Source organism: Polyodon spathula, chromosome 10, assembly GCF_017654505.1.
Source record: "Polyodon spathula isolate WHYD16114869_AA chromosome 10, ASM1765450v1, whole genome shotgun sequence".
NCBI classification, from domain to species: domain Eukaryota; kingdom Metazoa; phylum Chordata; class Actinopteri; order Acipenseriformes; family Polyodontidae; genus Polyodon; species Polyodon spathula.
In genome coordinates, this window is record NC_054543.1 from 33114993 (window position 1) to 33177138 (window position 62146).

The 62146-nt window shown below is 37.5% G+C and overlaps 1 protein-coding gene across 2 annotated transcripts; it reads left to right on the forward strand.

Annotated features, from left to right (window-relative positions):
• Positions 1-34235: 34235 nt before the first annotated feature.
• LOC121322143 (fibronectin-like) lies at positions 34236-60147 on the forward strand. Of its 2 annotated transcripts, XM_041261683.1 has the most exons (46): positions 34236-34593; positions 35358-35483; positions 36006-36143; positions 36264-36395; positions 36620-36757; positions 37273-37431; positions 37527-37724; positions 37998-38177; positions 38585-38761; positions 39470-39625; positions 39790-39918; positions 40678-40821; positions 42092-42213; positions 43157-43325; positions 43677-43853; positions 44085-44213; positions 44299-44388; positions 44494-44688; positions 45930-46208; positions 46551-46814; positions 47242-47336; positions 47627-47795; positions 47978-48064; positions 48399-48590; positions 49400-49672; positions 50105-50287; positions 50578-50667; positions 50913-51179; positions 51303-51419; positions 51692-51856; positions 52063-52218; positions 52448-52561; positions 52769-53038; positions 53213-53400; positions 53677-53764; positions 54019-54195; positions 54287-54376; positions 54837-55025; positions 55235-55324; positions 55919-56418; positions 56761-56899; positions 57337-57501; positions 58598-58720; positions 58852-58958; positions 59635-59739; positions 59969-60147. In XM_041261683.1, the coding sequence occupies exons 1-46, from the start codon at positions 34452-34454 to the stop codon at positions 60038-60040; spliced, it is 7455 nt and encodes a 2484-aa protein (XP_041117617.1). In that variant the 5' UTR covers positions 34236-34451; the 3' UTR covers positions 60041-60147. The 2 variants fall into 2 exon arrangements, with proteins under 2 accessions (XP_041117617.1, XP_041117618.1); XM_041261684.1 differs by lacking the exon at positions 49400-49672.
• The last annotated feature ends 1999 nt before the right edge of the window (positions 60148-62146 follow it).

The following is a 62146-nucleotide window of genomic DNA, read 5'->3' on the forward strand; positions in this document are numbered from 1 at the left end:
TGCACTCATGTTTTCAATTTGTAAAAGAAAAAAAAACGTACATGAGTTAAATGGAAAATGTTAGTCAGGGAGTTCACTTGTGTAATACAATCCCCACAATTTTTGATGGCAGGTGGATGTGCATTCATTTTACAGCACCAAAGAGGGTCTGAAGTAGGGGTGGATTCACAGCTATGATCCTGGTCCAACTTATATTTTTACAACGTGACTTGGGCACCAGCATATTTTATACAGAGCTTGATAAAGCATTTTGAAAAATTTTAAAATACATATACATTCCAAATGCAAATGATTATACAAGCAAAACGTTGATATATAGGCTGATGTAAGGATTTTGTGGCTACAAAATCCAAATTCCCTAGCGGCCAGGCAATTATTTGCACTACGGCCTATGTAAGCTTAGAAGCAATGCAAATTACTCAACATGAACAAATAATGAGCTGCAATCGTGATAATGATGGTTGCAATGATTGCCATTGGGCTATTTAGCGGCCGCAGTTACAGCCCAGAGATGAGGTGTGGTAGGAGTACAGAGCGCAGTAGACACTTCATGAGATTTGTGGAGCACGAAAAATCAAACCAAACAAAAAAATATTTCAGAGGAAGGGTAGCAAAGTCCTCTTGGCACACAGAAAATAAAATAAAAGTTTTCGATCTGAGAGTCCTTACAGCTGAGGTCACTCAGCATGAAATGTAGTTATTTGGAAAAGCCTCTGCCAACATCAGTTATGCTACTAAAGAGGCCATATGGTTTTCTATAGTGGAGAAAGTCAATGCTGTTGGTGTTACCAGGAGCACAGTCAACCAGGTGATGAAAAGGTGAAATTCAGCTATTAGTTCTAGGATGACATGAGTGTTTTGCAGCCACAAATCACTTTGCACGTATCCTTACATCAGCCCAATAATGTACAGTGTGTTGAAATAAAAGTTTAATAATATACAAATATGGTAGGTAAGCAATGATATGTTAATTCTGTGAGATTGGTTGTTAACAACCAAGAAAGTGTGGCAGGTGAACCAAAAATGCATTCATAGAAGTGTTTAAAAGTTACTGCATGTCTGGTAAGGGTGTTCCCACACACGGCTAAAGAAGGAAAGACATAAGACACACACAGTTGTTTTTTTTAGAGACTTCTATAGTCAGAGTTGAAATCACCATGTCTCCAAAATAGGAAATCAAGTTCATAGAAGTGTTTAAAAAGAAACAGGACTCAAATAACATTAAAGAAATTAAAAAAAAAAACATACACTAAACAACAAATAAAAAGATTGGAAAATTGTGAGTAATTGAAATTAGTTATGATTTCAGTAGCAATGGGAATCTGAATATAAACTTTCTTTAATGCGTAAAAAGTTGTTTTGTTTATATATATATATATATATATAGGTGCATCAATAGTGAAGTGAAAGAAGAACTGCTGAACCTCCCTCTATTTTTTTTATGATAAATGCTATGCCAGCTTCTCACCAGGGGTTATACCTATGTATGTTTTAAATGTGCCGGTACAAGATTTGTATAAGACAGTGTAACAAAGTATATGTTTCCAAAATATAGATGTCGTGATTCTTGGTAACACAAACTCATTTTCCAGTCTTTGCTTTAAATTTATTTTTAAATTTAAATGTTTTAGTTAGTTTTCTTTATGAATAGCCTAGTTTAAAAAAAAAAAAGGTCCATAATCTCCCATAATTCTCTTGGGTATTATTGTTTAAATAGTATAAATGACCTAACCAAAATGGTGAAGTAGTTATGACTAGTAAAAAATGAAATTAAGCAGATGGCATTGTAAAGTTGTTATGAGTAGAATCAGGAGAGAGGGTGTTCCAACAGAGGCATCATTCCAAAGAATGTATGTCATGCATTTGTTTACACTGTATTGCACTTTTATTTACAGTAAACTCATAGTATTTATTTTATTCATTGTTGGAATTTTTGATGTACTAAAGTGCAAAAAAGTAGAATGGTATTTCAAATATTTCTAAAATATGTGATATTTAATTAAAGTATGGTTTATTCTGATAAGATGGACACCATATTACCTTATCATATCAAACAGTTACCTGTCACATCTTATCAAAACTAATGTTTGCAACTGCTATCTTGTAGTTGCCTGTTTTACAACCTCCAACAGCATAATTTCCTTCATGCATATTGGAATTAGACTGGAAATAACCGGAATAGTGGACAAAACTGCATGATGATAAAAGCACCAAAGAATGAATGGACTCAGAGCTTCCCAAAGAAGGAAAAAAATCTTAATAGTTTAAGGTGATGTTCTGTGGGTAGACAGCGTAAGTGTTTGCCTGACCTTGCAGAGTAGAATCCATTACAAGCTATGTAAAAATGATTCCTGTCACTGCTGCCTAACTACGCGGGGCAGCTACAGTCTGTGTAGTTATTAAAATTATCCTTGGATGTTGAATTGCTTTGACTACAGTGCATAAAAAAATGGTCAGACAAAGAGAAACGAAGTCTAAAGATGATGATCATCATGATTTAAACTACAATTACTACCTGCCCCCTCCTTACTAAGGAAGGACAGGTGGTCTTCCGTATTGCCAGAAAGCAGCTTATAAATATGTTATAAGAAAATAATTTGTAATAAAATAATTTAGAATAAAATCATCTTTGGGTCCCATGCAGTTTCTAAAAATAAAGGACATTTTCTAAAAATGTTGTTTAAGCAACAACTTCATACAAGTTACTGACAATGAATTGCATATCTGTATGACCCTAACACTGACCGAACCTTTCCCCTGACCCAAAAGTTAGGGCAATCACCCCTAAAATCAATATACGACAATGTTTTAATTTCATCATTACTAATCACAAGCCAAAAAAAAAAAAAAAAAAAAAAAAGCAGGAAGATTGTCCCCTTTATATCTCCTAATCTTTCTAGCTCACAATCATGCTTTAGGTAACCAGGCTTTGCTTTATCTTTACTTTTTTCTATTTTGACCAACAGCATTTAGTTGATTAGACGTCTAACTGTATGTCTGTGGGAATGTGCAAGGAGAGTGTACTTTAATTAGAATCTTGTCACATCAGTACAAATATTAGTCACAAGTTTCTACCTTTACTATTAACATCTTATGGTTAGATGCACAAGGGAGACCTGAAGCTGATTAAAATGTGTTTAAAATATTTGTAAAAAAATAAAAAAAATAAAAAAAAAATGCAATTACCATAATGTGGGGAAAAAGAGGCCAGTGGTTGGGTGGGCATGTGAGAACAGGATTGTAGCGTCTTCTTTGCCCATTAACGGTGGTCCCTCAGGGCACATTTGTATATTATCGGGTGATGTAGGGAATATCACAGCTACTATCCTTCGATCTCTAGCACTGTCAATCTAGCATTTGTCATGAGCACCCATCACAAACATTAACCTAAATACAGTGTTCTTTATATTACGGAACAGTTTATAAGGCAGTACAGTCATGACTTAGAAGCAACTCAGAAAATATACTGTACTGAGTTGATAATAAGAGTTAACTCTGGGGTGTCTGGTTTATTTCCTGCTGTGATATCCCCATAGGAGCACATAATAAACTTACTCGTTCCATGAAGTTTAACTGAACAGTTGCATCCCCAGACAAGGAAACACAATGCAGTTCTCTTTCATAGTGGTGTGATTATCTGAGGAGAGCTGGTGGTCAGGATGAAAACACACACAGCCTGACTTCTCAAGCCTACACCATGGCTCAGGGGGTCAGGCATCCTTAATGCAGCAAAGCCTTCCAAAAGAAGCAGACCACTGTTGTTTGGGACAGGGTGGAGATTTTTATAATGGAAACTTGCATGCTGATCAAGTCTAATACGTTTATCTCTTTATCGCTCAATGCTGTGTGTTGCTACCTCAAAAGTTGCTAAACTTTTTATATCATTGTCCATTTTCTCTTCTGATAATAACAGTTGCCATTTTTAATGGGTAAAATTGCATTCGGTTATGCAGCGTAATCACTTTCCCTGCAGACATTTTTATAGTAGGTACAGTCAAAGATAATATAATATGTGAAGAAATTACAATTAAAAGTAACCCTATCAGAGTTATTAGAAAAACACAGCAATGGATTCTGAACAAATATTGCACAGTGGTCTTGGGTACCAGTAGCAAACTGGCAATGCTATGGTACAGATATGGTATCACTATGCTGCAATGTAGTGTGGTGCCATTATGATAAGTATGTAAAAGGATACCTGTGGTACCATTCTTCCATTCTACCATTGTCCCTTGTTGTCTGTTAGGGGCTAGTCTGCTGGAAAAAGTGGGATAATTTATTGAAAATGTTTTTGTTGTTGTTGTTGTTTTTTTTGTTTTTTACTACGTTCATGGAAAGACTGATTCAACAAATGTGTATATAATACTAAAAAAAGAATGGATTCTGTGGGGTTTGTACACCATACTATCTTGTATAGTGCAAATGCTCTGCCTCATGGGACAATCCATATTATTACAATATAATTAAAATTAGATGTTTAAGCCATGAAGAGAAATTAAAAGAGGGTTTCTCTGAAACAATGGTTTCATTAATATGCCACTGTCACGGATGGCTGGGTGGGTGATGTCAGCAGACCAGGAAATAGACAGTACAGTGGGGTGAGTCGCCCATGAGCGCCTTCTTTACTAAACTTTAAATAATAAACAAAATGGCACGAGGGCCAAACAAACAAGCATACACCAAACAATACCCTGCTGGGTCAACTCCAGTATGAGTAGCAATTGTCTTTTAGATATGTTCCTCTTTTTCTCCGTCGCCCTTCTTCAAAACTCTTTCAACACAAGTATTTCTAGCAGGGCCGGTTACTCCTTCCCTGTTAAACAAAACAACAATAAATAATAATACATAGTTTTAACACAAAATACATTTAAATAATAATAATAATAATCATAATAATAATAATAATAACAATAATAATAATAATAATAATAATAATACAGATAACCACAGTTGTGCGGCGTACCCTGTCACAGACACACGTGGACATTATCAAAATGTTTCTGTGACAAAACAAATTGGAAAGAGAAGCTTCAGTCTTCAGTACTGGCACCTATATATTTAGCCTAAATAACACTTCTACTTTGGGGTTCCTCCATTTAGTGGTGATGCTAATAAGATGAATGTTTGCATGGCTCTACATATTTCATTTAGGCCACTTCAACTTTTACGGTATTATTGATAACTTTTAATGATCCAGACAGTGGGGGAACAACTTAACAGTTGCATTCTTGAATTCTGCATGTGTCCTTCAGCTAGTAGAGCTCAGTGTCAGATAGTCACAGTGCTAAAGTGCATGTGTAGACTGAATCTTCAGAAACACATGAGGAATTCTGTGCCCCCTGTGCTCATTCTCCAAAAAGGAGCAGATTCTTTTGGGACAAAATAAAAAGTGCAAACACGCTTTACCGAGTTTGATTAACAGGTTGTCAACAGCACTGGGGGTGTCAAACAAGCAAGGTCAAATGTTGATAAGGGGGAAAGGTTAGTGAAAAAAAATTCCTTGGTAGGGATATGAAGTCATGTAATTGGCTAGACTTTTCCAGGGGAAGTCAGTAATATAGCTGCCGGTCTGTTTGCTTTCTTCTGTTGCATGACTATAGCCTAAAACATCTGCAGAGGCAAAAAAGGCAACACATAAATCTCACTGAGTTTGCTGATCTGTGAATGTTATTTATTATTTTCATATTATTTCATATACTGTAGTATAGTTTGAACCGTTATAGCATAGGCCCGTGTAAATACAGTTTTGGTGTGTTGTATTCATAATATGTGGCAATAATAATCATTTAAAATGTATACAGTGTAAGGGCTTCTACAGCATAGCCCTAGACTTGACTCAAACTAGTCAATGGATGAGCTAGAACTAGAAAGATCCACTACCAAATGGATTTGGGATTTTAAATCAATGTTAGTAGTTTTTACACTAATTTTGTGCCTTAATGCAAGAAAAGTCTACAATGCCAAATAAATAGTTTCTACTTCCTTTCTTAAGTTAGCAACTAAAAAAGTGCAGCTTCTCTGAAAGTTTTAAGCACATATTACAGACACAACTGCTACACTCTGTACAACTGTTACAACTCGATAAATACAGGATTGATTAACTAAATCTATGAGCATGTAGCACCAGATGTATTCAATTAGTTATTGTGTAATTGTCGTTCCCTATAAATCTAGTCTTTCTGGCATTTGCTCATTGGGTTATGTCATTTATCGCTGATGTATTTAGTGGTTTACTGATCTTTATGTTTTCACTCACCACCGTCCATCCAAAAAGGCACAAGAATAATTGCCTTAGTTCATCAAGGATATTTTTCAATGCAATCTAAAATGCTTGTGCCTGTGGGTCTTGGATCCAATAAGTTTGGATTGATTTGAGCAAAAAAATATATTGCAGAAATTTATTTAAGACTCTGAGTCACTTGTAATTGCAGCAAAATCGGTATAAAAATATTTGAGCTTGAATACCGCTGCACGAAGTGTGTCTTCGATTTTAAAACATTCCACAGAGCACTACCAGTAAAAAATAATACCACTGTGATGCCGTACGTATTGACACCCTGTAGTTTCAGATCTCTCAGCTTTACATTAAGCTTTTCCAACTGCCTGTAATTGTACTATAATTATATGTTAACATATTAACTATATTGCAACCATATGTGTGATTATTTTGTTACTACAGTGTTATTAACGTGTATTTAGAGACAAAGTAAAGTGTTACCAACATGTTCAGTTAAAAAAAATAGTTTTGATCAGTGTATAGAGTTTATTAAAATGTATGACCTGGTGGCAGGGAGAAAGCCCTGCATGTGTAACTAGTGTATGGGGGACTGTAAGGTTGGCGGGGCTGGAGCTAAATGCAAAATGATCTTGGGCAGGTGTTGTGACTCTTGGTCTCCCAGTTCGTGGCCTGTCATTGACAGAGTGTGTCTGGTTATACCATCTTGCGAGGTTTGAAAATCCTGGCTGTGAGCACCCAAGACGACGAGCCACAGTACGCTGCCCTAGTCCAACCTCCAACACGCCGATTGCACAAAGGCGCTGTTCTCTTGACAGACGTGGCATATTGTTTTTTTTTCTGTGATCAACCGTCTCACTAATTAGGTTATTAAGTGCGTATGCCTCCGCCAGTCACTCAAGCGTGTCATGGTCAAGGATGAACATAAGAAAGTTTACAAACGAGAGGAGGCCATTCGGCCCATCTTGCTCGTTTGGTTGTTAGTAGCTTATTGATCCCAAAATCTCATCAAGCAGCTTCTTGAAGGATCCCAGGGTGTCAGCTTCAACAACATTACTGGGGAGTTGATTCCAGACCCTCACAATTCTCTGTGTAAAAAAGTGCCTCCTATTTTCTGTTCTGAATGCCCCTTTGTCTAATCTCCATTTGTGACCCCTGGTTCTTGTTTCTTTTTTCAGGCTGAAAAAGTCCCTTGGGTCGACACTGTCAATACCTTTTAGAATTTTGAATGCTTGAATTAGGTCGCCACGTAGTCTTCTTTGTTCAAGACTGAACAGATTCAATTCTTTTAGCCTGTCTGCATATGACATGCCTTTTAAGCCCGGGATAATTCTGGTCGCTCTTCTTTGCACTCTTTCTAGAGCAGCAATATCTTTTTTATAGCGAGGTGACCAGAACTGCACACAATATTCAAGATGAGGTCTTACTAGTGCATTGTACAGTTTTAACATTACTTCCCTTGATTTAAATTCAACACTTTTCACAATGTATCCGAGCATCTTGTTAGCCTTTTTTACAGCTTCCCCACATTGTCTAGATGAAGACATTTCTGAGTCAACAAAAACTCCTAGGTCTTTTTCATAGATTCCTTCTCCAATTTCAGTATCTCCCATATGATATTTATAATGTACATTTTTATTTCCTGCGTGCAGTACCTTACACTTTTCTCTATTAAATGTCATTTGCCATGTGTCTGCCCAGTTCTGAATCTTGTCTAGATCATTTTGAATGACCTTTGCTGCTGCAACAGTGTTTGCCAATCCTCCTACTTTTGTGTTGTCTGCAAATTTATCAAGTTTGCTTACTATACCAGAATCTAAATCATTAATGTAGATTAGGAATAGCAGAGGACCTAATACTGATCCCTGTGGTACACCACTGGTTACCACACTCCATTCTGAGGTTTTTCCTCTAATCAGTACTTTCTGTTTTCTACATGTTAACCACTCCCTAATCCATGTACATGTGTTTCCTTGAATCCCAACTGCGTTCAGTTTGAGAATTAATCTTTTGTGCGGGACTTTGTCAAAAGCTTTCTGGAAATCTAAATAAACCATGTCATATGCTTTGCAATTATCCATTATCGATGTTGCATCCTCAAAAAAATCAAGCAAGTTAGTTAGACACGATCTCCCTTTCCTAAAACCATGTTGACTGTCTCCCAGGACCCTGTTACCATATAGGTAATTTTCCATTTTGGATCTTATTATAGTTTCCATAAGTTTGCATATAATAGAAGTCAGACTTACTGGTCTGTAGTTACCTGGTTCAGTTTTGTTTCCCTTTTTGTGGATCGGTATTACGTTTGCAATTTTCCAGTCTGTCGGTACCACCCCTGTGTCAAGAGACTGCTGCATGATCTTGGTTAGTGGTTTGTAAATTACTTCTTTCATTTCTTTGAGTACTACTGGGAGGATCTCATCCGGCCCAGGGGATTTGTTTATTTTAAGAGCTCCTAGTCCCTTTAACACTTCTGCCTCAGTTATGCTAAAGTTATTTAAAACTGGATAGGAACTGGATGACATGTGGGGCATGTTGTCTGTATCTTCCTTTGTAAAAACTTGTGAAAAGTAATCATTTAATATATTTGCTATTTTTTTTTCTTCATCTACGATTTTGCCATTTGTATCTCTTAAACATTTAATCTCCTCTTTGAATGTTCTCTTGCTGTTGTAATATTGGAAAAACATTTTGGAATTGGTTTTAGCTCCCTTAGCAATGTTCATTTCTATTTCTCTCTTGGCCTTTCTAACTTCCTTTTTGACTTGCGTTTGCAGTTCCGTGTACTCTTTCTGCATACTTTCTTTTTGGTCCTTTTTTTAATGCTCTGTAAAGTGCCTTTTTTCGCTGAATATTTTTTTTAATTGATCTATTAAACCATTTTGGCAATTTAGTTTTACATTTAGATTTGTCTACTTTAGGGATGTAATTGTTTTGCGCCTCTAGTACTACATTTTTGAAGAACAACCATCCTTCTTCTGTGGGTGTTTTCTCTATTTTACTCCAGTCTACTTCTGTTAGTCTCTGTTTCATACCTTCATAGTTTGCTTTTCTAAAATTGTAAACCTTAGCTTTAGTCATTACTTTTGGGGTTTTAAAAAACACTTCAAATGAGACCATGTTGTGGTCTGAGTTTGCCAGTGGTTCTCTGACCTCTGTTTTAGTTATTCTATCTTTGTTATTTGAAAAGACTAAATCAAGGCATGCCTCCCCTCTAGTCGGTGCCTTGACAAATTGTGTTAGGAAGCAGTCATTTGTCATTTCCACCATTTCTATTTCATCCTTCGTGCTACCCACCGGGTTTTCCCATTTTATTTGGGGGAAGTTGAAATCCCCCATTAGTATGGCTTCTCCTTTGCTACACGCATTTCTAATGTCATTGTATAACAGATTATTGTGCTCACCGTCTGAATCTGGCAGTCTATAGCATGCTCCTATTATTATGCCCTTTGAATTTTTGTCCGTTATTCTGACCCATATTGATTCGGTTTTATTTTCTTTGTCCAGGTTTAACACCTGGGCTTCAAGACTGTTTCTTATGTATATGTATAGCTACCCCTCCTCCTCTTCTGTCCTGCCTGTCTTTCCTATACAGTGTATACCCACAAATATTATATTCGTCCCCATCACTCTCAGACAACCACGTTTCTGTAACACCTATCACATCATAGTTACCTGTTAGTGCAGTAGCTTCAAGTTCTAGAATTTTGTTTCTGATACTTCTAGCATTTAGATAAATACATTTAATGGTTGTCTTACCTGAGTTGTTGTTCTTGTTTTGATGCGGTCTCCCTTCTGTTTTTTTGTTGATTTCTCCCCCCTTCCTTTCTAGTTTAAATGCTTCTGAACCTGCTCGAGGATCTTTTCTCCAAGTAGACTGGTTCCCTTGTTATTTAAGTGCAGTCCATCCCGTCTATACAGATAGTCCTCGTTGTAGAATGTGGTCCAATGATCAAGATAGGTGAAGCCTTCCCGTGTGCACCACGTCTTCAGCCATGCGTTTTGATTAATTATTTCCAGCTGTCCATATGGTCCTTTGCAAGGTGCCGGTAGTATACCAGAAAATACCACAGTTTTGGTTTTCTCTTTTTATTTCCTTCCTAGCTCTCTGAATTTGTTTTGCAGGGATTGTGGTCTGTCTCTTCCAATGTTGTTTGTACCGATGTGGACGACTACTACCGGGTCGTCTCCTGTTCGTTCTAGGAGCCTGTCCACGTTCTCAGTGATGTGCTTGACCGAGGCTCCCGGAAGGCAGCACACTGTTGTAGTAAGGGGGTCCAAACTGCGAATTGAACTTGCTGTGTTTCTCAATATGGAGTCCCCAACAATCATGACCTCCCTTCTTTTTGCTGTCTGCTCACCACTGTCAATGGGGTCCTGGATGTTGTTCCTTTCATTCTCTTGTTGTTGGTTCTGCTCATCAAAATTCTGAAGTGACTCAAATTTGTTGGTTGTTTGGATTTCTGGTGGTTGTGTTTGACGAAGTTTCTTTTTTTCCCTGCTTCTGCCTACCTGAACCCAGCTGTTCTGACCTTCTATCTCCTTGGTGGCTTTCAGTCTGTTAGGGGTGATGCAGACTTCCATGAATTGTGGGTGTGCCAGTTCCTCAAGATCCTGTTGCTGTCTCACTTCTTCCAGCTCCATTTCTAGCATACTTACTAGTTTATGCAAATCCTGGATCGCGCAGCACTTTACCCACACTTGGTTTAGCTCTGCTGGGTTTTCTCAGATTTCCCACATCAAGCAGGTGTCACAGATTACTGGCTTGAAGACCATGTTGAGGGTTTTTCTTTTGAAGTTTAGTTTCTTCTGCAGCCGTCAACCTATTTTCAAACTGCTTCTAAACTTCTCTGTACTTTTCCAAGCATGTACTTCTCCCACTCGTTGTCGCTTCCACTAGCTGTCGCTGGGAAGACTGCCTCGTTTAACTGCGTTGTTCTGCTGTGCTGTTGGCTCCTCCCCTTGCCCGTGTCACAGAACGGCGCTGAATTTGAATCAGCTGCTCCGAGTTTCAGCTTGTTTGTTATCAGAAAAACACACGCGGCTGTTTGACTTTGAGCTGCTGCTGTGTTTCCCCAATGTCCTCTGATTTCTGATTAAAGCAATTCAAGATGCAATTTCTCCTTACTGCTTCTAAACTGCTCTGTACTTTTCCACGCATGTACTTCTCCCACTCGCTGTCGCTGGGAAGACTGCCTCGTTTAACTGCATTGTTCTGCTGTGCTGTTGGCTCCTCCCCTCGCCCGTGTCTCAGAACGGAGCTGAATTTGAATCAGCTGCTCCGAGTTTCAGCTTGTTTGTTATCAGAAAAACACACGCGGCTGTTTGACTTTGAGCTGCTGCTGTGTTTCCCCAATGTCCGCTGTTTTCTGATTAAAGCAACTCAAGATGCAATTTCTCCTTACTGCTTCTAAACTGCTCTGTACTTTTCCACGCATGTACTTCTCCCACTCGCTGTCGCTTCCACTCGCTGATCAAGTGATTAAAACAACAAATGTGTTATAATAGTGATAAGTTTGTTTTGATGCTTGGTATATTAGCTTCTAGATAACTTGTCTCAGCATGTAGATTCCACAAGTCTGGGGGATATCTTTTGTCATTCTTCTTTACAGATCAGTTTAAACTGAAGATCGTCTGCTTTTCATCAACATCTTCAGCACTTCAACTCAAAGAGCAATGCCCGATTGACCTTCCAGTAGAATTTTCAGTTATACTTTTCTAAGCCTGATTACATAAGACTCACAAGAAAAACCATTCTAGTGTGAGTATTACATTTCAGGCCCTACAAGCAGTAAAGAATATCCATGGCTAATTCTGAAATGATTTTAGTGTATAGGAATGTAACAGGAGTGTCTGCCCTCTGACAAAACCAGATAGGATGTCCTTATAAAGGAACTTCTTACAGCTAAAAAATAATGTTGTTCCTTCATGCCAGTGTCTTTTTTTTCACATGGGCAATAGCATTACTGTTGGTGTTGGTGGTTTATCTGTGCTCTTAGTAAAGTCAGAGGAAAGCCAACACAAACTTGGCTTGGCTTGCCAAGTGGATCATATTCCGCTTGAGCAATCTTTGGAAATTTCGATAAATGTTAAATATTTAATTTCCCTATCATTGAGGGAATTGAAACATGAAATTCAATAATCCTTTTCTTTTGACAGCATTGAAGCTGAGGCACTAAAACAATAGTATAAAACTAGCAAGAAACTAAGCAGAGACTTTCTAACGCCTCTCTCTGCACTGGCTTCTTTCTAACTTGTTTTATATTGTTATTTAATACACATGCTGTATGCTTCCCAGAAAACATACTGTCAGAAAAGACAGGTCAATGTGCACCTGTGCCTTTTAAAGGACACAACCTGTATGGTCCTTTGTTTTTAAATGAAGAATACCATTAGGCTCACAGGCAATACATTTATTAAAAGGAAATTTAAATAGTTTAGCCCTCCAACCCAACTCACCTAACAATGTGGTAAATCATTCAGTTGACTGACACAACTCGGCATAAATTCCTGGGTAAATGAACAAAGATTTTCAGCCTAAAACTAAAAGAACATTGACAAGTGGTGGACTATCTGTGTGTATTTTTAGGGAGCACTTATTCTGGTTTTCTAAATCTCTTTATTTTACTGTATATAATATTACATATTTATTTGTATTACCATCAACATATTTATGTATTTCTTAGTGTTCTTCAGAAGAATGTTTGGGAGATTTGTTTAAATGTACTTTCAGGATTTTGAGAGTTTAATCTCTGAAGATGCAGTACATTGTCCTATGTGAGGGAGTATGACTGAGTATGTGCTATTTGATATTTAATATTGTTAATGGTGAAATTGTACACTCCTTGAAAAAAGAATAGAGGTTAAACTGGTCTATTAGATAAGTGTTGTGAAAGGCTCTTTAAAAGGATCATAATTTAGGACGACTGTATTCAGATTTTCATTTAGTACTTAATGGGGTTCCTTTTAATGAAACTTACTGTATACAGTACAGACACTTTATTAAACATCTGCTTTATATCACAGATAGCAGGTCAACTACCATTCGCATAAGGATTTGAACTCATAATATACAATATACAAATGAACTCATAATGTCATCATTTTACATACAGAAAATGGCCTAAAAACTGTTCGATTTGTGTTAAGATTTAAGCTGTTAGGTACAGTACCCTTCTGTATGGAAAACGTATATATATATAATATAGTTCAATTTAGAAGTCTCATTAAGGGTTTCCACAGAGTCCCTCCTTTTGCTTTTCTTCTTTGATAAAAATGATAGGATTGATATACAGTAGTTACCAACAATGTGAAAATTGTTAACACTCTATCTTTCTGTCTCCCAATTAAGTGCAGACACATTTAGGCTGGTGGGTGTTAATTAGATTAACTTTGTCAGTTTCAAGTGAATAATGCTTTGATTCTCTTTATTATCAGAAAGATGTGACAGTCGAAATAATAATCAAGTGTGAGAATGTCAATAAAACAATGCTTAAAATCAAGTAATCGGTGTGTTTTGTGGCATAGATTCCAACTTTGTGCCATAGATAAATGTGTTCAATGTGAAATGCATCGTATTAACTTATAACATGTAAATTATTGATATACAGTATCCACTAATATAAATGTATATATGCAAAACTACTAAGAATGTTCCATTGCTTACTAAACATACTGGTACAGTAGTCTCCATGTATAGGAACACCTCCTAAGAGAACACTCACCTAAGGGAACACCCTTGTGGTGAAGCAGATTTCTCCCATTGTAAATGCTCCTGCAAAAGGAACAAGAAGTTTGCTTAAAAGAACACCTTCTTGGCACCGACATCAATTCGTTCACAACTTACACAGTGCTGTTTGGTAGCCTGATAACGCATCATCATCAAACTTAAATTAAAATGGTTTATTCAGTCTTTTCAAAAGTGGCTTGTCATTGCAAGAGTGTCTTGAGGCACTGGTTGGTTTATTCAATCGTTTTGTACCTGATTTTCACAGGTGCACCTCATCACTACAAAATCACATGGAAACAAATGACAAAAACATGCGACGCAGACTAATGTATCTCTAATTCGATCATTGTTCTTTTTTCAGTAATTTAACTGGCCCAGTCTTGGCAGTCACCATTACTCCCTTTTTTGCTGTAAAATGAAGAACACGCCCACCTATCTTAAATTAGACCATTAAGAGATCATTCACACTTCTATCAATCAGGGGTGGAGTCCACGCTCCAAAATAATATAGTGAATCTCCAACCATAACAACATTGGAAGATATTAAAAAAAGACTTCTAGTCAAACGCTTTGTCATTGAATTTGAGTTTCTTTCAGTGTTCTAAAATGAAAAACCATTCTGCATTGGTAAGGAATGGATAATATTTTGTGTATTTGAAGTATGGACAATAATCTATTGAGGAATATTGTACTGCTATACAGTGGGTAAAATAATGTATTCAATAATTTCAATATTTTCTGGAAGGTAATGTATAATTATTTCTAATCTACAAGTGCGCATCTTTGTAGATAATCCATTGTCTGAAGTTTCCCAGTTTAATGAACCTAGCCTGCCCCTGAAAGCACTATATTCATGTCATCCATTTATCATTCACCAGCTTCCCACACCACACTGCACTGAGAGGGAGTAGCTATCTTGGGAATGAAAAAAGGCGCGCAGAGGTTGTCTTCTCCAAAAATAATAGAGAATTATTGAAAAATCTCCCAAAATTTGCATAGATGTTATCAGTTCAGAGCAGATGTTCTGTATGAAGGGATACATATACACATGTGCTTGTGATAATAAAAGTCACACACACTGTAGGACTGGAAAATACCATACATATGTAGTAGCTTTTGCCTTTGTGCTACATTTAAACTTTATCTTCCCTTTTTATATTTTCCAATGTATAAGGCTTTATATAAAACATATATACAATATACATTGTAATAATGCTGAACACAGCTCAACACGGTAGGATTCCAGGGATAATTTTGTAGTGCCTTTCATAAAAGTAAAGCTTGTGGATATTCAAACTTGTTTTGTTTTTGAGTTTTTAAATCTGTTCATTCAAAGATACTAACTTCGCCAGCACTTTGTCGCTGATGCTACTATTTCTACAGAGCATGGAAATCAATTCCAGACTGGATCATTCTGCCAAGCGTGCCAGAGGGGGGTAAGGAACCCTGGCAGTGCAGTATTGACTTTAAGTTTTGGAACATCATGGACTGTCTTATGTTGCAACTCACTAAACAAATCTGGAGAAAAAAAAAAAAAAGATTTTGTTGCCAACAAGTTTGCAAGTTTTGCATTAATGTATACAAAGTTTCAAACTCAAAGTGAACCCTTAAATGCTATTGAAAGTTTAGAGAAATAAATGAACTTATTTTCCCATAGCCTGCCAGGTTAAATAAAAAGCTTTAGACATGTGTAATGCACATAGAGGTTTTTATAAATTGCTTTTCCTGTTGATTTATAAGAAGAGAAGCTGCAAGACAAAAAAATAATAATAATAATAACACGGTGTTGAACCTTAACATCTACTGTCATCTGAAGGAAAAAAGATCATACAGCAGCATTTTGAACCCCATCAAATGTCATCTAAGCTTGTTCACACAGTACAATGTTACAACAATTTATAACTTGATCTGTAATACTCTGGTAATACACTTATCGTATTAAGCATCTATAAAGTGTTAATAAGGTAGAAGAATGTTGACTATATGTATATATTTACCTCATGCGATTGATGCTACTCTTTGCACAGTGATGTTGCAGTTTTCCAAGCTTTCATATGCTTTATTACACTTTGCTGTGCTTTTACTGTGGTACACTTTTATTAGGGTAAGGACACAACCTAGCGAGAGCCACAACAACCCTCTATGTAGTGACCGCATCTTATTATACAAATATAAACTGTATACTGCTGCTGTTTAAATCTTTATCATCTTCCCTTGTGCTTTACATACTTTTACAGAAAAAAATAAGGATACTTCCTGTTCGTGATCCAGTTCCAATCAATGCTGTTTAGCAAGGGGTTAATGGCATATTGAATTGTTTTTCTAATATATTACCTTATATTTTTTCACCTGTGTGTCTACATTGTGTCAACAGTCTCATAAACTGCTATTATTTTGTTTTTGATCCCTAGACAGATTACATCACAAAGGTTTCTCCTAATGTCTCTAGAAATGAAGACTAGTTTGATCTCCAAAATACACACCCACCCTCGAGGGATAAGACTTCTCAAAGCTCAGCAGATTTCTATCGGATGTTATGCACATCTGATAATACTTTTTCTTCAGTAAAATACAAACAGTTGAAATAGAATTTGTTTATTTTTTTTCCCCCCCAAGGAGACCTGGGGCCATATTACAAAAGCATCCTTGTGACATTCTTATCTGATCTTCAGAGATATAAGGTCCTAACTTAAGTTTAGGAGAGTTGATATTACTTAAAATGCTCTCCTAACTTATTTTCCTATCTTAATTTAAAATATTACAGAATGTTCCTAGCTTGGTCATTTCCTAAGTTTCTTTCCTAACATTTAAGACTTGGTGGAACCTTTCCTATCTGCTGGTTAGAAAAAGAAAATTGCTACAATCCTATCCTAGCCATGAGAGATACGATAGGAAAGCTAGTTATGAAATTGTTCTGTAAGACCGCCCCAGGTGTATTTTTTGTCTGTCTCTTTGACTTACAATCAAATATATATATATATAATGCATGCTCATATCTTTTAGAACATGCTGTAATATTCTGTTAATTTAAAGCAGAAATAACCTATAAACCAAACATACCCTTACAAATGTTTACCATACTAAAAATAATAGAAAAGTGTAATAAAGCATTTTGAAAGCATGGTAAAGCAAAGCTCAGCACTGTAAAGCAAAGACAGGCAAAACATATTAATAAGCATGGCAAATCATTGTAAACAATGATAAAACTGTAAAAAATACTGTGTAAAAATACCATGGTATGCTATTGATAAAGACAGGATGGTTATTATAATGTGACTCCATTAACCTTTAAAAACAAGTTTTGAGAGTGGGCATGAGTTGACAGAGAGTTAATCTACAGATTCAATGGGCCAGAATCAAAGTGAAAATGAAGTGACTTGAAAGAGTACCGTCATGTTAATGAGCGGTAAGCACAGCATTTTTACACCACTTGGTTACCTTCCCCTTTAACTATTGACACTGAACATCCACAAGGTAGCCTGTAAGGGATCATCAATGATGTCATGTTAACTTGAAACCTATTTTATGAGGGGAGGGTCTTCCCATCTAAAACCCATCATTGCAGCTTAGGTTCAATTTAAGGACACAGACTCAACATGTAATTAAATCCCATTATGATTTCAAAAAGGAAATGGACCAATACTTAACCAAAACTCACCACATGAAAGACAAGATGGCCCATGAATTGATATTATCAGCAAGTACAGTACATGCCGTGTTTGATAAACAATTGTGAGCCTCTTTATCCTGAAACGTAATAACAGCTGAGCAGTTTGTTTAAGTGAGATTGATGTTGTTTTGCCCAGTGCCCGCTATTAACCAGATCCCATCTTCAATACATTTTGGAAAAAATTACCAGATAATAATGCAGTGGTATTTCCTTATTTGTCTCAGTGGAGCTCCATTATTTTTAAATTATTACAACACTACAAAAGCACCTTTGTCGTTTTGGCAAGAAGGCAATACAAACTATTTCAACAGTTATCTTTTATATGGTGCAATACTGAATTGTACATTTGATCTTCCTTTTATTGTCAGTGACAGGGCTACCACATTTTATGACCTTGAGAAGGTACTATACTTTCAACGGAACAAAGTTTTAAATAATAAATACACTAACTATTTGAGCTGATGATACATATTGTTTTAACTTGTATGAGCAGGAATTAGGGAATGTTCATTTTCATAAACGTTCATTTTCAAAAACAATAACATATTTTAATCACAAAAAATGAATAAAAATAAATTCAAAACAATGACAAAGAACGCCCAAATATAATTGTTTTAAGATACAGTACATGGTGTATTTTTGTACATCTGAAGACGCATTACTTCACCCTTTAAGTACCAGCACAGCAACACCGATGAAGGCATTTTGAAGAATACATTTGTCTACAGTACCCTGGCTTTTTTTCCCACTGAAACAAGAAGAAAAGCAAAATGCAATCACTGAAAGTGTTTGGACATGCTACTGCACTTTTCCTTCATGCCTGAATGGTGCTCATCAAAACAAAAAGGGTCAGTAGAACCCCCCCCCATCTTAAGAGCTGATAACACATTGGAAACTCTTTTGAGATCTGAATCACCACTGTCCTTACAGATGAGGGATGAGGTGCGCTGAACCAAACCATCAGCCCCTTTACACTGTGAGTGACTCACTACAGGAAACCAAGCAGGCTGTTCCACACCATCAATAACCCACAGCTCTCCCAGCTGGAGGGTCAGAACATTTAAAGAATCAGCATTCTTCCTCTATGAGGAATCATTCTCCATTTTTAGAAGAAGGTTCAAATAAAAATGTTGCTCCATGCAACTATTCTTTTAGTTTCATCTGATATCTCTGCTAGATACAGCCTACAACGCTACCAATGGTTTGCGGTAAAGCCGCTTTGATGTGATTTTCTTTTCCCAGGGCATTTTCTTTTCCTTGCATATGTACCTAGCGGTTAACAAATGTGTCCAGAAGACTTTTATGCCACCTTCTTTAAATGTTTATAAATTATACCGATTTCAATACCATTGATAAGCCAGGAAATAGTAGAAGCTTTATAATTATATACCTTTTCTGAATCCCATAAAACCTCCAGGATACAAACATTAATCATAAAGGATAGAGGATGCATACATTCTCTTCAATTTCAAAAACCTCACATCTGATACCATAATCAAAAGACAGGGATTAGCTAAGTAAGTAAAACAGCTTTTGGGCATGACAATGTTACACGTCCAGGTATGTCATTGTGGAAGCAGTCAAAACAATTAAGAGGGGTCCTCCACTCTTAGAACTCCACTTGTGATACAGCACGATTTATAAAAGTGATAAGTGATACACTGTCATTATCTATTAGGCCAAAGAATGTTATTAATTCTGGAGCTGAAGTCAGGTGCTTGATACACATATTGAAGGTGATTAAACAAAGTACAGTACTCACTTTACATTCTGAGGGATCAGGATAAAAAGGGTTAAAAATGTGTGTTTGTTGGATGATGATGACTAAAACATGTTTACAATAACAAGTATATATAAACAGCCTGCAAAATTATTTATGAGCACCACTATATTTCTAAATAGTACATGTATTTATTTCTTCGTGGCCAAAGTATTAAATTATTTTTCAAGTCTCCAAATTTACAGACTGTGAGTCACCAGTTAGGTCTACAGCTGGTAGAAAAAAAGTAAGAAAAAAACAGACAGTGGGGTCTGACTTCTGGCTTCAGACCAAACCTCAGATAGAACAACAAATACAGGAGGGAAATAGAACACTGAGCATGTACGAAAACCATGACATCGAGTTGTTTCTAAACAGAAACACAATTAGTTCTACTCAACGTACACAAACACAGATAATGGTATCCTTATCCCAAGGTTTGTAGAAAGGGCAGCTTAGAAAACATCACCCTGAACTTGTTTTGTTGGGTGCCATATTGGGTGACACTGCTCTGTATATTTATATGGTTGAATTGTGAGAGTGTGCGTTAGTGTTCATTGCTCTAGCTGACAATTGACCCAAAGGGACGCCCAGAAAAACTCAGCATTGTGCTCATACTTCCTCACCTTAACTTTACAGATTCACTACAGTGGATATTGAAGATTATTATCACATGTAATCCACACACTGAAGGCACTATTTCTACAACATTTCTTCAGTTTTGTTTCTTGATCGATTCAGTTTCTATGTGTTTCAGTGCATCAATAAACCCACTGTAGTTCATAAATGACTCAAAGAAATATGATACTTTATTACCACTGTAGCATGGAAGCCTTCTCATTTGCTGAATTATGGCAAGTAGACTTTCAGCATTCCAAGTGTCTGCCAGTCAAATATTACCATAAGTGCTGCATTTTTGATACTTGCCTTAAAGTATATAATTATCAGTTGACAGAGCAAAAATGTGAGAATTAGTATAAAACAACATTTAAAAATCCAGTTGACAGTATAAACAACATGACAGAAACATCTTCAGCATCTGTATTTGTTAATGTCTTGTTGCTAAAGAAACTGTGGTAATGCTGTTTAAGTTGTTCACTGTACATAACCATAAAATCCATGGAATTTTCAATGGAAATGAGGCCAGGGAAGAAATGACGACATTTACAGGCAATCCTTAGTTATAGTATACATACACATTAACGTTCTTTATATTTTAAATATGCACTAATCTTGCTTTGGTAAAGACAACAAAGTCTGCAACCCGAACATGCGACTCTGCATATTGACCCTGAAGTACAGTACTATATTGGCTTCTACAGCTGTAGTTGGAAATATAATTTGCTTAGGTTTCTACAGTAAAAGAAACTGGGTTCCTGTCTATGCCTAAAATATAAATTACAAAAATCCTTAGAAAATTCCTGGGCTAATAAGAAACTAAAACGCTAATCAAAAAGTAAGAAAAACCTTTAAAAAATGCATAACACCTGAAACTTTTTTTTTCCACAGGTTAAATAGCATAAATATATACATATTATATTAAATATTTGATTGTTTTATAGGGAGAGAACCCCTTTCTCATTAAACAGCTATGTATCTCCTTATCAAATACTGTATATGCAAAATATTTGGATACATTCATCTACTTGAATATTTCTTAGAGTGCATTATATTTGTGTGTGTGTATGTGTTTGTATTTTTATTGGATGTTTTTCATTTACTAATCTTAAAATCAACCTTAAATGCATGTTTATAACAGAACTAAATGCACTTGATTGATGTAAAGTACTTCATGTACCAATGAAACTCTTTCCCAAGTTCACAATCTGCACAACCTTCCATGGGATTCTGAATTCCAGTTGTTTTAATGACATTTTTAAATGGCTAAAGTACATAATGAAATGTGCCTTGTTTACACAGGAACCCCTGTTAAAAATGACCTTCATCTAGTGCAGCTGTGAACACAAATACCATGTGGTTTATGAACAGAAATAAAAAAGGCCAATTTATGTTTGCAGAAAGCTTTAAGACTGGTGGGCTCCATGTCATGAGAACTGTTAACATTCTAACGGTCATTATTTTTGTGGTGAGTTCACCAATTACTTTCCCAAGCACCCCCTCTCTTCCCTTCATCAGCATGTTTGCCTATAGCTCTAACACAGGGATAATATGATTTCACACTTTGGAAGGCCCCTACCATATTAGCTCCTCTTTCAGGGGTTCCTAATTCGTCAACCTCATGAATGATTATTTTCAACAAGCCCTTGAGGGGACTAGGTAGCTCAGGGGGTTTTTACCAATGTCAGTCCACACCGCAAACCCACCACACAATTCAGCACAACTGTTGGTCTTCAGATATGCCCTAATATATGCCCACTGGGTATTGGATGTAATGGTGTACAAAACATACACTGTATAGAAAAGATACAGTATAACCCCAGGCAGGTGCCATGCGCATTATGCACGGGCGCGGTAATATGCATTATATTCTTTGTTCTTCGCTGACCTCCTTGGCCATTTAAAGAATTGAATATTCTGCTACTAAATCATTTGTGTTTAAGCAGGCTGCTGTTTTGGCTGTCCTTCAGGTCACCCTTAAAACAAAAACAAAAAAATATTTTCAGAAATACATTATTTATTTAACTTATAAACATAGTTAACTATTGCCAAATCTCAATTACACAGACCAGCTTCTTTGCATGATACTAAAGCAGTTGGAATGCACTACATTATTCTGTTATTTTTATTATTGATTGTGAAATTGTGTTTGTGTTTTATGTTAACACTGGTTGAGTGGATACTGCTCCTTGTGAATTTAGGTGGGAAGGACAACGTCTTTAACTCTGAAATGACCAAGTATTTAAAATACATAAAATAAATAAAAGCTGCTACATTTAAAGTCACCATTCCTTAACCCAACCTAAAATTAAAGATCTGGCCCGCAACATACTGTATATTGTATTGCATAGGAAAATGTTGGCTTTTGCAGCTGAATTGTAGAATGCTATAGAGGGGAATTGTGTGTCAAATGTTATTCACCAATGAGCATTAAAGGGTTAATATATCAAACACTGTACATTTCTAACCTCTTGCGAAGGATTTCCAAGTTGATCCTATGGATAGTTTTGTACTAGAATTAAAAAAAAAAAAAAGAAAGCATACACAGGAAGCTAAACTTTAAACCATATTGTTTATTTTTTTGTAGTTTTCCTCTACATTAAAATAATACATTGAAACAGCAGTATTAAAAAAAAAAAAAAAAAAAACTTGAATATTTAAAAAAAATTATAAATAAATAAATAAAATGTACTCATCAGAAATACGTTTTTCCTTCAAATATATAACTTCTACAGACAATGTAGAAACTATTTTGCACTGGCTAAAGGATACATTCAATAAAATGTAATTTAAATGTTACAGTAAACCTAACCTTATGAGAGTTACCTCCGAGAAAATATAAAATTCAAAAATGTGTGTAATGGATCTAAGTGAATTAAGACATGACCTTTTTTCAGTTTTAACACCTGACTGGTAAATACAGACAACTTCCTGTGGGGACTTGAGGTTTGTTAGTTGTACTTAAGGATGATGACACTGTAAATACCGGTGTGATGTAAATGTGCAAGAAAAGTCCACACCCAAACAAGTAAAATATCTCATTGACTCAGCCTTGGCAGGGCAACATGTCCAACAAGATCCTTTCGGTATGAGATTTTCCTTACTTGATAGCTTAAACACATTTTAAAATAAATTGACTAATATGGAGTAGGACGGGCAATCAGACTAGGCAAAAACAAAACACAAAGTCAACTAGCACTGGGGCAGGGTGTTTTGGAACCCAGCCTTGCAGTACAGCTCATTCCAGACTGTGTTCTTTTAGGTGTAGCTCTCACAGGAAAACATTTAAGGACAGCAGAGTCACAGCAGAGTCACATTCAACACGAGTGTCTAGCATGTAAACAGGATTTATTCTGGGAATAGCATTACAGCTAAAGGTATTTTTTTACTGTAATTCAACACACTCACAGTACCTTCACAGTTACGTTAATATAGTGACTTAGACTTTTGTTTTATTTTTATTTTAATCACAATAACTATGATGCATTGATTGCATTTATTTGTTTGTTTATTGAGCTTGTTAACCAGGATGGGATTACAGAGATGTAACACTTTTTTGAAAAGCTACATCTTTCTTTTGGTACATCTTGTGTTATCCTATGTCTGTACCTCCAATTACCAGCATCTCTACAATGAATAAAGGTATAGAGCACCAGCACCTTGTATAAAATATATACATACATACTGAGGGTCTCCATAATCACATAACAGCAGCAGGCTGTGTGGTCCAGTGGTTCAAGAAAAGGGCTTAACCTTTTAAGCAAGTCGCTTAACCTCCTTGTGCTCTGTCTTTCAGGTGAGACATTGTTATAAGTGACTCTGCAGCTGATGCACAGTTCACACACCCTAGTCTCTGTAAGTTGCATTGGATAAAGGCATCTGCTAAATAAACTAATACTAACAGTACCTGAACAGTTACAATTATTTCTTTAAATTCCAGAGTTTATTGGATTATTTCCAAATGCAATCCAAAATGTCTATAGGAGGCTAAGAGTGTATGATAAAAGTTTAGTGAAGATTTGCGTAAAATCAAGGCAGTTATCGTGTTCACCATGTATAGTGTGACAGACACAAGGATCCCACAACACAGAGTATCTACAGAGGCAACATATTTACTACATTCAGAAACCTACTAGTAACTCAAGGTGGTTGCAAACATTTTGTTGAAATGAATGCCAGATATATTAACGCATTTGGAATTGTCCCACATAAGAAAATGTGTCAGTTGCTTTAAGAAGAGCAGGGACACAAACTGAAAACTTTTTGCCACTGAATGGTTTAAAAAATATTATTTGCATCCAGAAAAAAATGGTGTTCTAATAACTACTTATAAAGTGTTTTCTTAGTAAATGCTTCACTTTAAAGAAACATTTGGGGTTGCCGGTACTTTAAAGCAAACATTTGCACGAGTGTCTCAATATTCAATAAGTAATACCAGAGGAAAAATATGATGTGATGTAAGTAAAAAGCAGGGTTAAATAAGAGACTTGAGCCCATTAACTTGAGGGAGAAAAACAACATGAACTGAAGTTATGTTTTAGGATGTGTTTGTAGTCTTTACTCCAATTAAAATGTTTTTTTTTTTTTTTGTTGTTGTTTGTTTTTTTGTTTTTTTAATGTTTGCATTACTTTTAAGAAATAATTCAATTGAATTCAAACTGTGTTGCAGGCCAACAGTCATGCATATTCATAACAGACCAGTTATGGCAAGAAGTTCACTTTTAAAGCAATATTATTTTTAATCAATGTTTGTTTTGCAGAATTGGTAGTTTCCAGTCTAATTCTCACACAGGGTGGAGTATGGTTTGGCATCATAATGTGTCCTAAAATAAAAAGCATTTTGCGTAATTTATTTTTTTCAAATTTTTTTTTGGCTTGTTATGTTTTGCAAAATTAAATAAACACACCTATTATATTAAGGTTATTCATCCATCCATTATCATTAACCGTTTAATTCTTTACAGGGGCACAGTATATTAAGGTTATGAAAACCAAAATCTCGAACACTGAATGTGAATCTCTTATGAATGGATTTAATCAATAAATACTGTTCCATGTCACTGAATTGAATGCTGGCATAAAAAAGAAAAATAGGCCAAATGCTTTTTTTATTGAATACCCCCCTTTGTGTGTTTTATCTTTTAAAGTATGTGACGTATCGCATAAGTGATTTAATGGCTCCTGTAAATACTGTAGATCCACCTTTATTTAGATCATTGTAGTAGACCTCTACCTCACTACTGACATTGTAAAATTGAGGGGAGCTAGCCAAATGAACCATACCGTACCATAGAGCGAGCATGAGAGGCAAAATACAGCAACATACACACAAGATATAAAAATTAATTATAAAGAAAATGGAGCAAATAAATTATTAAACATTTTAAATGACATATGCAAACATAAGGTGGCCTTGTTTAAAATTAATTCTAAAGGTAAAAGACTGACTCTTACCGTATGGGTATGCTTGAGGTATCCTTACTGGGGACAATGTGGGGAAGCTCACATCCATCCCAAGAACAAGCCAGTATGTTACATAATTATTTTCATATTACCCAGAGGGGTTTGAAAGCTTACAAGGTAGAGACTGGGTGTGAAGCGATGACCAGGCATACCACAAATGAGTGTCTTAACTACTTCACAAAAGAGCCATCACACAACACTACCCGTTACACCATAACTGCTGAACTGCATTGCTTGCAGCAACAGATTCTAGGAAGTGCTGCACTCACAGAGTCAAGACTAGCAGAAGGACTGCCGCTCAGATAAAGTTGTTGCTGGCTAAGCAACATCCAGGTGTCCTTATCAAACAGTAACTCTGATTGGTGGGTTAGTTTGAAATCGGAAAGGCTTCAGACATTATTCAGGCTCACATTTGTTTTGAGATTAAGGGTATTGTGAGCTAATAAATTAAATAAAGTGAACCCTTTCACATAACTAACATTGGGAGGATGATTAAAGTTATCAGCAAACAAACCAGCGGTGACAAAACATGTCATTCTCACCTCTCCCCTAAAGTCTAGACAGGAAAAACTGAGTAATCCAGGCACTCCAGGACTTTACAAGAGGGCTTTAAAAATGTTTCATCAAAAATATAGAACTACTTTCCTTGGCTCACCATGCCAACTTTACCATGTATGAAAATATTCAGAATTCCTGTAAGTAATTTTACAGGCTCCAGATTGCAAAACTGTGTACAGTATGTACAGTATTCTAGGTGCTGGGTTCAGATTGTCTTCATGGCGACTACACGGGGCAGTGGGCATATATGCTGCCACCATATAAAGGTTTTTCACCTGGAAAGCTGGATATCACATTAACAAATAGGCCAAAAACAGAATAATTGGAACATGACTGAAAAACTGTAAATAAACGTGTAACACAAGGAATCAAATGTTAACTGAAACAAATATGAATTGTTCAATTGACATTGAAACATGACAACAAAGTTTCTTAATTGTTTCCAGGGGCCTCTTAATGACACAATATCCACCTGAAGGGCTGTACTCAAATACAGTTTCCAATGGCAGTTGTGTTTTGACTTTGTGTATAGTTAATACCTCTTAACACATTCTGACAATAAAATAACACACACTCACACCTCCTTTTCCTTTATATGCGACTTCTTTGTCTTTACAATGCCTTCCCCAACTGCCTCAGCAGTTAAACAGCTGCTAATAGTTATTGTTTCCATGGCAATGCCATTTCTGGATGCATACATTCTTGAATGGGGGTATAAAAATGAGAATTGAAACCCATACTGGGGTGAGCTCATTCACTGGCCAGAATGTTTTCTTTATTTTTATTACATATTGTTATTGCTTAATTTAATCTTCATCCAGCTGATTGAATGTCCATGTTTCGTTTCAAGGGTTAACATTTATACATATTTATACATAGTACTTTCTTCCATACAAGGACATATTTGAAAGTGTTTTTACAGACTAAAAAAAAATGAATAATGGTGTCTACAACATCCCACTCACAGATGCGCTCATGTGCAGACTCCATGCCAGTGTTTTTTTGTTAGTTATTGTACTTGTGATGTGGACTGATTTAGCTGGGCAGAGTACCTAACAACTTCATTTATAATCTTCAGTCCAGATTTGGATAAGGTCTGACGAGGAAGACTGTTGCAAGCACTATTAGCTAAATGGGGAAATTATTAACTCCACAGTAAATGTGTAACACCCCCACCCCATTTATCTTTCTCATACAGAAAAAGATCCTTAAAGCATGGAAGTCCTCTTAAAAAGTGGTAAGAAGGGAACTTTGAATGGAAAAAACAAATTACTTTTCAACCAAGAGAGCACATGATGTAAGAACACAGCGTAGGAGGTATTTGTATCAACTGATGTTCAAACCTTGGTCTCTAGAGATCAATGCCCTGTCTTCTGTTCCAAAACAGACAAGCTCCCTTTACAGAGAAAGTGGGTGCTTATTTGTAAATTATTGAAATCAAGTCAGCTATCGTTTGCACAACAGCTGGGTTCAGAGCCCCATTCTGCATTTTTGAAATAACCTACACTACACTGTCTTTCTACTAATCTGCCACTTAAGTTCCTGTTAATAGCTTTTTTCTCTCATCCAAATTATTAATGATTGCAACTCCTTTCTTCCAAGGTTGCTTGAAACATCTATTTCTAAACTACAGTGTGCTGTCAAGTCTGCAGCTGGATTCCTCATACTAAATCTTATTCATCGCCCACATAAACACCTGCCTTCATTATATATGCTAGCTTTCCATTGCTTTGATAATTGATTTGAAATTAGTCTGTTAACAGATATGATGATTCTGGAGCACAACACCTGCAAACGAGTCTGATCCACTATACTATTATGCTCTTTCTTATACTGCTAGACAATCTAAAGCTGGGCAATCTAGATGTTTCAATTCCTGTGATAAACCATGGCTCTTTATTTTTTTACTGGGTTACCCTATCTGTAACTACCTTTATAAATGGTATGCAGTTATACTTTCAATAAAGTCAAAAGCATTATAGGGAATATAATAAAATAAAATACACAGTAAATTAAAATAAATGGGCTGCACACTTTCTAGGTGGAGGCAAATAGATTGATCATGAAAGATAGAGTGGAAAACAGGACCATACTGTACAGGATGCTAAATATGAAAACAATTGTCTTTCATTTTTCATTAAAATCTAATTTCTCAGTGTTTACTTTAGTCTGCCATAGCTTATCCTTTCTAACAGTTTTACCTACAGCAGCAGGCATTGCTGACATGCTTGTTTAGAGTTTGTTGGGTTATATTTACCCTAATGGTATTTTAATTTGTTGAGAGTGCTGAAGAGAACTTGAAATATACAATGCAGTTCTCTGGTTCTAGTTTTTGCAGGTGCTTTACTGCCTTCGTTAAAGACTGGAGGAAACACTTTGAAAATACCACCCCACATGTTATAGCTCAGGAGTAAATATAGAAGTTAAGAAATGGTAACTTTAATTAATTTACTTTTAATGTCTTGTTGAAATTCCACTGTTTTTCAAAGATGAACACAAACTAACTGATTCCTACTAACTGAACACACCTGGTGCGGCACTGCCTTTGGAGCAGACTTGTTAAGGCCTGAACACAAACATATTTGTTACTAGCTTGAAACATTATTAAGTTTTGTGTTTAAAAAAATAATAATTAAAAAATCCCCTTAAATTGCATTAAATATCCCAGTTTAAATACACGTAATACGTAAATATATCTAACAATCATGATACAGGTGCAATTATAGAAAGTTTAATAATTGCACAAATTTTGACCTTACTAAATTAAGACATGCCTCCTCAGTTGTTCTCTTTTTGAAATATTCCTTCCACCCTTACAGCATTTAACTAATACCACACAGGTGTTATTAACTGTAGCTGAAAAAGAAAACCAAAAAGTTATCTCTGTAAACCTGACATAAAGTGCTTGGCAAAATAAGCAAGAAGCAGATGTATTCATCAAGTTTGAGTGCACAAGTAAACTGCAGTGCATTTACCAGAACATTAATGCTTTATAAATACAGCTAAAGGTGTTGCCCAAGGCTGTTGACAAAGGAGTGTGACATAAACATAGTGGAGACGAATACTAAGCCCTATTTGTAGTGAGCAAAAGAATCATGTGTGTGGTTTGGGGGTTTGCACAAGAACATTAGCTTTAGGGCATACAGAAGATGTTCACAAGGCACTTTGGTTTGCATTAAATTTCATCATCTTACTTCTTATGCAGAGAATGGAACTCACCCAGTTGTTACAGATGCTGGAATGGTGCAACTGTGATGGTATTGTCCAGTAAAAAGCTCAGGTCTGTGATTTGTTAAAGGAAGACGCACTTCCATCTTAACTGAACCCTACTCTATATGACTCAACACTTTCAGTAGAGTATTGCAGTGTGATAATGTCTGCTAAACTTTGGATTTATTTTGAATACAATGGAAACCAAAGTTGCTTACCACAAACTGCTGCTTCTGTCTGTTAAATCCAGCATAAACACTGTACTGTGGAATGCTTTTAGAAACAGCCAAGGAAAAACTTGCTCTAATGTGGAGAAAATGCCCCCACCACGGCATCTTTCAGTCATTATATCCCAACAGTCTTCTTTCATCATAGTGACACCCTTTGAGCTACTGCATATGTAAGCTACTTTATATTAGCAGCTTCATTATTTTATTACAGTGATTATGATTTAAGTTTTTATGTTATAGTGCTTTCCTCCAGCGGGGACCCTGAGGACGAGCCAGGTTCCTTTCACTGCCCCCCACAATCTGATAACATGGCACAGTATCAACATGCAGAACACGCCTTGGGCTGCCTGGGTATATTGAATTACATCCCTGGACCTCTTCCACCAGACAGCACTTTGAAGAGCAGCAAAAACACAACATAAAATGAAACTGATGGCCTACAGTACCACCAAGGAAGGAGTGTTTATTGAAATGTGGTTATATGAGTGACGGATATCATTTCATAAGATAAACTGCGTCGTTGATGGATTACGCGTCAATAAATTCTAAGCTTAGAAAACATCATGTTCTTCAAATAACAACTTTCTTTCATTTGAACAAACTTTGTGATTCTCAGATCTGCATGTTCATTAAAAAAAAAAAAAAACACCACCAACTTCACGTCCAATTTGACGTTGTTATGATACAGAAAATAATATTTTGCTTTACACTGAATGTATGCCTCTTTGGTAACTGGTATATTGTGTGGAGGAGGCAGAAAGGTCAAGAAAAGTGTTCCAGATGTGCTCATTTTGTATCGGTCAAATTTATGTTCAACATCTTCTTTCTGAGTAATGAATCATTGTCTAGCTGGAAAGATTGTTGGGAGTCATGGCCTGAATCCCACGCTTAAAGTTCCCATTGCAACCATGCATATTTTTGCTGAAGCTTTAAAAAATAAACTATTTGGCAGGAATATGCACAGCCACTCTTAACCCCTTCCCTTTCTAAACCACACAGCAGTAATACCAGTGAAACTACCATTACCACAAAAACAAGTAAAATACAATGCAGTCTAATTATACGCTAAAAACTAAAATTGTAGAGTACTTTAATGAGAAAGTCATTCTTAAGAAAGATATAGATTGGGGCTCCCAAGTGGCACAGCCAGTAAAGGCACTCCCCTGAAGTGCAAAATGCACCCTATAACCTGGAGGTCACCAGTTGAAGTCCAGGCTATTCCACTGCCAACCATGGACAGGAGCTCCCTTAAAAAAAAGTATCCCAAAGTAAAAACATAAAGCATTGTAAAGCACAGACTTATGGTAAAGGTGTAGTAAAGCACATTTAAAAAAAACATGTTAACCTCTGGTAAAAGCATATAGCCATGGGAAAACTACTAAATTAAAATGCAAATTACCATGGGAAAATTTTAGAAGGGTTCCTTCTGCAATATATGCTGTAAGCAGCACACATCACCCTTGATAATCACAGATGATTAGGCTACAGCATATGCTTAACCCCTTGATAATGTACCACAGTATTTTTGTGTTCTGCACAAGGTATTTTTCCACTAGAAACTATTCACCATTTGCTGTAGTTACAGTATTACAGTTTTCATATGACAAAATATAATTTAAAATAAGCATTTGTTTAAACTGACTTTGCAATTGCAGAACCAAAACACTTAAAGTAATGTACCACCTACAGTACCCCCAAAAAACAGTAATGAATTCCAGTTAAATATCTCATACATTTCATGAATATGGGGCCCTTAAAGTGAACACTTTATACATTCAAATGTTAAAGATGCGGAACACCATTGTTGTAATGCAGTTTGTTTGGTATATACATTTTAAGTGGATTGCCATTCAAAACATTAAACACCAACCCAAAGCATATATTCCAGCCCCAATAGGGACATCTCCACTTCCTAAATAAACAGTGAGCAATAAGTGACTCAGGAAGTTGACAAAGCAACCGCAGACAGGTAATATATACAGTAATATGGTCTAGCTGCAGGGAGCACTCACTCACATTTTGCTATCAGCAGCTCTTTGTAGTTGCACAGGTCAGCACAGATATAGATTAACTTCAATGCATTATTCTTGTGTTGAGGTGCTGGTCTGTACTTTTCCCGCAGTGAGGCAGACATTGCTATATGATCACAAGCAGGAGTTTCTGACAAGAGCAAAACCCTCTGTTCCAAGATTGTTAATAATGCTTTGGAAAAGGGGTTAGATTGTGCTTATTAAGGTGGGCTCCCAAGTGGCACATTTGGTAAAGGCGCTCCACGTGGAGTGCAAGATGTGTCAGCGCCTGCGGTTCTGCAGTGGAGCCATTCAGATCTGTGTTGTCCTCCGGTCTGATGGCTTTGCTGTGGAACCGCAGTGCAAAAAAAGACATTTTCCAAGTCACCAGGGGTTGCAACAGTGAACCAGTATTAACAATAACACAACTGGGGTGAAAAATTGAGTAAAAAGCATTGGCTACAACTAAATTAAAAAAAAAAAAGTATTTATTAGCACTTTGATCTAACCACAAATTGGACTCTTATTAAACCCAAAGATAAGTTGTTATGAATAATTTTTTTTTTTTTTTTTTTTTAAACCCTACATTTAATAACTGGAATTTCAGGCACTAGATGTATTTCTGTACTGATAGCATATGTACAGTATATGTGAACTGATAGCATATTTCTTGCACATGTGCTACTATAACATATGTAACTCCAGTGAGCAGGAGGATGATGGGAAATGTACTTCTGAGAGGTCCATGCAGGTATACACACACACCTTACGTAAATAGTTGCGGCAACACATGGGAACATGTAACACAATAAAAAAAAAGGTCCTTATGTACCCTTTAAATTAAGCTAATTTGCAAGATTTGGTCTGAGTTTTTAGTATTAAGTCATGGGCCATTTTATAAAGATGAAAATTTTTGCACTGAAAATTTAAATCTATAAACTAACTATAATTTAAACCAGAAAACTGACTACATTGCAGAATTTAATATTTAAACTGTTTTGGAACAATGCAGCCTTAAGAGACAACTTTTCATGTAATTTCAATGTAAACATATTTGAGGAATTTGTAACAGCTTTAAACACCCAAAAACATTTTCTCAATGGTGCCGTTTTCCTCAAAAGGCCTTTAGCAAATGTGAAATCTACTTCAAAAGTGTTATGCTTTTTTTGTTTTTTTAACATGGTGAAAAACAGCAACATTTCTTATGCCTCCATTGACTCTCCATAGATTTTTTTTGCCTAAGTCTCATTTACCTTAATGCAGGGAAGTCTCCACTGAATCAGCTGAGTCAATGATCTTGTTAAATAGAATACCTTTTGAAACGCCCTTTTAAATATTATTGGCTGAAGAAGTTTTGAGTGAGGCTGGATTTTCATTGATTACAATATTAGTGTGTGCTCCCATTGGCTAGAAAGGTTGCAGTGTTTTCAACACAGTGCAAGATTGACAGTTGGAAGCTTGTTTGTTTGTTGGGAGGTTTGTCTGGTTGACTGGAAATTTGAATTATTAATGAATTGACAAATGAACTAATTAATTATTAGATGAATTAACAAATACATTTATGAATTACTGTATGAATTGACAAATTTATGGACGAATTGCTGGACAAAGTGACAAATTAATGGCTGGATAGTTTTTGCACAAATGCAGCTCAATATACACATCTGACCTCTATATATGAACTAGTTGTTGAGCCTAGGCTCAATAAAATATTCAATTTTTTTTGTTTGTTTTGTTTTGTTTTTTTCACTTAGATCTAAATGTGTTGGATTTTGCTTGTGTGATTTTTGCTTATTCTTCACTGAAGGTTTAGAAAACCAATTGTATGTATTAAAAAAAAAAAAAAAAGATTTAATAAGATAAAGTATTTAAATTGTATTATCTTTGATTTACAAATTAGTACTATCTACTGCATCAAGTCCATTGTTTTATATGGAAAATGTTTTCATAAGTTTAGACCAAACACATAGACCTTGAATTATATGAGGTTTTTTTTTTTTTTTTTTTTTTTTCAGTTTACTTATTTGCTTTTCATTTAATTATGTTATTGTATCATTAAGCTGATTCTAGCGATAACTAGTTCTAAAGCTACCCTCCAAAAATAGTTTATATTAAAGGGATACCTATGATGAGCAGGTGAATTAAAGTAGTTTTGTATTCATGTTCCTTTTGTCAAATGTAGTTATCTGCACCAAATTACATGCATCCCACCTATGCACCATTTATAGACCACATTATTTATCCCATACAGTACTTACCTCGACATGCCAGTCCTGCAACTCTTCGAGGCAATTATTGTTTACAACAGACAAATTGCCTACAAATCCCATATATTTCATTCAGGTAAAAATGCGGAAAACGCAGACAAAAATGTAATTGAATCAGTTTAAGATAATGAAGTATAATGACCATCTGCCTAGCAAACGTGCGCAAACCTCTTTTGTGCCACGGTGTATCCTGAATATAACGGATTTTAATGACAAGAAAACAGCGCAAAGATATAGAGAGGTAATTAACCTTTGAACAAATTCCAGTTGAAATGTGTGTTTGTTTGATAGCCTATCTTAAATGTGCAACCAGAAGAAACATCACTTTTTTTTTTTTTTTTTTTTTTTAGATGTAGAGATGCTATCACAAAACTTTGTTTGCAAAAAAAATGAATAAGCCATCACAATGACGCCCGTCTGTTTCCAGTTAGGGCAGGTAGACCCTCCTACTTTTCGTGTCTCTGTGCATATAAACCTCCCCAGGAAAGTAAATCTGCCATGGCTGGAGGCTGGAGGCGCAAGTAGAGTCAAGACGGGAGAAGAGCCAAGATAACATCTTGCTTTGAAAAGGACTGGAAAGTTAGCTGCATCCAGGATTAAACCCAGTGCAGTTTTCATCTCTTTCGAAAGTACATTTGCAGATAGGAGCCGTATACATTTTATTTTTAAATATAATATTTGTTGACCCCCTTGAAGCATAAACATGACCAGTAACCCTTTGACGGGGTTGCTGGTTGCGCTTTGCCTGGGCAGCGTTGTGCACTGTATGCCAAAACTTACTGGCAAAAGCAGAAGACAGGCGCAGCATCAAGTAAACCCAGTCGACGGAGCGTCTTACAACCAGAGTAAGTACTGTACCCGCTTTCTGATGGGTTGTGGTTTTTTTTTTTTTTTTTTTTTTTTTTTTATTTTTTTTTTTTTTTTTAGTTTTTGTTTGTCTTGCTGTGTCCAGCGTTAAAATATAGGTTAGTTTATTTGATTTAATTGTTAATGTAGTTTTGAAAATGCAAGATTAAGTGCCTTTTAAAAGAGTATGTGCTATGAAAAATGTATCCAATCAACACGGAGGCATATTCTTTCAATATAAATGCTGCAGTTGTTTAAAGATTAAGCGCAGTGTAACTGTCGCTTTTTATGAAGTTGACCTACAATATCTATGGTGCGAGTATTTAATTTTAAACTGTTTGTATCAATACTGTTAACTTTTTTAAAAAATACAAAACTTCGTAGTGTCAAGTTGCGGGGTGCTTTTTTTTTTTTTTTTTTTTACTTTTGCAACGGTGTTAGTAGACAGTTAGTCAAAGTATAGTCCCCAGGTGCTGTAAATATATTGTATTATTATTATTATTGTAACGTAGCTTAATCCTTAAATGCCAGTCTATATGGGGGCATATAGAAGACACAAGTGCACGATAGTCTCAGATGAAGCTAGGAACTGATGTGATGTGGAGAGAATGTGTCCAAAACTACTACTTTTTTTTTTTTTTCCCAGCTATTTTAAATATTTCATGAATGTAAGGGTTAAAGTATAGTATTTAAAAGTGTACTGTTATAATTACTTTTATCAAAGTGTAAATGAAGCATAATTAAAACGTTTCTTCACTCCTAGACGGCTGCCATGAAAATGGCAAATCTTACCATATTGGCCAGCAATGGGAACGCGCGTACCTAGGCACTACTTTGGTCTGTACCTGTCTCGGTGCTCGAGGAATTAACTGTGAAAGCAAGCATGAAGGTGAATGGCATAATATTACTAATTTGTTACTTATGTAGCAAAACTGATCTGAATACACCGTGTACTTGGCTTGGAATGTCGCCCTTATGGAACACACACACACACACACACACACACACACACATACATATATATATATATATATATATATATATATATATATATATATATATATATATATAATATGGTAGAAAAGTATGATCCTTATAATTTTCATATATAGAAATTAGCCCATTTTCTATATATTTAAATATGTGGGATATATTTTAAATATATTTTAAAGGGGCCAATTTCTTTATAAATGTAAGGATCATACTTTTTATAGCCTATATTAAAAATGTTTTTTCCATAGCAAATAAAACATAACTTTCTACAAATAATTGCTAGCTGAACTCGTCCAGAGTACAAGGGACTGCGCTTTGGAAGATGATTATTGTCTAAAGCTCCACAGTAAATAACTCATTTTTATACTATTACTACATTTTTAATATGCATTCTCCAATATACTATTCTCTTCTGCAGCTGAAGAGACTTGCTATGACAAACACAATGGACAGTCATATCGGGTTGGGCAAACTTACGAGCGACCAAAGGATGGGATGATCTGGGATTGTACCTGTATTGGGGCTAACAAAGGGAAAATTAGCTGTACCATTGCAAGTAAGTTTTAAAATAAATAAGTGATGCTTATTGTGCTGTGTTTTATTTGTACTCAACTCATTGTGTTTTTGAACAGTGGCTTTTTAGATAAAGAAAATGTATTCTCTCCTTTTTTAATAGACCGCTGTCATGAAGGTGGGCAGTCCTATAAGATCGGAGATACCTGGCGCAGGCCCCATGATACTGGCAGCTACATGCTTGAATGCGTGTGCCTTGGTAATGGGAAAGGTGAATGGACCTGCAAACCAGTAGGTAAGCAACTGAAGACTTGTTTGTTTTTGATACATTAATATTATCCTGCTTTGTTAAACTGCTGGACTGCAGCTGAAGTAATCCATTGTTCCATAATGGGGATGTTATTGTCTGAAGTACTATGGACCATGCATATCTCCGCAAATCGTGAACCAATCAAAGCTGCATTTAGGGTGCTTGAGAACTAATCACTGCAATGAAATGCTGTCTTTTTTTTCCCCCAGCTGAAAGATGTTATGATAATACTGCTGGCACTTCTTATGTTGTTGGAGAGACCTGGGAGAAACCCTACCAGGGCTGGATGATGGTAGATTGTACCTGTTTGGGCGAAGGCAGTGGACGCATTACATGCACGTCCAGAAGTAAGTGCTTGAAGTGAATGTTTTTTTGTTAATTGGTAGAAAATGCCCCACTCTACCCACCTCCCAATGGCATGCTCAAAAGGCTACTTGAATAATGGAAATATCTGATGTAACCCTTGAACAGGTTCTCATGTTTGCTTTCTTATGCCAAAATGATTGCATTATCCACCAAATATGTTACTTCATTGTCCTGATACAGGCTTGTCTCTCTCTTATTAAACTGTCTACAGATTTACTGGAACATGATTACATGGTTGTTTTTAAATATTCTCTTATTTTAAGTACGTTTGCAGTGGGTTATTGTATTTTAGCTGATAATGTAGTGCTACATAATGGTTGAATGAGTCCAGCTATAAGTGGGCATTTGGGGTGGGGGTTGGAGCTTTGCAATTGGCAATAGGAGAGGCTTGCCATAATGCTTGTGGTTCTTCACTATCCTAGGTCATACAGTAGTTATGTTGCATATGCAGATTCATTCATTTGGTGTGTTGCTAACTTGCATTCTGTTTCTGTAGACCGTTGCAATGACCAAGATACTAAGACCTCATACAGAATTGGAAATACCTGGACCAAGCCTGATGCTAGGGGCAATGTACTGCAATGTATCTGTACTGGCAATGGACGTGGGGAATGGAAATGTGAAAGACATGCATCTCTCCATACTACAGGACTTGGTAACTAAACATGTTGCAGTTAATTCTTTTAAAACTGTTGCTCTTGAGGGGTAATAACTTTTATAAAATGTGGTATTCATTTTATTTTTTTTAAGGTACCGGCTCCCGTGTTGTTACCAATGTTCAGACTGCCATCTACCAGCCCCAACCCCAGCCTCAGCCCCCAACAGAGGGCAGCTGCATAACGGACTCCGGAGTTTCGTACTTTGAGGGAATGCAGTGGATAAAGACCCAAGGCAGCAAACGGATGTTGTGCACTTGTCTGGGCAATGGCATCAGCTGTGAAGAGATGAGTGAGTTTTTTTCCTAAATAACGTGTGGAATCCTCCATGTAGACAGTGTGTTCATGATATCTGCATCTGTTGATCTTGCACTGCTGGTTTTATAGACCCTGGTCATCAGTGATCTAACTTTAAGGAAGACCAAACTTATTACTAACTTGGCTGTATGAAACAAGCGGAAGATGTAACTGTATGTTGACAGAAGAGTACCCCTAGTGTGTGTAAATGGATTTGTATGTATCACTAATGACTCAAATGTGTTCAAATTTATTTTTCTTCATAAAGCTGTGTCCCAGGTTTATGGAGGAAATTCAGATGGCCAGCCCTGTGTCTTCCCATTTGTCTTTATGGGGAAGACCTACTACTCATGCACTTCTGAAGGGCGTAACGATGGACAGCTGTGGTGCAGCACTTCATCTGACTTTGAACAGGACCATAAATACTCCTTCTGCACAGAAAAGAACAGTGAGTTGTCTGTTCCATTTCATTTGAGTTGTAAATGTTAATGTGCAGAGGAAATAACACAATGGTTCTGTTCATTGAAAGTCAACACTATTAAACTTCTGGTATACTTATTGTATTCCATATTCCCCTCCCTTAATTGCAATTTCTTTATTGAAAAACATGTCTGCCTCTTGTCCGCTAATAAGATAATCAAAGTGTAATCTTAATGGTTTTTAAGGGTTAATTGTTATAAATAATCCTAACAAAGTAAGCTGCCATTTAACTTGTCTGTGATGCTTTTACCTTTTCATAAAGTTTTTTTGGAAGTATTTTCAAATGGCTTTATCGTTGCTTCCTGATCTGACTTCCTGCAATTTTTATAGACCATAACCCTTTGTTTCCCACTCTTTTGTCCTCTTTAATGACAGTACTGGTTACCACCCGAGGTGGCAACTCAAACGGCGCATTGTGCCACTTGCCTTATTTGTACAACGGGCGAAATTACACTGATTGCACTTCGGACGGCAGGCGGGATGGGATGAAATGGTGCGGGACCACTGCTAACTATGATGGCGAACAGAAATTTGGATTCTGCCCAATGGCCGGTGAGGTGGTGTCCAAGAACTCTACAGACTAGGCAACATACTACTAGTATTTATATGCTAGATCCTTCCTGCTACTAAAACCCTGCATTCAGTTCATGAAAGCAGAGGGTTGTATATTTACTGTGATGCAAATTGGATTGCTTAGGAAGCTGCAGGGAGTCGATACAATGTGTTCTCATGTTGGGTCAGCAATACATGTTATCTTTATTTACAACTGGGCATCATTCACACTTTCCTATTTTATTTTTCTTACCAGAGCAGTTGTGTGTGTTTGTGTATGTTTTGCTTTTTTCTGTTTCTTCCCCAGTACAATAATGGTTTCTGGTTAAAAGGCAGCCTTAAATGTTGAACATTGCATATTTTTATATGATCTATCCCTTTTTAAAAACAAGTTTGACATGGTGGTTCCTTGTACTAAACAAAGGCGCAAGTAATTATTTTTTGGTGGTACCTGGTGATTTTATAAAGAATTGTAAATCTGTCACCAAAGGGCCTCCTGAGAGTCTGGTTTGAGGTCAGTGTGCACATGCACAAAGCTCTCTAAAACATTTGAAGTCTGGTTGGCACTGTCAACGTTTGGCTTGTGTCCATATGTATCAAAATCTCTAGCACTTGTTCTTTTTTAATACTGGGTTTTCCTATTGGGGTCTCTGGAGAAGATTACATTTTGTAACAATCCTGGAGTAATTGACTCTCTATTCTTCCTAGCTCACGAAGAAGTCTGTACCACCAGTGACAGTGTGATGTACCGTGTTGGTGATCAGTGGGACAAGCGCCATGATGTACTAGGTCACATGATGAGGTGCACGTGCGTTGGAAATGGTCGTGGAGAATGGAGCTGCTTGGCATACTCACAGCTGAAAGGTCTACATGCATTTCACTGAATTTGAATATTGGCCTTTATGAAACTAATGTTCACACTAATTTGTTTTTTATTTATTTTGTGTGTAAAGTTTTGTTATGCATTTACAAAGGCAAAAAATGATTTCCTGGATTCGGTATAGATCATTTTATCTTTCTTGGTACAGATCAGTGCATTGTCGATGGCTTGACTTATGAGGTTAACCAGACTTTCACCAAGCGTCATGACGAAGGATACATGATGAACTGCACTTGCTATGGGCAGGGCCGTGGCAGGTGGAAGTGTGATGCTATTGGTATGTTGTAAGCTTGTTACTGTAATTTAGAGAGGCATAGCCTGTATTATGACTTTACCAACTCAAGACATAACCTCTGTATGTGGGTGTCTGTTCAATTAGCCAGAACAAAGTGATCTCTTTCCTGTGCTCAAACACAATAAGTGTTGATGTGTGATTTGACTAGTCTCTCTGTGCCACGTGAAAGCACAATGCTGCCAGACCTGTTTTTTAAGCTTGGGCAAAATTGAAACGAGCATTTTTCTGATTTGTAGTTACCTAATAAAGGCTTGGGGAAACAAATAGTGAGTTTGCAAATCTTTGCATATGGATTTTAAGGTGGAGTATTGAAAAAAACAAATCTACTATTGCAAATATGAAATCTAACCTAGCCAACAGTTCTGCTAAATATAACAATTTCTATGAGTGATCAGCTAGCATCCCTACACTGTTCATACAACTGACGGACCAGTAAATTATTCTAATATGCTAATCCCGTATGTGTTCCGGTTGCAAAATAATTATTTGTATTTTGTTTTATTCACGGCAGTATGATTAAGCAAGGGCTTGTTTACGGTTCACAACCAATCATCCCAAATAATTTTCAGCTTGTACCGATCAGTTAAAAAAAAAAAAAGTGATGCTAATGTTGTAATTTGCTTAAATGAGCTGAGCTGGAAGCAATCTTCAGTACCTACGTAGGACAATGTGGAATTTAAATGATTAACATGTGTATTAAAAACCTAGGCAATTTTTTTCCCTCCTTTTCAATCATTTTAGACCAGTGCCAAGAACCTGAGACTCGTGCATTTCACCAGATTGGCGAGTCCTGGGACAAGGTGATCCATGGTATCCGGTACCATTGTTACTGCTATGGAAATGGCATTGGAGAGCTGAGCTGTGAGCCGACACAGACACAACCAGGTAGGCATGTCACGGAGGTCTGTGCAGCTGTGTGCTTTTGAAGTGTAGGGGTCAAAGTGCTGTATACCAGAAAGGGGGGGGGGGGGGAGGTCACGCAGCCCCCCCCCCCACACACAAAAACATTCTGTTTTCATTAATCGCAGCAGGAGACTTTCATATAGCATGTTTGCTTCCTGACAGCAGTGTTCTGCCTGAATTCACATTCTGGTGTTGCAAACATTTAACTCCTCATACATTCATGTGATAACATGTAATTAAACAGAATAGTGCCCTGGAATTGAAGCTCTAATTATAGGGGCTATACTTTTCTACATTTTGTGTAATACAATTTTGTGTAATACATGCTGTGTAATAAAAATATTGAAACCTGTGTTTTAACTTACTTCAGTTATAGATCAGTTGAATGCTTTGTTTTAATCAGATTACAAGCATTTCATAATGTTAAACTCCCAAACGTGCCAATTATCCCATTAAGTCTAACAATTTGGAACAAATAAGGAGGAGGGAACGGAATGTTATATACTGGTATTTGGTAAGTTCTGTATATTATGCAGTGGGCCAGTGTTTAGGCAAATAGAGTATTGGTTTATTTTAAATTGACTGTAACCAACTGTTGTGAGTAATGGAGATTATTGAGACCTTCTTTTAAGCTGTGCATTTTTGGCTGTACTTTAATTGTATATATTGTCTAGGAGACTTTTTCCTCCCATTGTGACTTGTGTTGTCTTTTTTATGCCATATCGCCAATTGGTTATAGCCGGGGAGATGCTCTTAAGCAACAATTGAAACACTCCTCTTAAGTGGCTAATGCTGACTTGATGTTTGTCTTTAAAAACTCTTTCCATCTTTACTTGTGCTGCACAATTCATCATGAGCCTGTACCTAAACCTGCCCAGCAGCTGCACCTTGGTGCAGAAAACCAAACAGAAAAATCTGGCATGGCTGTGTGAGGTCTGTTTTAGTGCTGCTTCACTTACAATATATGCATTCTCAAATCGTTAATTGGTCTATGTAGGTAAATAATAGACTAAATATATATAAAAAAAATATATACACATTTACTCTTTCATTTGTAATTTGTAGTATTACTGTTGTCGCTCTTTGAAATCGCAACAACCAATCCGTTCGAGTGTAGTCAGTGCATCAGTGTTTGGCACCTGAAATGTATTGTAAAGTGCCTTACTGAAATGTCAAGGTTAGTGGTGTGTGTGTGTGCGTGCGTGTTTGTTTTTTTTTTTGTTTTTTTTAAAGCAATTAACTTCTTTTTCAGGAGGACGTCGACCAGTTCAGATTATCATTGCTGAGTCTGGAAACCAACCCGATTCTCATCCCATCCAGTGGAATGCACCCCAGTCCGCTCATATTGCCAAATACATCTTGAAGTGGAGGCCGGTAAGTAAGCCAACATGTTACAGTGACTGATTAGATTGTTTAGTAAACTTGGTGCTTTTTGAAATTGATGGTGAATTGTGGATTAAATAAAATGTTTTGATGCATATGCCTGCTGCCCGCCGCCCACCACCCACTACCCGTCAGGCCAGGGACATTTTAAACATTTACTGGAACATTAACAAGCCTTGTTCCAATCCTTCATTGATGTCTTTGTTCTTGCAAACTGCTTTAATCTTTTGAACTCTGTCACCTAGATTACCACAAATCCCTTCTGCTCTTTTTACTATAGCACGAATGCAAAACTTGGAGGATCCATTGAGTAGATACGTTGACTTGTGTTTTTTAAATGGAAGGCCCTTAGTCAAACAACCAAATGTTTCTAAAATAACTTGTTTTTATTTTATTTTTTGGTGCATTGGAAAACATTAGTTTGACTTAAAGCAAACATTTACATTTCGTGTTCTTCAATAACTGTATCTTTCCAAATGCCAGTTTCCAGAACAGAAAGCCAGACAGGTTAATGCAAAGAACAGCATTGGTCACCATATATATTATATATATATATATATATATATATATATATATATATATATATATATATATATCATATTATGATATATTATCATATATAATATCTATATATATATATATATATATATATATATATATATATATATATATACTATATATAGGTAGCATCTAAATAAATATATCTATATTAATGCAAAAAACAAAATGAATGGACTACGTTCACGAAATTGAGGAGTAGGGTAGAGGCTTTTTACTCCACTAAAATGAATATGAAAATATTTGCTCGTACTATAGATATACAAGTGTAAATAAAGTGAGTATAAAACTAATTACATTTGTTAAATAGGAGGCTTTTCAGTCTTGCCTGATTTCTTAATGGTTACACATTATAAAAGGTACTTTTTTATCTTAGAAAAATACCCATGTTCAGTGGATGGAAGTCACTGTTCCTGGACACCTGAATTCCTATACCATCGCTGGCCTCCAGCCAGACATAACCTATGAGGGGCAGCTGATTAGCATCCTGCGTTATGGACAGAGAGAGGTCACCCGCTTTGACTTCACAACAACAAATGGATTTTGTAAGTACTGTACCATCTTTGTTGTCTTGATTCCTGTCCAGACAGAAGCTGGAATATCCTCAGGCTTTTTATCTGCAAGCATTAAAACCCATTCACCCATAACTTCAGACACAGTTACCTAAACTGAGGTAAAACCATAAAACTAAGTCAAGCAGACCTTGTTTGTCGGTCATACATTTACTGATGAAGGCATTAGCTGAAACATTTGCTTAGTTTACTAATATTTCTGGTTTTATTTCGGTGTGTGTGTTTTAGTTCCTACAAAGAAAATAAATGAATTTACAGGTTTGAATGTTTAATGCATAATCCTGCTATTTGATATAGGGCTGCGTATTTTTAAATCCCCTGCAGTGCCCACGTCTGAAGGAGAGACCACCCAGCCCCCTCCAGTGGTGGACACTTCTGAATCTGTGACAGAGATTACCTCCAATAGCTTCGTGGTCTCCTGGGTTTCTGCTTCGGACACTGTTTCTGGTTTCAGGGTTGAGTATGAGCTCAGTGAAGAAGGAGCCCAGACGCTGGTCCTTGGTGAGAAACACATTTAGTATTCGCAAAAACAGTTAAGACAGGTGGGGGGAAGTAGAGAAGTCTGCAAATCCTAACTAAACTTTGCATTTTATAATGCTTCTATTGGTGTTTCCTTGACAGTGTCATCTAATGGCCAAATATTGTAAATGCACTGTACATTTTTCAGTGTGTGTGTGTGGTATTTTTTTATTTTAAACGTTGCCCCATACTAAGTACTACTTGCGTTTTCAGACCTTCCAAATAGTGCAACCTCCGTCAGCATCCCTGACCTGCTTCCCGGTCGCAAGTACACTGTCCACGTCTACGAAGTCTCTGAGGAAGGAGAACAGAACCTTATTCTTACCACGTCCCAGACAACCGGTATGTCTATCGCACTACTTGAGGTTTCTTTAATGCGTTGCAGAATATCAACATTGACCGACTAAAAATATACATATTTCTTCAGCTCCTGATGCGCCAACTAACTATAACATGGGTGAAGTAGGAGAAACCTCTATTGTCATCAGGTGGTCCAGACCTGCAGCTCCTATTACAGGTAATCCGTGCTTTAGAGCTGTTAACTGTACAGAGGAATTGAGAGGTGAACCTTTTTTATCCATCCAAACCGATCATGCTAAACATGCCATCTTGAATCCCTAAGGTTACCGTGTGGTCTACACCCCCTCTTTGGAAGGAGAAAGCACTGAACTTACCCTTCCTGATACAGCCACCTCTGTCACCCTGAGCGACCTCCTACCTGGCACTGAATACAACATCAGCATCTACGCAGTGGAAGAGAACCAGGAGAGCGTTCCACTCGTCATCCAGCAGACCACTGCTGGAGATCCACGGCCAGGTAATGGTCTACTACAATATTGAATGTACATACATGGTTCAAATTAATAACATACAACAGATTGATTGTGGTGAAATAATAAAACAAAATGGCAATACTGTCTACTACTGCTAGTGACTTAGGGATTTCCTTTTATTTATTGCAAGTGTAAAGTGGTTTTATAGTTTTAAAACATGCATTGATTTAGACTAGAGCATTCTACCAGGCTCCTGTTGAATCAAGTTACAGTAGTGACCGGGCTTTGGGGCATTTTTTAATAAATGTATTATTTGTAAAACCACAGCTTGCTGATGTAAGCATGTCTGAACAATGGAATGGCAAAGCCAGACACACCAAATGTCATAACACTTAAAAGCTGAGTTGCATTATAAAAAATATTTGTGCTTTTGTGTCAGTGCTTTGCCAGGCTAACTTAATGCTAGTGCAGGCTTTTATTCAGGAATAAATAACTAAAAACACATTGTACCAAAGGTGGTTGTAATTAGGACTTTCTTTTAAATATAAAATAATAATAAATGAAGTAATGCCAGGTGGAAGTGTGTCCCTTGGAAATTAGTGAGTTTCAAGCACAGTAGTTTTCCTAGACTGGAATGTGCTGAAGAATTAAGGTTCTGGGATTCCAGGGAGCCTTTATATCCATATAGGGACAAAATTGTGTCTGGTACATTTTATTTATGTTAATTGACTCCAGATTATGACATTTTGGAAATATACCAGCTGGCCCCTTTTGATTTCAAAGTGATTTGTGTCATTAATAAATCAACAATGTGTGTATGTAGAGGGGGTGAAGGGCTGTTGGCTGTAACAGTATCCTAATTTGAGAGAAGTCATCTGTGCTGTGCTGCATTTTCAATGGGCTTGTGTATCTGACTGGACCTGTTTTCAATTCAGCCAGAGTTATGAGACTGAAGGCCAGTTTGGTTCTCTTTCAAATTTAGTGGTGTGTGTGTTTTTTTTTTTTTTTTTTTTTTTTTTTTCTCAAGCTGTTTTACTGTTCTGAATGTTTCTTGGTCTATATTCTGTTAAATTGATTGTCCCACCCTCATTTTTTTGAATGAGGGTTTGTTTTTGTCTCTGCAAGAATAATTAGCAAGTTCCCCAATGTGCACACATCGAAATGGTTTTAAGATGGCTAATACGTGTGCCACCCTAAATGGCCTGGACCACTTATTTGTGGATAGCAAAACCTACCGCTGCTTTACTGCAGTCACTTTAACAGTCTGTTTTTGTGCTGTTTTCAGAGACAGTTCCACGCCCCACTGACCTCCAGTTTGTGGACGTGACTGATGTGAAGATCATCATTATGTGGTCCCCTCCGCAGGGTGAGGTCTCTGGTTACCGTGTGACTGTTCTTCCAATCAACCTCCCTGGCACTAAGGGAGAAAAACTAGAGCTCCCCGTCGGCAGGAACTCCTTCGCAGAGGTCACCGGGCTCCAGCCTGGCACCACCTATCGCTTCCAGGTCTATGCTGTTCACAGGGGCAAAGCAAGCGAGCCATTGGAGGGGGATTACACCACCAGTAAGTAGAGCTTCCTGTACAGGCTAACCACCATTTTAATGTCCACTGCTTGTGATGTGGCTGCTTCACTTATGAAGCTTTTGTACAGTACCTTCCACATCTAACACGTTGGCTTTTGGCATGTATTCCTGAAGAATAGTGGTAGAGTACCATTAATTAAATTATTTTTGTGTACAGACCACACACACAGTGAATTAAATAATTGAACTTGCTACATTTTTTTTTTTTGCTCACCTGTGTGATTAGTTGAGTGCCACCCTGTGGGGTTGTCCACACATAATGATGGGTTGGGAATGCTTGTATCTCATTTATAAAATGTATTTTATAACATTCTTCCTATAGAAATTGATGCCCCAACCAATCTGCAGTTTGTCAATGTGACAGAGAGCAGTGCCATTGTGATTTGGGGTGCTCCACGGGCTAGAATCGCCACATACAGACTGCTGCTGAGTATTTCTGGGGAGCAGCCCAGATCATTTAATGTGGCTCCAAAGGTGAATCTGTATCATCTGAGAAACTTGCAGCCTGATACACAGTACACTGTCACAGTCGTCGCAGTGAAGGGCAACCAGCAAAGTCCAGAAGTCACAGGACGCTTCAGTACATGTACGTATTCAGTTAAACACTTGCTTATAGATGCAGTAGTTCCCACAACTATTCTTGGAAATGTTAACTAATCTGTCCAGTTGTAACCTCATTCATAAAGTAACAGTGTAAAAGAAGAATGTTGGCTGCTATGGCTGCAACAAAAGAATGTTTCAAGGAGGTGCAAAGTTCCCCTCCACAATAAGTAAAAAAGCAGGGTTAAGATTTAATATTGCATCAGTTAATGGCCACAAGAAACAAAAGCTGCCCAAAACTATTGATCTTCAAAATGTTTTTTTTTTTTCGTTGTTGTTTTTTGGCTTTAAGGCAACTTTATGCCCTTTCTCTTAAGGGCATCTCAATAAAAGCATGCGTTTTGAACGTTTGCAGGTGTTTTTTAAATGGTAATTGCTACTTCAGTTGGTAACCCACGTTCCCATTTTTGCAGTGGAACGTACGGGCAGTGCCCCACGTTACAGCACTGAAGTGACTGACACTGCCATTGTCATTACTTGGACACCTGTGCCAAGAATAGGATTCAAGGTATTTTCTGTTAAGAATAATGTACATGTATTCGTCAATTATAGGGTAAACCTATTCTTTTAGCTGTACAGGACAATTTATGTTGCCTTGCATGGAACACCCAGTGACCTAGGTATTCCAGTTGTAGAAAACTTGGACCACTGGGTGCAATAATGTGTTAAATGCATTTAAAACTTAAACATACAAAATGTATAATTAATATTTTGTTGTTGCATCCCAACAAAAATGGGAGGTGATCAAGTTTAGCATTCAGGGCTCATTGTATTCAATTTGTTGTCTGACCTTTTCAGCTGGAAGTCAGACCAAGCCAAGGAGGTGAGGCTACCAGAGAAGTGATCTCGGACTCGGGCAGCATCTTCATCTCTGGCCTGACTCCTGGAGTGGAGTACACCTACAGCATCCAGCCACTTGTGAATGGACAGGCACGTGGAGCTCCAGTCATCAAGACTGTCGTCACACGTAAGTTCACCCTCGGCCTTGTAACAATGAGATCCCAGTACAGTAAAGCGCCTATTGACAGAGGGGATTTCTCACCCTCCTTCCTCTCTTCTGTTTGTATATTGTCCATTGCTGTTGCCTTTTTTTTTTTTTTAAATATACTGCCAGTTTTATACACTGCTCTGTTTCTGCTCTTTCCTTAGCCCTGACTCCTCCTACCAACCTGAACCTGAAGTCTAATCCAAACACCAGAGAGCTGACGGTCTCCTGGACAGACACCAAAACTCCTGGTAAATATTTTCACTTTTTACACTCTGTAGAAAAATCTTTTTTGGCTGTTAACTGGAGACAGGGAAATAAATGAAACTGGTTTTACAGTAGATGGCTTTTGGGTCATATACCAGCATTCCGTAAACTAAACTTTTCAGTTAAGAAGGGAGTCATATTGAGATTAACAATGCAGAACTTTTAACTTCCTACTTAACTGAAAAGATTACTTTACTTAATGCTGGCATGTGGTCCAATGCCATGCAGTGTCCTTTGAAAAGCATCCATTCTCATGGTTTTATTTATTTATTTTAAACATTGAATCGTGAGCTCCAATTTTTTTTTTTTCCCCCTCAGATGCCACTGGCTACCGAGTCACCTGCACCCCAACTAGTGGACAGCATGGTAACTCCTTGGAAGAATTTGTCAAGATCGGACAGAACTCCTGCACACTGGACAATCTGAGCCCTGGCATTGAATACAACGTGAGCGTCTACACTGTCAAAGATGACATGGAGAGCGTGCCGGTCTCTACTACAGTAACGCAAGGTAGGCGGGGAGGCGGCTACTAAGGAAATGTCCTCTCGTGATATATCACTGTACAATATCAGAAACCTAGCCACAGCAGAAAGCTTGGAGTAAGCTTTACTGGTGCATGTGGTTTAAATCTTAAACCAATGGAACATTAAGTTAAAAAAAGAGGCTGATTTATAGCATGACCTATGGAAGTCATGGTTTGTTTTCTGGAACTTTTCCACAAATCATAATCTTTTACTATCTTGCCTTTTCGACATCTGCTTGGAAAGCTGATCACTCTGCAGATGGCTTCCATTGAAAGGGAAAGTGATCTTAAGTTACTTGTCCCAATAATTGAAAGGTGTGTAATTCATGCTGTGCTGCCTGCAACAGTAATTCCATACCATTTTACTAACTCAGTGTGCTACATTTTAAAGGTGGTCTTAATTGTCATGCTATTGTAAAGGTGATATGAAAATTACCATGCAAGTTTTTAAATGTATGAATCCATGCATTTAAAATTCAGTGGTAATTTTATTATTAAGTTTTTGAACCCTAATTGACACATCTTGGATTACCTTATTTGGTCATCTAAAATCAGTGCTAATTGGGTTCGATGAAACCAGTTGAAAGTACAGTAACTTAAATCTTAGCATCTTGAACAAAAGGAAATTCTGTCAAATTTTAGGCAACCAGTTAGTCAGTGTAGCAGCTAGCTTAAATTGGCATGCTAACATTTAAAACGCAGCATATCACCTTTTAATGAAATGCTTAACACCCCATAGTTCTTGTAATACTATCATTGCTGATTTTCGCCTCCCTTTGCTATTTAAACCCGCTAGAAGTCCCCCAGCTTACTGACCTCGGCTTTGTCGATGTTACTGACACAACCATCGGCCTGAGGTGGAGCCCGCTTAACTATACCGCCATTACTGGCTACCGCATTACGGTAGTTGCTGCAGGAGAAAGCGTCCCCATTTTTGAAGATTTTGTGGAGCCCACTACAGGATACTACACAGTGTATGGACTGGAGCCCGGGATTGATTATGACATCAGTGTAATCACTCTCACTGAGGGTGGTGAGAGTGTGCCCACTACACTGACACAGCAAACTGGTGAATTGAATCTCTTTTTTTTTTTTTTTTTTTTTTTTTTTTTTCTCCCCCAGTCTTGTGTTAAATGTTTCACCAGCTTTTATGCTTTGCTGCAAATGCCTTGAAGTGATTCTTATTTTGAAATCCATGTGACTTTTCTGGAAACATCATTTGCTGGGTATCTAGCATGCTTTATCACACCTTGAAAAATGTATTTATTTTCTAGAAAGTGGGGGGTGGGTATTTCTTCACCCTTGGAAGTTGACTGGAAAGTGAGCTTTATAAAACCATTGTAGCCTCTGAAACATATTTTATATTCTTAATCTACAGTATGTTGAATGTCAGTTTTGGTCCTCTGATGACTGACGCTAATTTCAATGTATTCTGTGGTATAGCATAAATGTTTATTGTACAAACCAGTAACATACTGAATTACTTTCTTTTAAAACACAGCTGTTCCTCCTGCAACCAACTTGCAATTTAATGCTGTGGGTCCAGAGTCCATGCAAGTCATGTGGTCTGCCCCTGAATCGATAGATCTCTCCAGATTCATCGTGCGCCACTATCCTGTGAGGAATGAGGACGACGCTGTTGAGCAGAGTGTACCTGGAACGAGCAACAGCATCGTCCTGAGAAGTAAAACCTTCAAACTAAGTGATATACATCAAATTAAGCGAAATGATTGAAATCATAACCAAGTGCATGCTGGTTTCACTTGTTTGAATAATATGTTTATCAAAACTGCCAATGGTCTAATGATTAGCTCTGACTCTGGTCCCCTTTTTCCTAGTGTGTATATGAAAGGTGACTTGGCATAAAGGCCCTTTTTTAAAAATCGGTCGGGATAACTTTTTTTCCCCTCAGTTAATCCTGTAAACTTTGCATGTGTACTTTGTGCTCAGTCTGGCTTCACCACTGTTTTTCAGATCTTCTGCCTCACACAGAATACCGTGTGAGTGTCTTCTGTGTATATGAGGAACGGCAAAGCAGACCGCTAACTGGAACTCAGAAAACTGGTAGGTTGTTCTGAATAAACAGGGAAGATGTTTAAATTTTAAACAGGCTATTTAGATTGATTCCTTGGGTGAACAATATTTTGCATCCTGGCTTGTTTTATAATAATTTTGTGCAATATCAATGTCATTTTTTAAAGATTGTTTTACCAAGAGGTTCAGTTGGATGGAATTGGATAACTGCAGAGGATAACCTTTTCAAAGCCCCTAGTTGGCACAGGTATTCAGTCTGTTTTCACACCCTCCAGCCCTGGATTCCCCAACTGGCATTGACTTCTCCGAGGTGTACGCCAACTCCCTCACTGTCCACTGGCTTGCTCCCCGAGCCGTCATCACTGGATACAGGATCAGGTATCAGATGGCAAGCGGTGGGAGGACAAAGGATGAGCGTCTGCCTCCATCCCGTAACTACTTTACTCTGACTGGCCTCAACCCAGGAACAGAGTACATCATCCACATCTTTGCTCTAAGCGGGAGCGACGAGAGCCTGCCTCTCACCGGCCGCCAAGCTACCAGTAAGGGGTTCCTTTTATTTTTCTCTTACCTGTCCATGCTTTTACTAATACTCAAAGTATAATTAGTTTTTGTTTTTGCTGTGTGATAATACATTCAGTAATTGATCTCTGCTTTCCCCTCAGTTTCTGATGCTCCCACTGATCTGGAAATTGTTTCTTCCACTCCAACAAGCTTAACAGTCAGCTGGGATGCTCCCTCAATCTCTGTGAGATACTACAGAATCACTCATGGAGAGACAGGTTGGTGACCCTTACTCTGACTTCCTGTGCATGTGCCCTCATCCCATTGCTGTTATTTAGTCCTGCCCTGAGAGACCTCCAGAAAGTGACTTCTTTACTGTTATTGGAAAGCAAAGCTTTTGTGTTATAGTATAGTGTAATTGTCTGCACTGATCCCTACCAATTGCTTGAATTGCTAAATAACTGTACTCTACTGGAAAACTTATGGAAATGTTTTTATACCTCCTAATATAATATACTTTTTTTTCTTATCTTCCCACTCATGCCCAAAGGCGGACAAAGTCCTGTCCATGAGTTCACTGTCCCTGGCTCCCAGTCCACAGCCACTATTGAAAACTTGAATCCTGGTACAGAATACACCGTGACCGTGTTCGCTGTTACTGGACGAGGAGACAGCCCAGCTACCAGCACACCCATCACTGTCACTCACAAAACAGGTAGTTCGGTGCAGGGTTTTTTTTTTTTTTTTTTTTAGAACCGTCTAACACAATAAAATTGCAAACCCATTGTGTCTTTCTGGAAATGTACTACTGGCTACTAGCAATAGGATTTATTGGTAGTATGTCTCTTGCAGGTTAACGTTCTGAAAAGTCACATGCGTGAGTTGCATGCTAGTGGTGGTACCTGTTTGAATGTTTTGCAGACATGGGCTCTCCCTCTGGTATGGAGGTGACTGATGTGAAGGACAAAACCATTTCTGTGAGGTGGACGCCATCGTCCGGCTCCGTTACGGGTTACAGAGTAACTGGTGTGCCCAAGAATGGTCGCGGACAAACTGTTTCACAAATTGCACGCCCTGGTAAGAAAAAGGCATTTACAGAGCTCCTATTTAATCAAATCCACGCATTAACCAAGCTGTATGCAGACGTTGCTAGACAACTGTACCCTGATGTATTGTGTGTGTGTGTGTGTGTGTGTGTGTGTGGGGGGGGGGGGTGGTGGGTGGGGTCTTTTGTACCATGTGCCTATATTTTAACCAACCAAGCATTTATGTAACAAACAATAAGCTGGGCATCCTTTTGTTTCAGACCAAACTGAAATGACCATTGGAGGACTAATGCCAGGAGTAGAGTATGTGCTCAGTGTGTACGCCCAAGGTCAGAATGGAGAGAGCGCTCCCCTGGTTGAGACTGCAGTCACCAGTAAGTGTGCTTTTTTACAATTCCGGGTTCCTTCTACAGTAAAGTACCAGCAGTGTTTGTGTCCAGGTTATCTTATAGCACTCTGCATTTAAGTATAATTTTATATTTTGAAAGTGTGTGGTGGTGGTGTGTGTGTGGTGTGTGTGTGTTTTTTTTTTTTTTTTTTTTTTTTTAAGGATTTAAAATAGTTTTTCTTCTATTCAACAGGCCTTGACCATCCTAAAGGACTCTCTTTCACAGATGTTGATATGACTTCCATCAAAATTGCCTGGGAAAGCCCAGAGGGTCAGGTATCTAGGTATAGAGTGACTTACTCCAGCCCGGAAGATGGAGTAAGAGAGCTCATCCCTGCCCCCGATGGCGAGGAGGACACGGCCGAGCTGCATGGCTTGAGGCCTGGCACTGACTACACCATCAGTGTTGTCGCTCTGCATGAGGACCTGGAAAGCCAGCCCCTCACTGGAACCCAGACTACAGGTAAAGGTTCTTGTAGATTTTATTAAATTTAATATAACTAATGTAAACTAAAACATAGCATTTGGTAACTGTTTTTTTTTTTTTTTTTTTTTTTTTAAGGAAGTATGACCTAGGGACCAACTTGCTTGATTTTAAACTACATTTCAGAAATGATTTACTTTAATTTTTTTCCAGCAATACCTTCTCCAACTGACCTGACATTCAATCAGGTTACCCCAACCAGCGTGGCTATCACATGGCGGGCCCCTAATGTCCAGCTCACCGGCTATCGCATAGTGGTCAATCCAAAGGATAAGAGCGGACCAACCAAAGAGATCAACCTTGCACCTGACACCACCACTGCCGTTGTGACTGGATTAATGGTAACTGCTACTCCTTTATCAGTCCAAAATAGGACTGAATGTGCTTCATTGCCGACACCAGAATTGTAGGTTTGTTCACATTTAAGAACATGGTGTCTATTTTTCTGTTGAGTCTGAGCAGTTATTAAAATAAAGACATCTTCACCCAATGCCTGGTTTTGATTTAGCAACATGTATATTTTTTCCCCATTTTTATATATTTAACTGATGTTTTGGGAGGGTGGTTTATAAATTGTACCCTGAAAGACCACTTGGGATTGTGCTTTTATTCTGTAGGTTGCAACCAGGTATGAAGTGTACGTTTATGCTCTGAAGAATTCTATGACCAGCCGGCCTGTGCGTGGAGATGTCACCACACTTGACAGTAAGTTTCTTTTTTTAATTCTTTGTAAACAACTTGAAAAAGGGGCAGGGGGCGGGGGGGGGGGGGGGGGGGGTAGAAATCTGGTACAGGGATGGTAATTAATTCTCTGAGGTGTCTGTAGGTGTAAGAACTGGTCCAGCTAATTGACTGTTAGTGAGAAGACCTTGGGTCAAACTGCATTCGAATGACATTTGAATGTAGGCTTTTTAAAAAAAAAAAAAAAAGATTTATAAATGTTTCTCCCTCTTCTACAGATATTAGCCCCCCACGCAGAGTTCGTATCTCTGATGTCACCGATTCTAGCATCACACTCACATGGCGCTCCAAAACTGAAACCATCACTGGCTACCTTATCGATGCTATTCCTACTGGCGGTCAGTCTCCCATCCAGAAGAGGGTCAGCCCCGACGCCAGAACCTTCACCATCTCAGGTACCCTCAGACCAGGGCTAACAACGCTTTGTTTTAATTCTATAATTTTGTCCAGACCTTGATTTTTCATATATATATTTTTCTATTCCAGGTCTAAATCCAGGCACTCAATATACCATCCATGTTTTCACCCTGAACGGGGATGCTCGCAGTGCTCCATTCACTCTTACTGCCACTACCAGTATGTATCTCTTAAATGCTCTGTCATTTGCATGTGTTTGTGCATACTGGTCATGTAAATCCAGTTTATGATCATGCAATTTTTTTCAATTTACTTTTAGCAAGTTCTATATACTGAATTAGTAGAATGCTTTGTTAGACTTTTTGTAGGCCCTATTTACGTTGTTCATCTCAAATGAGCTTTTAGAGATTTGCCATAGAAGTACATAAATACAATGAAACCTGGAAAGAAACCAATACTTCAACAAAGACATAACTAAAGCTAGATATTTCTAAAATGACCAAATTGATAGTTTTATTAAAACGGATCATGTAGTCAATGTAAACAATAGTAACTTGATTTGCAAATCTAATTGTTTCAAATTGGAACGATAAAGACTCTGCCACCTTTTGGCATTCTGGACAAATTGCACAACTACTTCCTTCCATTTTCACAAGAATGCACTATGTTTCTATTCCAGATAAACCATTAGTTGAGTCTCCATCAAACCTACGATTCACCTCCACAACCCCAAGCTCCGTTTCATTCACGTGGGAGCCTCCACGCACCAGGATCACTGGCTACTTCATCACTTACGAGGAGGCTGGTCGCCCGCCCAGGGAACTGACTCCACGGCCACATGCAGGAATCAGTCAGGCTACAATTAATGGTATTGAATCACTGCTGTGATTCTTCTATAGTATATTGAAATCAAACATTTATTTATTTATTTATTTATTTATTTTTAGTATTTTATTCAGGCAAAATATTGAAGTCAAAATGTTGAATCAACAAAAAATGTTTCCCATCCCTAGACTGGAAGTAAATTTGCAATATTAGAAGCAAAACTGATTTGTGTGTTTTGTTTTCCCTCGCTAGACCTGAGACCAGGAACAGAATACATCATCAAGATCATAGCTTTACAGAATGCTTTGAGAAGCCAGCCGCTGGTGGGAAAAGCAAGAACACGTAAGTCATACAATTGAATTGTATGAATGCCTTGGTGTATGTTCTGTAATGGGACTGGCAAGGAGTTTCCTACATATTGTACAGTAAAATCTGTTTATACTAAACAGGTTGGCACTGCCCAGATATGGTACTAAATGTTCAAAGCTTTATTGTCTTGATTTGCAAGCATCTAAAACACAACTGAATACTCATGGTGCCAGCCGAGCAAAGTTTGAATTTAGATGTTACAGCTGGAAAGACCATATGTGTTTTCATGCATTGAAATGCACATGGCTTATTTTTAAATTAATAAAATGCTTTACTTTGGAAGCCGAAAAAAGTCTTTCCAAGCCATTAAGCTGTATTCAAAATAAATCTTTTGAAGCTTACAAAATGCTTTAGTCAATGTAGGTTTTTTTTTTTTTTTTTTTTTTTTAATTTGTAAACTTAGATATACAGTTGATGCCAAGCTTGCTAAATTTTTACTTTTGCTTGGATCCATGTTTTATATATGGATCGTTACTGCTGAGTTTTTCCAACACGCTTGCTGATGCAGCTTACTGCTGGTTTCTAATTTGCTTGATCTGTTGCTTCTAACCCTCATTTCTCGGCTAGAATTTGAAGGTCAGCTTCCAACGCTGGAAATCTTACCAAATCCGCATCGCCCTGTGCCCGATATCCTAGACGTCCCAGAGACGATAGAGCACTCCCCGTTCTCCACACACACCCGCTTCGATGAGGATGATAACGTTGTCCAACTCACGGGCACCAATGGGCAGGAAAGGTTGGGACAGCAAGGCCAACACATTTACACAGAGTACCAGAATCTTGGGAAAAACAGGCAGCTTACACCAGGAGTTCCACACAGTCCAGACCATCCCCGGCACATTCCTGAAGGTGACGGCGGGGTTAAGATTGGTGGCCAGCACCCAGTCCACACTACGGTACAGGTCACTGAAGCTATTGGGGGTTCTCCGTTTGGTATTCCGGGCAATGGCACCTACAGCACACAGGAAGCACAGTCCCAAACTACCATCTCCTGGAGGCCATTGCTGCAGACTTCTGAATACCTAATTTCCTGCAACCCTCTGAGTCCTAATGAAGACATGTATCAGGTAACTATATTTGTGGTGTGGGGGTTTTTGTTTTATTTTTTATTTTATATTTTTGAGGGATAGTGTTTTTTGACAGGTTTGTGCCCTGGCCTCCCTTGAAGCCCCAGGGTACTTTTGTTTTCAGTTGTGCTTTTTTTGTTGTTGTTTTTTTTTATTTTGTTTTTTTTTAATTTCTAATGCTCTTCAGGCTAATGTTTTGTCTACACCTTGTGTTAGGGCTGGTGTCCGAATTGTTGCCGACCCAACAGAGATTTAGCACTACGAACATCCTTTTAAAATAGTTCCACAATATCAGTGTTCACAACTCTACTGACTAAATTTTGCTTTCAATTGTTTTCACAGGTACGCGTGCCAGGGACCTCCACCAGCGCTACGCTAACTGGTCTGACAGCGGGGGCATCCTATAATGTCATTGTGGAGGCACTCAATGGAGCTGTTAAGCAAAAAGTTTTTGAAGAGCTTATCACAGTGGGAAACTCAGGTAAGAACAGGCTACACAAGCACAATGCTGAAGTGCCAAATGTATTCACTCAGCCCTTCCTCTCCTGGACATCTACTGATACTCCAACATAAAGGCATTCAAACTTGAGAAGCTTAGAGCTGGGGGTTCGGAACAACAAATGCATAGTCCCTGGGAGTCTGGTTTACATGAACCAGCAGTGTTTTTTGTTTTAAAGTATAAAAGCTCTCAAATTCCTCATAGGAAGTTGCATACACATTTTATTTCAAGTAGTATAGCTTTATGCTGTTAGTTAATAAGTACATGAAACATGACCCTAAAGCTTTTTATGCTGAGAAAGCTGCACACTGTTTTGTTTGGCTTCATGTATACAGGGACACCTCCATCATTTTGACAAGATCAATTTAATGTGTAACCAATGCAATGTTTTAACAAATGCCTGTTTTGGCTTCTCCCAGTTTCAGAAAGAGTACACCCATCTTCTAAAGACACGTGTTATGACACGTTCACTGCATCTAGCCATGAAGTTGGAGAGGAGTGGGAACGCATGTCCGAAAGTGGCTTTAAGCTGTGGTGTAAATGCTTAGGCTTTGGCAGCGGTCATTTCAGATGTGATTCATCTAGTGAGTAGCTCCCTCTTCACCCTCCATACACAGCACATTGTAAAGTTAAGGTTTGCATCGTCCGTGCCATTAACAAAACAATGCTAAACTTTTACAACTTGACACCATCCATACCAATCATCATGTGACTTAGACATACATAATCATTGTATGTGATGCTTCTAATCACATGGGTAAGACTGCTATACATTTCTGACTTGCAGAATGCAAGCTCTTTGTTTGAGTGCCTGGTTATTCTCAATTTTAATGTGTCCTAGCCTCCGATTTTGGTTGTACATCAGTTATGGAACATGTGTAATAATGTGTTTTGTACGGTATGTCACAGACATGTGCTTCAACTTCATGTCTGCAGACTGGGTCCAACACGGGGAGAACAGGATCCTTTCTCAAGTGAAAATAAAACTCCATTAGTTTCCACTGGGGCAAATCTTTTTTTTGTTTTTTTCCAAGCTAATGGTCTAGCTGTGTGTTGTCTTTTCTAGCCCAGAAAGTGCCCAAAAACCTTTAGACAATAGACAACTCATGTTGAACATTTAGGCCCCTTGTAAGATTATAAGCATTTACAGTGAAACCTTTTCACACAGACCACTGACTGCAAGGCAGTGGAAAAGCATTTATAAATAATTTTGCAAATGCATCGCAAATTGCATGGAAAGATGGAAGTGAATTTCTGTTTTGGAAAATGTTGTACTTTCTTTTGACTACTGAATGCAAGATGTTATAAAATTGTTGGTTTCTGAAATGGCCAAGGAATGTTGTCTTGTATGCCTAAATATATTAACAGCTTGCAATTTTAATGTTGGGAATATAGAAAATGTGTATTGTAAAAATACTGGCACAGTAACAGAGAAGGATTTTAAAATACAGTGGAAAATGTTTTAGCCAACACACTTTTTAAAGACCAGTTTTAGAGTTATTTTTCCCATGAGGATTTAATGTCTTTTTTGGCTATGCCAAAAGTTTAGAAACTTCATGGTCTCCTTTTTTTTTTAAACAAAGTTGCTGGTATAGATAGATAGAAAGAAAGAATAATTTATTGAAGTAGCCATGTTTTAGAATGGAATGTGATGTGGGAATCTTATTTCCTCTAATGCAGAATGGTGCCATGATAACGGAAACAACTACAGAGTCGGTGAGAAATGGGACCGGCAGGCTGAGAATGGCCACATGAGCTGCACCTGCTTGGGCAATGGAAAGGGAGAGTTCAAGTGTGAACCTTGTAAGTGCTGCAGATCTAGGGGTCTGAAAGTGTCGTGTAATGGTGTTGGGGTGGGGGAAACCAATCCTGAATGTTCTGCATAAACTACTGCTGCAGTCTTCTTGTCCCATGCATAATGTCCATGCTTTCAGATGAAGCTACTTGCTACGATGAAGGGGCAATGTACAAAGTTGGACAGCAGTGGCAGAAGGAGTACCTTGGAGCCATCTGCACCTGCACATGCTTTGGCGGACAGCAGGTAAGCTAATGTAGTAAATATCTTGGCGTAAAGTTTTTGGCTTTTTTTTTAAATCCGATCTAAGCCAAGTAGCTGTTTTTGAAGTCTCTTGTAAATATTTTTTTGGGTCACAGTTTACCAAGCTTGCATCTGCCAGCACTTTAGTTTTTCATTGCATTAACCTTAAATACTTTTTCCATCTGAGTATTTAGTTATTGCATTATTTAATGTTCATGCACAAAGAAAATAATCATGTGGGTAATCTTGAGAATAATGCACATCTTATGAATGTAAAGACCAATAGGAATTGACCTTTTTAATGTTGACCCATGGGATGGGTATGTGGAGGCATCGATCATTCTCATATCTATTGAAAAGCTTACTTTGTTAAATGTGTTGGGCAATTCTTTATCAAGAGTGATGAGTCTGTTTTGGTATAACAACCATGGCAGGGGATGTATGTTAGAAATACTACAGTAGTTCTCTTAATTGTCATTTTAGCTTTACGGCTCGAGTTGCAAGCATTAGGTACAGGAATAACCACTTTCTTTTCAGCAAAAGTTTCTGACTCTAGTAATATGAAGTTCATGTAGACTCCTGTTTTTGCATTGTGTGTTGGGACAGACATGAGATATTTATTTAAAACTAAAACCTGCTTTTTTTCAGGCTAATGTATTTCTTCTTCTCCTTGTGTTAGGGTTGGCGTTGTGAGAACTGTCGTCGACCCAATGTTGATGTGGATGCCACCCTGTCTGCCACACACCACTCAGATCGATACAGAGACAACATCCTGACGAAATATGTAAGTTACTAATTATATATATATAAAAAATACATTTATGAAAGTTCCAGTTGGGCAGTGGGTCCATTTGCAATCGTCTCGTGTGGTACCTTTGCGGTCAACCTTGTCTAGGCTGCTGGGAGTGCCTTGTGATTTCAGAGCACTGAAGTTCTCAAGCAGAGGTGGTGATTTGAGAGGTTTGGTGCCAGTGGTAACTGCTGTTCACTTCTCCTGATCTGTCTCCCTGCAGCACGTGAAATGCCCCATCGAGTGCACAAGACCAGATCTCCTTGCCGACGCACACAACCCACCAGGAGAGTGAAGGGCCACCATGCAAGGGCGCCTTAGCGAAGACTCCGTCCCAAGCCAGTGATGCTGCAGAGTACTTCACCTGAAAACTGCCTTTTTTTTTTTTTTTTTTTTTTTTTTTTTTTTTTTCTAAAACCAAATTTAAAATAAAATAACTTGGCTGCTTCTCCAAATCACAGCTTTTCAGAGCATCACTTTTTTAAAAAAATTGAATGAAAGCAAGCAAAATGGCTGAAGACTTTTAAACATTCCATGCAAAGTGTTACTGATGTCTTTTTTTTTTTTTTTTTTTTTTATGCATTTGCAAGCCAAGTGGTGGTTGGGAACATGATAAAGAACATAAAGATGACCTGAATCTTTCTTTACACCCTGACCTGTATTGTCTTTGTTTTCTTTAGGCTTGCCTGTCCAGTATTTAATGTTACATGATTTTGGCATAACTAAATGTAGTATGCATTTACAAAAAGCACTATCACGGAAACGTGCATTGATATCACAACCAGTTTTTGTAATATTAGCATTCAAACTAAATTCCACATGTAGTTGTGGCAATTTTACCATCTTATCTCTCACAGGGAAACAGTAAAGCTGTAAAAAATAGTACTACATCTGGTTAGGAGTCACCTTTCTTTTAAATGGAACAATGTAATGCAGTACCCATTCACCCACTCAAAAGGCATTGTCTAGAACCTGCGCACTGCTTTTACTCTAACACTTGATATGCAGTTCTCTTTTTACTGATAGTAATTTGTGTTGTAATTTTCAAGCTTTACCTTTTTACTTTATCCTTTTAAGCATTTGTGTATGAAATTTATTTACAGTTTATTACTGATGTAAAACTTAAGATTTGGTGTAGTGGTTTTTTTTTTTTTTTTTTGCGTGTGTGTGTGTAGGTGCCAAAGTTGTTACTACTGTGGACAGAATTTCCTTTTTTTTTTTTTTTTTTTTTTTTTTTTTTTTTAAATAAAGTTTTACAAAGAACTCAGGTGTGTTTTTTTGTGCTTTATTCTGCTTTCTGTAGGCTTGAATAGCAAAGGCCAAAATTATTTCTTCAACCAACTCTAATTTTATATGTGCCACAATAAGACAGTTTATTTGTTTTTAAATAGTGGCTATGAAGACTAGTACAACATTCAATATAGTATCAGTCTCAATTGGGGAATTGAATGTGTCCCTCCCAGCTCTGCATGGGCTCCAACTGGAGCAGTTGCTACAACCATCTTCAAATACATGCACTCCCATCTTTATGTGCAATAAAACTAAGATATTAAGTAAGGAGTCTGGAGAGTGCAACAGGTGCCACAATTCACAGCTACTTTACAGTATCTAACAGCCTCAATACTTGTACGCTAGTGCAGATAAACTATCAAGTTCACTGCATAAGGGCAAACAACGGTCTTGCTTCCCCAACTGAATGTGTTTTGAAAGCATTTTACAAGAGCTTCTATCCTTGAAGTTTTACAAATTGGCAAAATGTGTTACAACTAGAGTTTTTTGCTCACTGCTGTTTACCTTTATATATATATATATATATATATATATATATACACGGTAAATATAAATTTGTTTGCATTGCTGGACCAATGCAAACAAATTCTGCTCTATACAGCAGTAGACTAGTTATTATAACAGCTAACTTGGTATTGAGGCAGAAGCAATACTCAATACTGTCTGGAAACAGCTGGTGAGACTTAACTGTGAGGGTGAATTATGCCAAGGTGGCACTATGTTCCAGTGCTGTAATGGTAAAGTGTACCTTAATAGTCAAAATACTGGCATTCTCAACATAACAGAATATCCAGTAATTAAGGAAAACCTTCCAAGTTTAATTTAGTGCAACATAAATGTCTACTTTGTAAAAGTTAGTCTCATTGAAGAAAAGGGTCTCTTGTGCCTAGAAGCCATTGTTGCTGTCCACAAAGGCCAAGGCATAGGATGACAGCAGAATGCAAAGATGGTGCATGCAAATTTGTGCAAGTGTAGTCGGGCTTACAAGTTTAAATGGACAGCTGAAAAACTGTCAGGATTGCACAGATAATGGCATGGGAGAAATCCAGAATACTTTAAAATGCTATTTCCCTTATAAGAGGCTTTTATTATATAAGTGGGTCATTCTACA

Coding starts and splice junctions, on each gene's coding strand:
- LOC121322143 (XM_041261683.1), top strand. CDS start 34,452: ATGACCAGTAACCCTTTGACGGGGTTGCTGGTTGCGCTTTGCCTGGGC. Junction 36,758..37,272: donor CATTACATGCACGTCCAGAA/GTAAGTGCTTGA, acceptor CTGTTTCTGTAG/ACCGTTGCAATGACCAAGAT. Junction 38,178..38,584: donor CTTCTGCACAGAAAAGAACA/GTGAGTTGTCTG, acceptor CTTTAATGACAG/TACTGGTTACCACCCGAGGT.